This window comes from Brachionichthys hirsutus, chromosome 16 (genome assembly GCF_040956055.1).
Source record: "Brachionichthys hirsutus isolate HB-005 chromosome 16, CSIRO-AGI_Bhir_v1, whole genome shotgun sequence".
Taxonomy (NCBI): domain Eukaryota; kingdom Metazoa; phylum Chordata; class Actinopteri; order Lophiiformes; family Brachionichthyidae; genus Brachionichthys; species Brachionichthys hirsutus.
The window spans coordinates 9,774,615-9,844,165 of NC_090912.1; the positions used below are offsets into that span (position 1 = coordinate 9,774,615).

At 43.4% G+C, this 69,551-nt stretch overlaps 8 protein-coding genes across 8 annotated transcripts in view; 5 read left to right on the top strand and 3 right to left on the bottom strand.

Moving 5' to 3' along the window:
* Positions 1–2,171, top strand: part of rab3db (RAB3D, member RAS oncogene family, b) — a 5,562-nt gene extending 3,391 nt beyond the window's left edge. The window contains exon 4 of the mRNA XM_068750190.1: positions 862–2,171. Coding sequence (XP_068606291.1) covers positions 862–1,049 — 188 coding nt within the window. The 3' untranslated portion in view covers positions 1,050–2,171. The remainder of the gene's footprint in view (positions 1–861) is intronic.
* Positions 2,172–4,300: 2,129 nt separating this feature from the next.
* On the top strand, positions 4,301–10,298 carry epor (erythropoietin receptor). The gene is made up of 8 exons (XM_068750126.1): positions 4,301–4,403; positions 4,573–4,708; positions 4,904–5,070; positions 7,448–7,599; positions 7,708–7,864; positions 7,958–8,045; positions 9,228–9,315; positions 9,549–10,298. Exons 1-8 carry the CDS (start codon positions 4,301–4,303, stop codon positions 10,296–10,298), a joined length of 1,641 nt encoding a protein of 546 aa, XP_068606227.1.
* A 1,971-nt stretch (positions 10,299–12,269) lies between these two features.
* swsap1 (SWIM-type zinc finger 7 associated protein 1) lies at positions 12,270–13,438 on the bottom strand. The gene is made up of 2 exons (XM_068750335.1): positions 13,172–13,438; positions 12,270–12,970 (listed from the first exon to the last, which is right to left on the bottom strand). Exons 1-2 carry the CDS (start codon positions 13,436–13,438, stop codon positions 12,401–12,403), a joined length of 837 nt encoding a protein of 278 aa, XP_068606436.1. The 3' UTR covers positions 12,270–12,400.
* Positions 13,439–13,779: 341 nt separating this feature from the next.
* On the top strand, positions 13,780–19,867 carry znf653 (zinc finger protein 653). Its single transcript, XM_068749861.1, has 10 exons — positions 13,780–14,075; positions 14,167–14,211; positions 15,096–15,409; positions 15,511–15,941; positions 16,425–16,602; positions 18,481–18,559; positions 18,646–18,763; positions 18,869–18,983; positions 19,079–19,178; positions 19,272–19,867. Exons 1-10 carry the CDS (start codon positions 13,780–13,782, stop codon positions 19,447–19,449), a joined length of 1,854 nt encoding a protein of 617 aa, XP_068605962.1. The 3' UTR covers positions 19,450–19,867.
* A 1,350-nt stretch (positions 19,868–21,217) lies between these two features.
* On the top strand, positions 21,218–26,593 carry tspan34b (tetraspanin 34b). Its single transcript, XM_068750117.1, has 8 exons — positions 21,218–21,319; positions 22,666–22,743; positions 23,953–24,168; positions 25,216–25,290; positions 25,388–25,495; positions 25,590–25,727; positions 25,827–25,919; positions 26,102–26,593. Exons 2-8 carry the CDS (start codon positions 22,687–22,689, stop codon positions 26,159–26,161), a joined length of 747 nt encoding a protein of 248 aa, XP_068606218.1. The 5' UTR covers positions 21,218–21,319; positions 22,666–22,686; the 3' UTR covers positions 26,162–26,593.
* Positions 26,594–29,352: 2,759 nt separating this feature from the next.
* On the top strand, positions 29,353–39,410 carry zgc:158403 (tetratricopeptide repeat protein 39A). Its single transcript, XM_068749617.1, has 18 exons — positions 29,353–29,387; positions 29,886–29,990; positions 30,412–30,543; positions 30,768–30,826; positions 31,609–31,676; positions 32,333–32,397; positions 33,375–33,474; positions 33,551–33,616; positions 33,714–33,822; positions 33,939–34,006; positions 35,363–35,422; positions 36,388–36,549; positions 36,640–36,731; positions 37,054–37,174; positions 37,258–37,369; positions 37,467–37,581; positions 38,062–38,178; positions 38,956–39,410. The coding sequence occupies exons 1-18, from the start codon at positions 29,353–29,355 to the stop codon at positions 39,062–39,064; spliced, it is 1,695 nt and encodes a 564-aa protein (XP_068605718.1). The 3' UTR covers positions 39,065–39,410.
* An 894-nt stretch (positions 39,411–40,304) lies between these two features.
* Positions 40,305–41,768, bottom strand: gadd45gip1 (growth arrest and DNA-damage-inducible, gamma interacting protein 1). Its single transcript, XM_068750269.1, has 2 exons — positions 41,373–41,768; positions 40,305–40,757 (listed from the first exon to the last, which is right to left on the bottom strand). Exons 1-2 carry the CDS (start codon positions 41,759–41,761, stop codon positions 40,466–40,468), a joined length of 681 nt encoding a protein of 226 aa, XP_068606370.1. The 5' UTR covers positions 41,762–41,768; the 3' UTR covers positions 40,305–40,465.
* Positions 41,769–45,400: 3,632 nt separating this feature from the next.
* Positions 45,401–50,863, bottom strand: LOC137905621 (high-affinity choline transporter 1-like). The gene is made up of 8 exons (XM_068749862.1): positions 50,668–50,863; positions 50,356–50,472; positions 49,733–49,888; positions 48,837–48,985; positions 48,594–48,737; positions 47,704–47,844; positions 46,430–46,657; positions 45,401–45,943 (listed from the first exon to the last, which is right to left on the bottom strand). The coding sequence occupies exons 1-8, from the start codon at positions 50,849–50,851 to the stop codon at positions 45,401–45,403; spliced, it is 1,662 nt and encodes a 553-aa protein (XP_068605963.1). The 5' UTR covers positions 50,852–50,863.
* Positions 50,864–69,551: the final 18,688 nt, after the last annotated feature.

A 69,551-nucleotide genomic window follows, 5' to 3' on the forward strand; every position in this document is an offset into this window, starting at 1 on the left:
GCCAGATTCACCCACACAGTGTTCCTCCTGCAGGGGGTCCCCACTCAGCAACAGCTACGTTCCAAAGACCGTCGCTAAACGAAACCCCGTTAACCGAAAACTTGGCAGACATTTAGTTTGGTTAAATTGTTTTTATATTTTCATACATTTATGCTGTACATGTGATACATATTGATCCTGGTATATATATATATATATATACATACAGTATACTGCATGTATATACTAGGGGTGTACCGGTACGCTCAAATGTCGGTTCGGTTCGGTTAATTTTCGGCAGAAAACAATAACATAAAATGCTTTCAATGAAAAACAATAAAAATGAAAACAATAGAATTTATATAAATAAATAAAAGCGACCCATTTGGGTGATATTTCAAATAAATTAGACTGAGCTTTTAAAACTATTCTATTGTCATGAATTAAAAAATCCTAATAAATGAACAAGTTAAAACTGTAAACTTTGAACACTTAGCAGCAAAAGCCTGAATATGACAAATGTAACTATTCAAGCTTGAAGTTTTTGGTGAGAAAACATTAACTTCTACACATTTTCTGTCGACACACAACTTTGGATTTCTCCACTTTCATCCGTAACTTTAACAGGGAAGCCAAATAGAAGCTTGTAGTGAGGTGGGCGGTCCTAAATACTGATACTGCTACTCACTCACAACTCCGCAGACAGAACATTCTGCTCGTCGTAGCAGCGATTCCTAAACGCACACTTTTACATTTCAGAAAGCCCATCGTAACTCCGAGGCGTCATTAAGTGAGGACCAGCTGTAGACGTATTTAATGCACCCGTGTGTGATGCCTGCTCCCCTAACACTCCAGCGCCCCCCACCCCCCCGTCCCCCCCAGGTTTCCAGTTCTTTGAGGCCAGCGCTAAAGACAACATCAACGTGAAGCAGGTGTTTGAGCGACTCGTGGACGTCATCTGCGAGAAGATGAATGAAACCATGGACGGAGACATGAACCTCATATCCAACCACCGGGGCCAAGGCCTTAAAGACTCGCCTTCAGAGAAACAGGGGGGCTGTTCTTGTTAAACCGTCTGCCTCCAGAACCTCTCTCTCACACACACACACACTGTCGTGCATAAAGACCGACTCCTTCTCTGTGCCTCTTCTTCTGTCCAGCCAGCTGAGCTAAATCTCCATCAGCGCTGTCTCTCCTCTCTCTAAATGACTGTTTATTGCAGCATCACTTGTGTGGTGTGTGTGTGTGTGTGTGCGTGCGTGCGTGCGTGCGCACGTTGAAAGGGAAGAACACTGATCTAACAAGTCTTTGCTAACTGCTGTCGGCACAGTTAATAAATCAATGAGCTGGTGCAGAGCCTGAGAGGCTCACTGTCTCTCCCGTTACTGTAATACGTCCTCAGTTAGGGCTTTAAAATGAGGCTCTATCATTCATCACTGGTTAACCCTTTATTGCCAAACGAATCATATTTGATACACATGGCCTTTCAGGATTTTGAGAAACCTACTTCAGAGGTTTGATTCCCCCCCCCCCAGCCTTTTATTCCAGTCAACCTCTTCTGAATGGTAAAGCTGAAATTAGAAGCATGTTTAACAACATTTTTATTTATTTTTACTCCACTCCAGTGCCATCCGACATACAACCATCCGTTAATAGCAACCATGACCTCTGCACCTATGATGTCATGCCAAAGCCCGGCCTGCTGGCTGCTGATGGAATTACAGAGAGCTTTAACGCATCGGTTCAACATGAATTTACTTCTATCACTACGTTTCTATTCCAGTTTTGTAAAACACTCTGCAGGTTGGCACTGATTCCACCGTTTCAGAGCACGTTTGAGATGGTTTCACTAAAGTAGATTAAAGTGATGTCTGCTGCTTGAATACATGTTAAATGTGCGGCACTTCTTACTTGGCTGAGCCGAACCGTCTGGTATTCAATCTGGTGCTTTCTGTCTGCCACTCTTTTATACAGAGAAGTCTGTCGTATCCACAGCTGCTGCTTGACACGTACGCTTTCCTGTCTGTTAATGCTCGATTTGTCTGTACGTCTCGTAATCCTGATTAGTAGCTTTATAAAAGAGGGATGATTGGGCCATTTGAACCCTTTATTTTAGGCTCTGAATCTGTCGGAGGAATTTGAATAAATTGAATGTGTTGAAATGTGGATATGAAAATAAAGATTATATTCATGACAAAAGGCAGAGTTCCTTCACTTCCTGTTTGAAATCATTCACAAGGTGGTGCAGCGCCACTGGGTCGTGAATCTGGTGGCAGCAGCGTTTAAAGAGGAATTTATGACCTTACCAAAGCCGGGGCTTTTTTCTTCCACATTTTATCTGACGAAGCAGAGAAACCACATTGCCTTCGTCCTCTGCAACAACACAGATTTCTTCATCCTCCTCTTCCTGCCACTTCTCGCCTACATTGCCCAAGCAAGGCCTCTAAACTAGGGAGGGCCAAAACTGCCACAATTAAAAATAAATATAAATTGGGGGGGGAAATGGAATATATATATATATATATATATATACATAAATAAATAAATAAAAAATAGTTAATATAAATATAAAACAAGATAAAAAAATGAAGAACATATGTGGAAATAAATCCGAATATATATATATATATATATATATATAATTAAATATCAATAAATAAAAGCTATCTGTTCTTATATTAATTCTTTTCATGCTGCAGACTACAAATGCAGCAACAATGTTTGTTCAAATGAAGGGGCGGGTCTTAAGTGTGTCTTGGTTGGACTGTTCGCCTATTGGTTGATCAACAACAACAACAACAAGTTAATCTCCACGGTTTGCATGTTGCCCACCCTCACCAGAATTTGCGACTTGAATATTTAGTTCACAAAAGTCCCTGTAAATTCAGGCACTCAGTAAACTATCAGCAATATCCGATAATGAACGGAGATCCCTTGAGATTGTATTTAATATTTATAAATAAATATTGATTTTTAATTACATTTATATATTTATTTTCACATTTTTTTCCATATTTTTTAAATCTTGTGTTATATTTTTGTATTTATATACATAAAGCTTTTTATTTATTTATGTATGTATATATTAATAATTGTTTTCCCCATTTATATTTCTTTTTAATTGTGGAAGTTTTGGTCCTCCATACTAATTACTGTCTATGTAAGCTTAAGTTAAGCTCGGGTTCATTTTTACTAAACTAGCTGAAGTGGAGCTGGATGTCATCGTATGAGCGAAACACAGCTTTTCATTGCATCAGTCCCGGCTTCCCTCTCATCCCCTTATATGAAGTAAAGCTCTTGATTGCATTTCAACTGACGGGGATAGGCCGCTACGCCCCCCCCCAGGCTTATCATGGGTGAAGAAACAAGAGCTTCTGCAGCACTGATGAGTGGAGTAAGTAGATAAGAACCCATAAGGGTCTGCTTCTTAGGTGTGTGTGGACTCCGTTAGTTTGGCGCATGCAGGGATTAGAGTGGCCTGAGGGGAGCGAGCTGCACCTCATCTCCTACCCAGAGAGGAGATAGCTTCAGCTCTTGGCTGTCCCCACGTGACAGGTGTTCAGGATTTAAAGGTCCCATATTATACTCTTTTTCCACAAGTTAACGCAGTTCCAAAACACTTATATGAAATATCTGTGCCAGTCTTTGGTCAAAGTAGCAAAGAGATGCTGCAGGACAGCGTTACTCTTCTCTGTCTCAAACAGATCTGTCAGAAAAGCCTCTGAAAACGAAACTAAGTTCATTGCATACACGCAATCATTGCGCATGCATGTGCACGCACATCTTTTGCACGTTCTAACAATGTGACGTCACAGTACGAGAGATTTCTCCCAGGAGCATTTCTGTACTTGATTACAGAACTCAGGATTGACTGGATGGTTTATTTTGCTGTTTTTGGGTTGATAAGGACCCAAACTCACCAAAATAGTGTAGAAACGTGGGAAAAGTGAGTTTTTCATCATATTGGACCTTTAAAATATAAACTGTATTCTTCATCTATTCCATCCATCCGCTTTGACGCACACAATAAACCGCAGCAGTAAGTCGTAAAAGATCGACGAGCGCTTGATTCCCGTCCATCAGTGTGTTTTCTACGGGTGCCCTTTTCTCCCTCACAAACTTGGGAGAAAGTAAACAGCTCGGCTCTACAACCCCTTATCAGTCAGAAGCAGGCGCGTAACCGCGTTGCGCTATCCATGGCATCTAAATAAAAAAAACACACGCAAGTCTCCCCCGATCAGCGCAGCAGCAGGTTGTTCTCCAGTTATGCCCGCAGACAACAGAAGGCGAACGTCTTTCTGTTCACGGAGAGGACAAAAGGATGACCTGTTATAACCTGAGCCGGCTGTTGGCACTTTCCGTCATATTCGGCGCGATGGCGGCGGCTTTCATCGTCCAGGGCGCGCGAGACTTCAAAGAAAAGGGTAAGAGAGCGACACTTAACTTTAGTCAGCAAATCAGAATAAAGTTTGGAGGAAATATCGGTCAACAATTCTTTTTCCAAATGTTGTTTATTATTTATATTTAATTTAAGCACAATCCAAAAGCTCCTCAAAGTTTTTTCTTTTTGGTCCTTTAACCTCACCCTCTCAGTGTCTCTGATGCTGAAACAAGAGCCAGAAAACCCCAAGTGTTTTGCTGAAGACAAGAAAGACTTCATGTGCTTCTGGGAGGAAGATGAGGAGAAGGCCGGCCCCGTGGATCGCTACTCCTTCACATACACTTATCAGTGAGTCACGATCAGCTCGAGTCACGGAAAGTCAATATAAAGTTGCTTAAAGCTGGAATTTAATATTCCTATTTTTTTATCTTGCAAAAAATAGGATAGAAATTCAGTTTCAGCTTTGGTCCACAACAAGAATCTGTATTCCACAAAAAAACAATCCCCTCTCTGAATCATTACTGTTTCCGTCTTTCTGTCCAGATATGGAAACAGCAGCAGATGCCCTCTGAGCGTCCTCCCGGCAGCGAAAGGGAAGAGGCTGTTTTCTTGCCACCTGAACCGAACCCAGATGTTTGTTGAAATGGACATAAAAGTTCAACGGGATGGAACGCTGATCCACAATCGCAGTCTTCTCATAGAGCTCGTCTGTAAGTCCACCAAAGTCCACCAAAGAGTACGGCTCGAGGAACTCCTGAATATCCAATGTCTAATTCATACTTGCACTGACAGTTCGATCTTGTATGTGAAAGTGGCAGCGTGTAGAGAGAGAGAACTGTCCGAGCACACATCAGCATTGTTTTGTATTGTTTTGTTTATTTTTGGCAGGGGGGTGTAAAAGAAAAATGAAGCAGCTAAAAAAGATAGATATTTACCTCAGGAATTGTTGGAGAGTCAAAACTAAGCTTAAAGGAGCTAAAAGGAGCGCTATCTTGGGCTTCAGTGTTAGGATTTGTCAGGCTTGTCTTTCCAGCTTTGTTGAGATGTAAAATAAGACTAATACACAAACACACTTGAGCACGCCAACAGGCATGCGACTGGCACCGGGCTAGATCACATGTGAGACCACATGCCCCCCCCCCCCCCCCCCAGCTGTGGCTCTGCTGATTCAAGTTCAGGCTTTGCTGCATCATTGCCCTCCTCCCTTGCCTTGATTTTGCTCTTTCTGATTCACGATGCTGTTGATGCAAAAAAACACCCCCAAAATCTTTAAACATTTTTAAAGCAAGCATGTGGTGTCAGCAGGACCGGCCCTAGCCATTTTGGTGCCCTAGGTGAGATTATGATTTTGCGCCCCCCCCCCCCCCCCCCTCACAATGGCAAACATTATATATATATAAAACATTCATAACAACAGCCACATGACAGACCTTAAAAGTTTAATTATTCTTCAAAACAACTAGCACACGCTATACAATACAAATAATAATTAAATAATAATAATAAAAAAATAAAAAAAATAAACAGAAATAAAACAGGGTTACTGTTCAGATTAAGAGGAAATTAAAAGTCCTGACAGCTTCCACACAAACAATGCAAAACAGATACATAGCAAATAATTTTTCCATGATAGCTTACATTTAAACTTTTATACGTCTGGACTTCCTTGCGGCAAAGGCATTGATGGTATCATCAAATGATACCTGTCTTGAAAGCTCATGATTTATGCTTATTAAAGCAAGTCCATTGAGGCGCTCTTGTGACATCGTGGATCTCAGGTAAGTTTTTATAAGCTTTAGTTTGCAGAAGCTCCTCTCTGCAGCAGCAACTGTCACTGGAATAGTGAGAGCAATTCTCACGGCCAGCCACATGTTAGGATAAATCTCCTTCAGTTTCTTCTCCTGTATGAAACTGAGAAGTTCCAAGGTGGTCATTTTGGGTTTTGGCAAATCTGGGAATGATTGCAACTCCAGTGCCAGTTCCTGTTCATCCAGGTCGGACTGCCCATTCCAGCTCAGGGCACTGCTCAGTCTCTCACACGGCTTTTCCAGCTCTTCCTTGGGCAGCTGGGGGAAGTTGACAAGCACACTGAACTTTTTCTCGACTTCACCCATTGTCTGTGATCTTTCCCTTAGTGACACAATGCAGACATCTACCACCATATTGAAAAAGGAAATCTCCATTTTCCTCAGTGCATCAGTCAGTTCCTCCTCAGGAGCCTCATAGGAGAACTGTCTCTTAGTCTCTTCTGCTTAAGAACAGCTTCAACATTCATCTCCTCACACATTTCTTTGGCAGATGCTTGTGCAGAAGCAAATCCAGTGTCTCTGTAGCTGGTAAGAGAGGCTTCAGTTTTCTTCAGGAGATCAACTGCAACATCCATCTGCATTGTCTCAGACTGCAATAACTTGTTGACATGCTGAATTTCTGTCAGGATGTCATCCCATATCACAGTACAGACAGAGAAACGGTATGATGCAACCTCTTCAGCTAAAGACTGTGCCTCAATTTTTATCACCGGATCTGTGGTGTGGTCTCTCACTTCCAAAAGTGCATCTCTGAATTTTGCAGCCTGGTATCTCACAGCCTGTACACTGTTGATCCGACTTTCCCACCTAGTATCTGACCAGGATTTCAGTGTTGTGTGGACATGTGTTTTTAAGATGGACCATCTCTGAGTGGAGGCAGAAAATAGTGTGAAAAGCTTCTGCAGGTAGCCAAAGTAACCACTGGCATCTGCAGAGCTTTTTGCCCATCAGCTACCACCAGATTTACTGCGTGTGCACTGCGTGGCACAAATAAAGCTCGATTTATTATGCTGTGTTCTTATGGCATGTACGCACATCACTGAACAGACAGAAGTAGAGAATATCTGTAAAGACAGATAAGCCACGGTATAATGGCGTTCTACCATCGTCTGGAGAGGGAAACTATTCCAGCTTCGACGCTGCACACGGAGATGACGCATTCAAAGGCAATCGCCTAGCTCGCCTATGCCTAGATGTCAGGGCACATAAAGTCACTACAGCAATTTCCGAGTTGTTCACTTCAAAATCTTCCAGAACATGCTGCTTATCTGCTTCGCAGTTCTTCTGGACCCTCCAGCTAATGTTACGGTGAGCAGCACAGGCCAGCAAGGCCAGCTGAACGTCAGCTGGGTGCCTCCTTCTCTAAGGTACATGGATGACAGCATGATGTACGAGGTTAGCTACGCCACTGCGGACAGCGACCCGGCACAGGTATGATGGTTAACTGGAATGGTGGCGGTTGGCCAAGCCTCCGGCAGCAGGTTTGATGAATGGTCGGCGAGTTTACAGACCGGCAATGAGCTGAGGACTGTTTGGCAGGTGGAGGTAGTGCGAGCCAGCGCACAGACGATTCTGCGGGGTCTAAAGCCAGGAACAACGTATAAGGTGCGAGTTCGTGTGAAGCTAGATGGGCTTAGCTACAACGGCTACTGGAGCGCCTGGAGTGACCAAGTGTCCATGGAAACTCTCCCTGCAGGTGAGTATTCACTAACATATCGTTATAGTGTGTACAAAATGCTCTACATCATTAGGTATCAATCCGGTAAACTTCCTTTCATGCCTCTTGCAGAATTTGACATACTCATCATGTCCCTGACACTTATCATCATTTTAGTCCTCATCGGGCTCGCGTTCACATCGTTCCTGTCTCATCGCAGGTCAGTCTAATGCACATGTGTCAAACTCAAGGCCCGGGGGCCAAATGTGGCCCTCCAAGTCATTTTCAGTGGCCCTCGAGGACTGTGACAAAAGAGTTTTGAACAAAGTTAATGCCATAACTTGTGTTGGATGCTATTTTTATTTATGTATTATTTAATATTATTTACTTGAATAAGTTTGATTATTGATCGATGGAGTAGTGTGGTTTTCGTAACCTGATCAATTGAAAGGATTTATGTTATAATAACAGCAATAATCTATCCATATATTTTTACAACTATATAATTGAATATGCAATGTTTGTAACTTAAGTAGTGAACTGATCAAACGCAAAAATTCAGCAACATGACAATAACAATAGCAACACGCTGCAGTCAGGAAATTAATAATCTGCTGGAGGTGACTATTGAAAGTTATTTGAACTTTTTTGTTTTATCCAGCAAGTGCTGACATGTTGACCCCGGCGACATATGGCGCTCAGGATCAGCACTGGACAGCTCCATATGTAGCCGGCTACATATGGAGCTGTCCAGTGCTGATCCTGAAAGTGACGTCTTTTCCGCGGCATTGACTCGGGGAATGTTCTTTATCTTGCCCACTTCGGTTGTTTTTTTGGTTTGCGCATGTCCATGACAAGATAAGGTGGTGGCTTTTTGGTTTTGCTTTGATTTTGTATCGATTATCTTTGTTCCTGCGTGATGATTGCATTTGAATGGAACTTTTCCACATTATTAGATGTGTTAATTTATTCCCATCACAAACTTTGGTTCATTCTTATGATTTCTCTCATTTACAGTATGTCTTTATCTCTAACAATTATTAAGTTACAACCTTTTAAAAAAGTGATATTGAAACCGAATATTTTATTGTAATTACTGTGGCGGCTAAAGAGTTAAATAAAAAAGAAATAGTTATTTAACAGCATGTTAAGGAGTAGTTACATTTATTTTTCATTAAATGACATTACATTTAGTTACATTTTTTACTGTGTTACGGTTTACATTTGGCCTTTGGAGGGCAAACATAATGCTAATGTAGCCCTTGGAGAAAATGAGTTTGACACCCCTGGTCTAATGTGAAGACAAAGCTCAATAGGGCTCCACATTATTAATTAAGTCTAAGAGCACTGATCAATACAAAAGACAAACGTACAATTATATTCTGAGCATCTCTCTTTTCAGGTTTCTCGTTAAGAAGATTTGGCCGACAATTCCAACTCCTGACAGCAAGTTCAAAGACCTGTTTAGTGTTTACGGCGGGGATTTTCAGGTACGACAACGAACCAGCTTTTCTAGGAGCTTCGTAACTCTATGCATGAGCATAAGGCTGCTTTGCGCTCAATGCTAACATCATCACGGTGCTTGCTCACGGTGGTGTGCTAGCGTGCTGATGTATAACAGGTATAATAAATTAATACATTGGTTAAATGATGCCAGTTGTCCTTAAGGAGACTTGGGTGTCCTTTGTTGGAGCTCATAATCCTTTGTTGGGATTTTGTGCAGGGGTGGATGGCGCAGGCCAACGGAAGACACTGTTTGACGCCAGCTTTCTTCAACCCAGAAGAAGGCCTCTCTCCCCTAGAAGTCCTTTCAGAACTCCACCTTTGCCCTGTGCTGCCTTCACCACCTGTGCCACACAAGACCTCCAGACCTTTGACCACAGGCAGAAAGGAAGACAAAGATGAGATGAAAAGGCTGCAAGAGAGAGAGCCATTGGAGAGGGGTGACTCAGGACTTACAGAGAGGTGGAGAGCCACGCCAAATGATCACTGGCTAATGGACCGATTGCAAGCACTCCGCGAGAATCCAGTCCCAGGTTCCCACTCCTCTCTACTAGAGTCTCAAGATTCGTATGTCACCCTTGCTGCCAATAGCCGCAGACAAGAGGAACACCTGGATGATATTTGTGAGGAGACGTTCCCTCTTGAGGTGTTTTTTGCCTCCAGACAGCAGGTGTTGCGTGAATCTCACTCTGATCTCGGGTCTACTCAGCAGAGCTCTGGGTCAGGTCGCCTTTCCTCACAGTCCAGCTTTGAATACCCCAACCAGACCTGGATGCCAAAAGGCCCCAGTTACATCTACATGGCGGTGGCAGACTCCGGGGTCTCCATGGATTACAGCCCGATGAGCAGAGTAGATGACACCCCTGGAAATTGTGGAAAGGTCGTTATCTACGCCAATGAGTACGAGAACGAGATCCCTGCGCATAGAAGACCTCTCCAGTTAGAACGGCACCCTGTCCATGATGACTGAGAGGGAACTGGACAGGAACCACATGGGCTGAGCCTTCCAGCAGGCCACCTCTTTGGATAATAACCCAAAGATGGCTTCGCTCTAACTGTTACAAAATGTTATACCCAGGAAGGAGCGCTAACTGATACCAAAGGGAAGGTAAAGAACTCAGGAAGAGGCGTGTACTTGATTCTACTTTACCTAAACCATCCCTACTCTGTACAGGACAAAGTGTTGACACACAAAAATCAGCTGGAGTTTGCACCGAATACTAACCTATACCAATCAATAGATGTTCACTGCCAAGGCCTACATTGTGATCTGTGTTCTATCCTGATCAGAATTTTGTTAAAATTCACCAATATTGTGCTTCCATATTCATTTGTGTGTGAATACATTGAAATGGATGATTGCCCACAATTCCAGTTAGGAGGGCTGATGACATTCGACTTCTGTGCTGAATTGATCGCTCTCTCATACTGACATACTGTAGACCTCAGCGTTTGCATGGCAGCTGTGTAAAAAGGTGTATGTTCTATTTGTTTTGCATTATCTTATTCATATTGGTGTTTTTATAGTTTCATGATTATGACTTGTAAATAACATTTATGTACAACAGATGGAATTTTCAATCTGAATGTTAATGTCTGGATGCTGACAGTGGCTAACATGCTGATTCATAGCAGGTAACATATTGATCACGCTCACCATCTTAGTTTGCCCCGTCACCTGATGGAACACTTCAATCTTTCAACCAGCAATAAGTGCCTTCCTTTATCACGCCCACTGTGGGCCCAATGGTTGATTGATTTTGAAAGAAACTCAACATTTAATCATGTTTGACTAATGTTTTTTTTAGAAACGATAGTGCCAAATTTTATTTTTTTTAAACAACACATTTGGGATTTGTTCTAACAGTTACATCTTAAGTACTAGGGGTTCCTTTTTGGGGTTCCTTTTCTGACAATAATCACCAAAATAAAATTACAAAATGGCCTAGAACTTAAGTCGCACGACTTTCACACGAGCCCTGCACCATTAGATCAATTTCATTTCCAAGTCTACAGAAACTCACTGTATTTTTAAGCATGCATTTTGCATTGCATCAAATGTTTCAGAGAACAATCGAGCCAAATAGATTCATGACTACGGTCGGCTGTGTAGGAAGGTTTTCAGCCATTAATCATTCTGTCGTTTCTCTTCATCTCATCTCTCTAACAGTGACTCTTAATTATTCTCTGTTGCCATCTTAAAAGCAGAACTCGTCTCAGACCTGATATTCTCTTCAAAATACATTCATTGCAGATTTAAAAGAAAGGCAAGTTAAACTATTTAGCAACATTTCCATGCTTGTTTGCTTTTGAGCCTCGGGAATCACATCTTGTACCTAAACTGTTTACTCTAAGTGTAGTACGTACTATGCATTGTTGATTTGTATTTTTGAGGGGAACATTTATGTGATTGTGTGGCACAAAAAGGAAGCGCTCATATGAATTTTTTTATTTCCCATACAAGTATTCATTTTTTATTATATTTTCTGCTATATATTGTGGAGTACGTCAAACTGTGATATCATCAGGGCTTCCCAATCTGTGGGCTGGGAATGACAGAAGGGTTGTATTAATAACATGAGCTATCACAGGAAGATTCAGATGGGGAGCAAGAAGAAACAACTTTTACATGCTTTAGAAATATCTGTGTTTCATTTAAAGGGCTTATTCCTGATCCAGATCTCTTTTTTTACTTTAAGAGGATCAAAAGAAGACTTTACTTTGTCTTGAGACAAAAGTGTCATTAGTCACTGGACAATTTAAAGCAATGTTATTACTCAATGTCTATGCTTTTTTTTTTTTTTAAGAATATATAAGCTTTTATTCATGTATTTAACAATGTTTTTTTAGGATGTAAACTCAATAAAAGTCAGGTGTTGACAAATGTACTCATTGTTAAAAGCAAATCGCATTATTTTGTATCAGTGATGAGACAAAAAAGGTCTGGCGATGGTTTTTAATCATGTGGCTGCCCCAGAACAAACTGCTCTGTTAAATGAATGGAGAGGCACGACTAGAAACATCATCTTACCTCCTTACTGCTTATATTTAAGGGAAAGAAATAAGACATTTTCAAACCAACTTAAACTCCATTAAACCATCAGGAAAAATCAACAGACGCCACTCTTGGGCTACTCCTGGACCTTCCTCATGGGCTGTAGAACTCGAGGCCTCTATGTTGCCCGTCCCAGAAAGGTATATGTGCCACACCTCCTGTAGTCCGGCCGCTGCAGCTTCATAGCTCCTGTCCTGGTCCAGAGTGCAGCGTACCTGGAAATAACGATCGAAAACATCTAGGATCGGATCCGTGACAGACTCCTCGCCACTGGTCTGCGCAGTGTCTACATCCGACTGGAAAGAGGCGATGAGACGGCAGGGGACGGAGCCTGAGGCGTGCTCTTTCAGGAGGTTTGTGAGAAACGCAGCGGTGTCGCACAGCAGTGCAGACAGGTGTGCAGCACAGGACTGCTCTCCGGGATGAAATCCATCCTGGTTGCTGCCTCCAGGACCAGCCAAGAACCGCTCCATCCTGTCCACGATGATCAGTGAGGGAGGCGTAGGATATAAGTTGGCGGATTCATGAAGGCTTGCCACCTGCTGCAGCAGCTCCTCCACCGTCCTGGGATAGCAGAACTTAATTCTCTTTCAAAGAAATAAAAGTAAAAATTAATTGGCAGACAGAAGTGCTGACACTTTTGTGAGCAGATTTACTCAGGTTGGCTAATAAACAAAATGCAAATAAAAATTAATTGGTCCTTGATGTGAAAATGTGTGGATTTTATTAGAAAATTTTATTCAGAAAAATGTGTTGAAGCCTGAAAAACCGAGTGAAATGACTGTTACCTTTAAACTCTCTGGTCTTAGGCTGGGAATACATTTCTGCAGAGCCGCAGGAAGCCTTTGAATTTGTGTTTGGGTGAAGAACACCACCCTCACGCCCATCTCCGAGGCAGCAGTCACGGCCGCCAGCAGCAGCACGGAGCGGCTGATGCGCTGATCTCCGATCAACAGCGAGCTGCACGTCGGTGTTGGAGAAGTCACTTCGACGTCATTCTTTATATCCGTTCGTGACATAAATGTCTTAAACACAAGTGTTAAAATGTCTGCCATAATTAACACTACGAGGCTGCGCGCATTCCTTACATTAGTCACCAGATAATGACGTTATCGCCGAAGTTACCCGCTTTGTTTACACTTTCCAGGTTGGTGTTCGTGCTTATTTGGTCCGTCAGAAAAAAGCGCTGTGCTGTACAGTTCCGCTGCGGTACAAAATTACGATTTTATTCACCTTTTGCAGCTTGTATATTCACCGAATATAATGCGGGGCTGTTTTTGAATAAATGAACATAAACACTTTGTGTTAGCGAGACGCACAGAAATGTTGTCTGTATTGGTACTTCCTGTTTTGTGAGACTACTTCCGGGAGGCTCACGTCAGCTCCTGTGGCCAAGATGGCGCGGAACCGGACAGAGTTGGAAGTAGCCCTGGACGCCGACCAAACTGGAGACCGAGGAACAGGCGCTTCGAGGCGTTGCAGAGGACGGCCCAGACTCACGGACTCCGACCGGGCGCAGAGGCGCCTCGAGTCCCGGAAGAAGTACGACGTGAGGCGGGTTTACCTGGGAGAGTCGCACAAGCTGTGGACCGAGCTCCGCGGGCGGACCAGCCTGAGTGACGCTGGGCTGGCAGAGTATCTGATCCTGCTCAACTCCACCTATGGAGAAACATGCATGCAGGAGTTCTGCGGGTAAGCCCAGTAAAAGTACGTCATCTATTGAGTGATCTCTGGGTTCTGCTTAACCTGGCCGGTCCAAGTTGACTATGCTGTTGTATTTCAGGAAGAAGAATGCTCCAGAAAGCTCGGCTAAACAGGCAAAATGTGAGTGGTGCCACCTGACGGGTTAAATCCTAAATCAATCACAGTTAGATCCGTTTTAAGTGCCAGAATTGTATAAATATTTTATAAAGGTTTTGCAGGCTTAATCTGATCGTTAAAAAAAAAGAACCTGCGTGCTATAAATTATACAATTTCTAAAGTTTGTTTACTTTTGAAGTTCAGCCTCTAGTATTGCTTCACTGCCAAGTAGGACCAGGTAAAGTGAAATTTAGATGAAAAGGAAAAAGCTATTTTCACATAACATAAAAATGACATGCTTCAAAATGAAGAAAAAAAACACATCTAAGGTAGAATATCGAAATTGGAACTTTCAAAGTCATCAAAAATAGTAAATTGGTAAAGCACATTTTTATGGTGTGACTTTCTTTAATCTCCATTATCAATGTCAGTATGCTCAATATATATTTTAAATTGTGTTTTTATTAAATCTAAAAATGAGTTGGTACAAGAAGTTGTAATTTTGAAGTAAGTGTGTCTATATTTTTACCTTATTTGATTTAATAGCTACAATTATGATTCACTATCTCCTAATTTTGACCTGGAACTCAAAATGAGCTTGACATAACTCTTAGTTACTCGAGCTGAAGCAAACTGTTGATTAACTGGCTGTTTGACAGAAGAAAACCTCTTTGAGAACAAAATGGCAAACAAACAAAAAATAATAATAATAATAATTTCTTCTTCTATGTGCTCATATAAGGTTCTTACTGATGTAAACACCTTTCTTTATATATATTTAAAACCTTGGCCTTGAGAAAATTGTGACATTTTCCACTACAAAATGTGTTTATATTTTATTATTCTTTGCTTGTTTTTCTGTGCAAAGAAATCAACAAGGTATTCAAAACTGACTGGTTGTTTCGCAGGCAGGAAGGAACAGATCTCCAGCCTCCAGAGCCTGGTGGGTTGGTACCAGGATCACTCCCACTCCTGCCCACAGGAGCCGCAGCTCACAGCCCTGGAGCCTCAGCCCAACCTCTCCATTGTTGCCGTCTGGCGATGCGGCTCTCATCACTCATTTGTGCAGTACCTGTTTTCGCCACCGAGGGAGGCTAGCGACTCCGAGCATGAAGCAGAAGTGGACGGGGACGGAGACGGAGAGAACGCAGCAAAAACATACATGTCTATTGCTAAAGGTGTAGCGAGCAGGAAGAGGAGGAAGGAGGCTCACAAACTGTTCAACAGTACATCAATTATTTTACTCGTTCAGAACTCATCGTTTAGTATTTTTAACTGCTACACCTGGAAGTCCCTCAAATTACTAATATTGACCTGCTTTCCGTAGATGTTGAGGACAATCCAGAGGTGTCTGAGGTGCAAAGCGCCAGGAGCCCCACGGAACAGCCTGCAGGCCTGAAACACCGGCCCGGGGTCGTTCCTCTCACAGAGCAGGAGGTGGAGCAACAGAGAGACTCGCCCGCTGCAGCATTTCACTCCATCCCCTCAGAGGAGGAGGCCGAGGATCTGCGACGAGGCGGCGAGGACGAGGTTGGGCCCGTACCGCAGCGTTACGGGTGTGTTACTCTTATGGCGTCTTTACCTGACGACCCGGAGAAGACGGACCAGGACGCCGCGCCGTCGGTCCCGGTGGAAGCTGAGCCGGAGCTGCTGGTTCCGCTGCCGGAGCAGAGCGAGCTGTTTGACCCTCAGTCTCTGCAGACCGTGGTGACCAGCTGTGAGATTCCTGAGCAGAGAGTCCCTCTGGAAGGCTCGCAGGTGGGTGTCCTGAATACGTTCTAGAGATGTTGACACACACCAGAGAGAAGTTCCCGTGTTTATTACCTCCGCCGAGGAAGTTGGGGTTTGTGTCTGTCTGTCTGTTTGCAACATAACTCAAAAGGTTCTGGACGGTTCAGGTAATGTTGGGAATCTTATCAGAAACAGTTGATTACGTTTTGGTGATGATCCAGAAGAGATCCTGGATTCTGGATCACTTTGAAAGTTTCGTTAATATCGCAGTCAATGGAGCTTCAGAATTTGTTCCTCGATATCTCGGTTGATTATTGACTGTTTATGGAATTTTACACACCATACTTCATGTTTGGTGCGTAAAGTTACCAAGAACAATCTAGAACCTTTTGATGCTGATCCAGATCACCATGTAGACGGTGTAAATCCGATTAAGAGGAGAATGAGCTGCTTGGTGGAGGTCTGTGCCCTCCGAGTGCTTTTTCTATTTCCACCTGTGCTCATCTCCAGCTAATCATCATCACTGGCCCCAGCTACGAGGCCCTGGCATCGGAAGGCATCCATCTCAGCATGGGTGGTGGGAATGTGGAGGAAGTCACCTGCACTGTCATCGGAGGAGTCTCCTACAACCAGGTGTGCATATCTGACTCCAAACTCAGACCAGCGGAGGATGAGGACTCGATAACAGGTGTGTTTCATGCAGAACTGACCCTGTTTGATTTGGGCGTTACTCAGAAGGCAGACGGGGCGGTTCACTCCAAACCTCCAGACAGGTAGGGTGTCCTGACCAGCCTGGGCGTGGCTGTCAGGTGGTCTACAGGTGGAACCACTTCAGGTGTCGTTAAGTGTGGACCACCTGTTGTCTCTTCTGGAAATAAGTGTTAACTTTTGGCAACGTCCACCGTCTGTCCTTCTAGGTTCCTGAATACCAAACTTGTCCATCACGTCTTCATCTCCTCTATTTCTTCACCAACATGCCCATTGAGGTCTGCTCCAATCACGACTCTCTCACTGCTAGAGATGCTCTGATCCACTTCATCTAAGTCAGTCCAGAACTTCTCCTTCTCCTCTAACTCTCCTCCTACCTGTGGAGCGTAAGAACTTCTCCTTCTCCTCTAACTCACCTCCTACCTGTGGAGCGTAAGAACTTCTCCTTCTCCTCTAACTCACCTCCTACCTGTGGAGCGTAAGAACTTCTCCTTCTCCTCTAACTCGCCTCCTACCTGTGGAGAGTAAGAACTTCTCCTTCTCCTCTAACTCACCTCCTACCTGTGGAGAGTAAGAACTTCACCTTCTCCTCTAACTCACCTCCTACCTGTGGAGCGTAAGAACTTCTCCTTCTCCTCTAACTCACCTCCTACCTGTGGAGAGTAAGAACTTCTCCTTCTCCTCTAACTCACCTCCTACCTGTGGAGAGTAAGAACTTCACCTTCTCCTCTAACTCACCTCCTACCTGTGGAGCGTAAGAACTTCTCCTTCTCCTCTAACTCACCTCCTACCTGTGGAGCATAAGAACTTCTCCTTCTCCTCTAACTCGCCTCCTACCTGTGGAGCGTAAGAACTTCTCCTTCTCCTCTAACTCACCTCCTACCTGTGGAGCGTAAGAACTTCTCCTCCTCCTCTAACTCACCTCCTACCTGTGGAGAGTAAGAACTTCTCCTTCTCCTCTAACTCACCTCCTACCTGTGGAGCATAAGAACTTCTCCTTCTCCTCTAACTCACCTCCTACCTGTGGAGCGTAAGAACTTCTCCTTCTCCTCTAACTCACCTCCTACCTGTGGAGCGTAAGAACTTCTCCTTCTCCTCTAACTCACCTCCTACCTGTGGAGCGTAAGAACTTCTCCTTCTCCTCTAACTCACCTCCTACCTGTGGAGAATACCCACTAACAATATTCAACCCTAACCCTCAATCTCCAGCTTCAAACTCATCAGTCTATCCGACACTCGGTTCTCCTCTAGAACACTCTGCACCAACTCTTCCTTCTAGATAACTCCTCCTCCATTCCTCTTTCCTCTCCTCCGTTATAAAACAACTTGAATCCTGCTCCTCAGCTTCTAGCCTTGCTTCCTTTACTCCTGGTCTCCTGCACAGAACACATCAACCTTTCTCCTCATCATCATTTCCACCAGCTCTCTAGCTTTTCTCGTCATCGTCCCAACATTCAAAGTCTCTACTCTCAATCCTAAACTTCTCCGTTCCTTCTTCTCTCGCTGGCGATGCACCCGTCTTCCTCCTCCTCTTCACCTCTGTCTTCAACCCACAGTAATCCAGTTTCCAGCAGCGTCCCGGGTTAACAACGCTGCTGGCTGTCGTTGTTAACCCGGGCCTCGGCCGATCCGGTATGACTTTCTTATTTACATTGATTTGCAAGTTAAATCTTTGGCACATTTTCACACCGGATGCCATTCCTGACACAACCCTCTGCATTTATCCGGGCTTGGGACCAGCTCAAGGGAGAAACTGGCAATGCATTCATCAATGTTGTGCTTTGATTTTGTCTAATTTGATTCAGGCAATATCCTCCGGAATGACTCTGTAATTGCACTTGACGGTTTTTCTTTGCAGTGTTGAGTGACAAGCAGCTGCTGCAGCCGATTGATGACGCCCTGGACCTGAGTAGTGACAGACACGTGCAGCGACGCAGGTTGGCATAGAGCATCCTCTCTAACGGTGAATTCATCCAGATACCTGCTCCACTCTGATCTAAGTCTGCGGGGGTCGTCCGTGCAGCATCAGGTCAAAGAGGAACAGGCGAGGCCCCGTCGTCGAGGCCGACGGGATGCTCAAGATGTTCCACTGTCCGTACGAGGGCTGCAGCCAAGTCTACGTAGCCATCAGCAGCTTCCAGGTACAGCAAGCAGCGCCTTCCATTCAGGCTTAACATTTCAGCTTCCGTTGGCTATTTTAATTCTAAGCTAAACCATCTGTTTGCTTCACTTCTCTCTCTCTGTAGAATCATGTCAACCTCGTTCACAGGAAAGGGAAGACCAAAGTTTGCCCCCATCCAGACTGTGGGAAGAAATTCTACCTGTCAAACCACCTGCATCGCCACATGATCATCCATTCAGGTGGAAACTCAAAGCCCCCCCCCCCCCCCCCCCCCCCAGCATATATCGTAGTCTCACGGATGCTGTCATCCAGCGGTAACAGAATCTCTCCGCAGGGGTCAGAGATTTCATCTGTGAGACGTGCGGAAAATCATTTAAGCGTAAGAATCATCTGGAGGTCCACCGGCGGACCCACACCGGAGAAACACCCCTCCAGTAAGTTAGCAAGGCAAGAAAATGAGTGTCAGCAGTATGTATAGCTTAGCATGTTAGCCTGTGACTACAAAATGGTACTATCTCATCTGTCAGGTGTGAAATCTGTGGCTACCAGTGTCGCCAGCGTGCCTCTCTGAACTGGCACATGAAGAAGCACACTCCAGAGGCCCACTACAACTACACCTGTGAGTTCTGCGAGAAGAGGTTTGAGAAGCTGGACAGCGTGAAATTCCATAAACTAAAGAGCCACCCGGACAAACAGCCAAGCTGAGGCGCCCCCGGCGCTGGTGATGGGGAGCTAAACCAGTCCGGGCTGGACCCGGATGACCGAACGAAGACTCTGAGAAGACGGGGACGGCGCTGCGCTTGTCTCGCCTCTCATGTCCAGGACGATGTGAACACACAAACGGTGTGGGCCGCGCTCACAGCCGTGCAGGACACAAAGAAAAGGGTTTAAACCGCTGTTTACCAATGACTGTCACTTTACCTGTCTGATAAACGCCTCCCCCGAAACGGCACGCATCTCGCTAGCTGCAACAAGACACGCGTCTATTTGGATATTTTATGTTGTGAATATGGCTGGATTTCCATAAAGCGTCGTTTCGTGTCTCATCCGGCTGTGGGACGGGACGGTGGTACGATGTCGGATGATATGCTGTATGTGTGATACACAAGAGGAATAAACGGCAGAGAAGAAAACGCACTGAACGTGCCTGTGAATCGGGGCTGCCGCGTGACAGCTGGGGGGTATTTACCCTCCAAGCAGGGGACAAGGTGAACCGCCGCCGAGCGGGGTGTTACCGGTTGGTGTTTGCAGACTGCTGCTCGACACGGATGCAGAATGCTGCACGAGATGCCAGCGCTGCCAGTGTTTTGGCCACACCTGTTTTTGTTTGTGAGATATTCCAAGTCGGCACTGAGCAGGTGCTCATGTCTTTGTTCAGTGCAAACAAGCAGAGGCGCTGCTTTTAACCCACCTCAATAAAAGGGCTAAAGGAGCCAGCCATTGGCACGCCCACTCAGAGGTCGACGCCGCCAGAATATCCTGAATATTACATTTATACATTCGAGAATTAGGATAATGGGAAAAGAATTCTGAAGATCAAGATGCCACCCACATGTCCAATTGGTTACGAGATCATAGCGTGGTGGGAGGAACCCGGAGGACCGCTGGGAGGACACGCAAACTGACCTGTGACCTTCCTGCTGTGAGCCAACAGCGCTTCCAACTGCGCCACCATTGCTGCCCTACAGCCAGCGTTTACCCGTTCACACAGGCTGCCGTGCCTCTGCCTACACACCAGGGGGGGTTAAACATTTACACCCTAGTGGAGCAGGCAGACTGAACCTCTGACCGGTCCTGCCGAACCACAGCTGCTCCTACAGAACTTAAAGTTTAACAGTAACGTCTCGTTAACGCCACCAAGGAGGTCGTATTTTTTTACATACATCTGTGTCAGCAGATTTACACGAAATCTCCTCGGTAGATTTCCACGGTGGGAAGATGCGTCCTGGGCCGGAATGAGATCCCATTGAGTTTCATTGATGAAGGATTTTATTTTTAAATTCCTTTAACAGTGTCAGGTGAATCTTTTTTTCTTTTTTTTTTACTTTAATAATGTAAAGTAACTTTAATTGTAAATCTAAAGTTCTCGCGCACACTGTCTTGTAATATTTACAAACTCAATTCAAATGAATACCTTAGAACCACGAAGCCCTTAGGGACACGTGTGTGTGTGTGTGTGTGTGTGCGTGTGCGTGTGTTTCAAACCTGCTGTGACTTCACACAGGTGTTCTCTCTCTCCCCTCCCCTCCCCTCCCTGATGGGTGACTGCGTGGTGATGCGAGTTGAAGCCGCGTTGGACACGCCCACCTCGTCCTCTTCCTCCTCCTTTCTCATGACCTGCCGGCAGTCTTAAAATAAGGGCAGACAACTTAAAACGTCAACCGGAGGCTCCTCTTATCCAGCGGCGCAGGACAACCTCGAGGAGTGGGAGACAGAGAGGCTATCGTGGGTCGTCTTCAGAGGACGGGAGGATAATAGACTCGCGTTGTCCCACGGCGGCAGCCTCCATCACCAGGGCGACGGACTCGGCAGCGATCCAGCCTCGGAGCACGGCCTTGGATATTTCCTGTGAAAGGTAAGGGTGACTGAATTTAGCCCGACTGGTGTAATTAAACCTGTAAAGCAGTGTCTCTATGTTGAGTTCTTAGTGACTGTTTCCACTGTCGTTCCAACAAAGGACGGGACCCGTCCAACAATTATCCTTTGTCCTCTGAGACCTGCTTGTAATTATTCTGCTCAATGCCAGCCTTTGTCTTCTCTCTCTGGAGCATTTCTCGGACGGTCAGAAATGATTCCGGGTTTCGGTTGAAGACCAGCAAACACAGACACACGTTCATATTTAACGGGAGAGAACTTTGTCACCAACAGAAGCTCCCACTGCGTCAGCTTATTTGCCCTCGCTGAGGCGTTTAGGGACTGTCGTGCGACTCTCGGTTGTTAGTACATCACCAGGACAACTCCCAGGTGTCTCAGTGAAATCAGGGGCCTTGTGGAAAAGGGAAAAGCTTGAAGGAGTGAAATGTGGGGGGAGTTTAAGACTAGGGCTTATGTTGTCTGTTTACCTTGATGACGTTCAGCTTTAATCAAACACCAAAAGTCACTTCCTGTTTTCAGTTTGCTTAATGCGAGAGCAGATAATGCTTTCTTAGCTGTTTCTGTGAAACGTAGCGTTAAATCCCTGTTCTCAGGAAGCAACCGTGTTGCTACGCCCAGCCGGACTCTGCCCAGTCACTGTCACTGGGATAACCATCCATCTTGTCATGAGAAACAAACAGCGACGTTCTCCATCAGAGAGTTAGCACAACGTTCATGGGAATAAAGCCTGAAGTGGTTCCAGAACAGAAGAGCTTGCAAAGACCAGTTCGGAGATGATTTGGTAATCAAATGTGTCTCGCCCGTCCCAGAGGAGCGGGTGACACAGGTCAGCTGACGGGGATTTGCATGGCAATGATCTGGTGAAAACCGGAAACAGAAAGACATACGTACTCAGTCCTGCCTTCACGCTGGCATTGTCCCTAAAATAGACCGGCTTTGTCTGAGGTGATGGAAGGTGATACGTGTGGATTAATGGCTCTCTCGCAGTGAAAGGCTGCAACCACTTTAGAGTGTTTGAAGAAGATAAGTCACTGAAGTCACAAAGGGCAAAAGGTGAGGTGCTGGGAAAGAGGCAGGCGCTTTCCCCTCCTCCTCTGCAGTCACAAAAGGAGTTTGCCACCCAACCAGCGGCGCATAATGACAGTGAAATTTATCATCAGCATAGCTAATGGTGGACAAACACACGGCTCTGATGCGTGGACGGCTTCTCAGTATAATATTACTCAGAAGTTAAATAAAGAGGAAAATGTCATGTTTTATCAAAAGGAGTGCAAACACAAGAAGAAAGTCGGCGTCCAAACTGGACATTTATTTTCTCTCCCTCAGGCAGAGGATCCTGCAGCGACAATGGGATGTTTCGGATTCCTCAAGACCATGATGTTTCTTTTCAATGGCATCATATTTGTAAGTTTTGATGTTGAAATACTGTTATTTTATATTTAGAAGAAAGCACCTGTATCAAAAAGCAACGCACCCTCTACTTGATGCAACACCGCATGTCCAGACGATTCTGTCAGACTATTTATATCATAATTTAGTTAGTTATTATTTCAGATTTTAAAAAGCTAGACTTTCATACGTTGTAAGACATGTGAATGAAATAATTCTCATTATGTCCTGACCTTTATTGCCTTATGTGCATCATGCTGGAGCCTGAACGTCTCATGACGCAGCGCACCTTTGTTAGGTGCCACGCCTTTCTGCTAAACAGCCATTACCCATTCATCAGAATTAAAGTAATCCCCAATCAAATTATTAAAAAGGGTTTTTGTTTATTAGGGTTTAAAAAACGATTACAAAATAAATACAATTACAAATCACAAGGAAGCAGAGAGCTCATACAGGGTTTTTAATGGAACAAAGATGGAATATTTTAAATATGATTGAACTATGGTAATGTAAAAACATGAAGAAGACAAAGCTTAAGCAAAAGCTACCAGGAGGAATGCAAGATGCTGAGGAGAACCCTAATGAGACGAGGAAAGCAGGACGACGCCAGAGGCAAAACAGAACAACTGACAAACTAGGGCACAATGCACAAAGACCAAAATACACAGAAGACAGGTGACATAGACCACAATAGAAACAACCCGACACCCACGGTGGAGGGAGGGCAGGCAAACACGCAAAGAACATGAAACACACACGTTCAAAACATACACAAGACAGACCAGAGGAAATGCAAGGTAAACCAGGAAGTGTGAGCATTTAGAGAGAACAAACCTCCACCATGTTTGTTTTATCCTAATGTATTGATAAATGTGTGCTTTGCATAGTTTTGATTTTAGAAGATTAAAACTGCCTTATTTCACAATGTTAAAGAATCCTTTAAAGAACTCCCAGATCCAGATCACTACCAAAACTTGATCACCATCCATCCTGGATTTCCTAATCTCGTTGTATAGCCACTATGCAATGACAATAAAGGTTTTCTATTCTGGGTGAGCATTTTATGCAGATATGTCCATTAGCTTTTGCCGAGTCCCACAAACAAACAGGCAAACACTTTGATCCAATCAGGCAGCCTCCTTGGTGGAGGCAATAACAGGGTCACTACAGAGCCATGACTGATTGTTTCTAATGCCTGTCTGCTACCTCTCTTCGTTCCCTCAGCTGGCGGGCGTTGCCATCCTTGGCGTTGGGATCTGGGTGAAGGTGGACAGCGGCTCCATCCTGACCTATCTAGGGAAAATTGAAAATGCCCCACCAGAGCTCAGTCAGGTGCTGAATGTGGGATACCTGCTGATCGCACTTGGAGTTCTGTTGCTCGTCATCGGCTTCCTGGGCTGCTGTGGAGCCGTCAAAGAAAGCAGGTGCATGCTGCTGCTGGTAGGTAGCGGTTTGACGTCACCCTTGTTGTGTACCTGAAAGTATCTGTGTCACAGTTAAGTGATGGGTTCAATAGACATGGAGCTACTGCCCGCAGCTGTTGGCTTTGCATGAACATCACGGACTAACTAGAACATTTAATTTCTCTGAAGACGTCACTCACTGTCGGCCAAGAAAGAGGTAATGCTGAGTAATCAACTGTGTCTCCAGCCTTCCTCTCAAGTCTTTCTATTTTTTGTTTAACCAAACAAGACTTTTGAATCTCGCCGCTCATGAAACTTTACCTCAGAACCATATATTCTGGTATATTAAATGAGAAAGGTGCTGTTTTTTTTTTTTTTTTTACATGTTTTTATTGTTGTTTTGGCAGAGATTACATAGTCATAATTAAAAGGATTTAGAGGTAACAAACCCAAAGTCTGTCTCACCTCTTCCCTGAAAGCCACACAACACTCTTCATTCTTCAGCCTCCACCACTTTGTCCTCTGCTCTGCCTTTGTCCTCTTCATCTTCTTCACCACAAGAGTCATCTTACACACCACCAGCCTATGCTGGCTGGCTACACTCTCCTACCACGACCTTACAGTCACCAACCTCCTTTAAACTGCTCCATCTACACAAGATGTAGTCTACCTGCGTGCTCCTCCCTCCACTCTTGGATTAACAACTCTGCTGCCGGTCATTGTTAACCCGGGCCTCGACCGATCCCGTATGACTTTCTTATTCACACTGATTTTCATTTTGTAGTTTGGCAAATTTTTACACCGGATGCCATTCCTGATGCAACTCTCTGCATTTATGCAGGCTTGAGACCGTCACAAGGGAGAAACTGGCAATGCCACGTTAGCTCCTGCTAACCGCACGACCCATGAGGCTTCATTTATTCTATTCTATTCTATCAGTATTATTTAAATTATTGCCTCCCTCATGGGTGGAAGAAAGCAAACAGCATAGCTTTATACTGATAAAGAATCAATAAGATAAAGTAAATGTAAGGAAATGACACTCGAAAACTCTGGTATGATATTGTATCATTTCCCCCCCTAGTTTTTTATCATTGTCCTGCTGGTCTTCATCGCCGAGGTTGCTGGAGCTGTGGTGATCTTGGTGTTCAGACCCTTGGTGAGTAAACTAAGGAACACATGGAGAACGCTGGCATTAAATCTAGAGCTGGCTTTAGGTTCTTGAATGTGACAGCTATCGTATGTTTGTCTCTTAGGCAGAGGAGTTAATTAATAAGATCGGTGTGGCAGCAGTTGCCAACCTCAAGACGGAATACGGAAGAAGTCCGGATGTCACAGGACTGTGGAATACGACCATGGACACAGTAATCTTGCTGATGAATTACAGATAATTTCACACCATCTTCCTGAGGCTTTCTGCCACATGCACGAACTGTGCTCTCTTTGTGTCCACATCAGTTGAAATGCTGTGGATTCTACAACTCCTCAGACTTTGTGGGCTCTCCTTATTATGTGGACCACAGCCAGCAGTACCCGCCTCAGTGCTGCCCAGGCATGAATGATCCGTGCAACACAATGGTGGCTGACAATGACACGGTACGGCTGTGGAAGCGCTAGAAACAACCAAAATAGCTGCGTGCGTGATGCAAAACCATTTACTCTTCTTCTTTTGCCTCCTGTCTTTTCTTTCTTCAGACCATAACTGGTTGCTTCCCAAAGATCAAGGCGCTGATTGATGACAACACAGTGGTTATTGTGGGTGTGGCGCTGGGAATAGCAGCTCTGGAGGTATGACTTTATCACTCAGCTTTAAAACATTTGTAAGGCTCAATTAAATGTAAATGGAAGGTTTGTTGAATATCTACTGAATTTAATGTGTAATCTGAAATAAATATCAGATATAATGAAAATAAATAATTATTTCTTTCAATCATGCTTTTTTTTATTTCACATAAATATATCATCCTCAGATTTGTGCCATGGCTGTCTCCATGATCCTCTACTGCAGAATAAAATCCCGAAGCGTTTAACGGCAAAGGGAAAAGACTTTGGAAGGATCATTGTAACCATGGGAACATGTCTTTATTATTTGTTCCACCGAGAAGGCTTTTCCTTTATTTTTGCAATGCTTCATCATGTAGAACAGGTCACATCTTAGCAAATCTAGCTCCACAACATTGAACGCTAATATATGCAAATGATTAATACATGTGATCTTTAATTCTATATCTAGATCTGTTAATTTACATTTGATAAGACAGGCCACACTGTGAACAAACCAGGGTTTATAACAGGCCTGATACCGCTATGGACAGATAATTAGGATTCACATGAGAACTGTGTTTCTAATGATAATGACACAAAGACCACTTTGTGGATCCACTGCTGTAAAGTCTTTGCCATGAACGAGCTTGTGCAAGAGCACCAGAGGTGAATTACACTATTTGTATGTACATGTTGTAATGTGATCATTTTTAAATAAACAAAAATGCATTTACGGGTGCCGGTGATAATATTCCTTTATTATCTGGTTTGTCACGCTTTAACAAACACACACAGGTAAAAAAAAAACAACCTTATTTCACCTGCTGACTTTCACCTGCTGTAAAAATGTCATTTCTGATTTACTGTGAGGAAATTCAAAATGTTGTTTGCACAAGATATACAGGAGCAGAGAGCAGGGGTGTCAAACCACATTAGCATTATGTTTGCCCTCCAACGGCCTAATGTAAACCGTAACACAGTAAAAAATGTAACTAAATGTAATGTAATTTAATGTAAAATAAATGTAACTATTCACATACATGCTGTTAAATAACTTTTTTATTTTATTTAACTCTTTAGCCACCACAGTAATTACAATTACATATTCAGTTTTGATCTCTAAAATATTCAGTTTTTAGAGACAAAGCCATACTGTAAATGAGAAAAATCATAAGTATGGACCAAAGTTTGTGATGGGAATAAATTAACACATCGAATAATGTGGAAACGTTCCATTCAAATGCAATCATCATGCAGGAACAAAGATAATCAATACAAAATCAAAGCAAAACCAAAAAGCCACCACCTTGTCTTGTTATGGACATGCAGAAACCAAAAAAACCAACCAAAGTGGGCAAGATAAAGAACATTCCCCGAGTCAATGCCGCGGAAAAGACGTCAGTTTCAGGATCAGCACTGGACAGCTCCATATGTAGCCGGCTACCTATGGAGCTGTCCAGTGCTGATCCTGAGCACCATATGTAGCCGGGTTCAACATATCAGCACATGCTGGAAAAAACAAAAAGGTTCAAATAACTTTCAATAGTCACCGCCAGCAGATTATTAATTTCCTGACTGCAGCGTGTTGCTATTGTTATTGACATGTTGCTGAATTTTTCCGTTTGATCAGTTCACTACTTAAGTTACAAACATTGCATATTCAATTGTATAGTTGTAAAAATATATGGATAGATTATTGCTGTTATTATAACATAAATCCTTTCAATTGATGAGGTTAAGAAAACCACACTACTCCATCGATCAATAATCAAACTTATTCAAGTAAATAATATTAAATAATAAATAAAGCAAAATATCATCCAACACAAGTTGTGGCATTAACTTTGTTCAAAACTCTTTTGTCACAGTTGAGAGGAGCAGAACTGCAGTAGAACCAACAAATGTGGACTGTTAAGAACATGTGTCACAGATACAGCATTTAAAAACAACAAATGTCTGCACACAGCTCTCGAGGGCCACAAAAAATGACGTGGAGGGCCACATTTTGCCCCCGGGCCTTGAGTTTGACACATGTGGCATAGAGCATGAACGTAGACATCTGCTCCAGGGTCAGTAACTTAAATGCTGACGTGACAGTTTGGTGCTGACGGTATTCGAAGCTTTTCTTGTGAAAGAGAACGAAGAACTCTGAGCATGAGCGAATATTGTCATTACAACAGACTAATGTAATGAAATTGCAAAAGGATGTATCTCCAACCAGGCACTAGAAAAGCCCGTATACAAACCATCCTTCAGGCCCCTTGAGTGTTCAGGGTCTCTTCAGGCATGTTTTTGGGATGCTTGTGAAGACATAGATGAACTTTCTGACACCGCCTCCTCCTATATCTCTTTCTGCATTCATTCATTCATTTTCCAACCACTTTGTCCGGTACCGGCTCACGGGCCCTATCTCAGCAGTCAACCGGGCGAGAGGCGGGATAAAGCCGCCAGTTAATCAAGCCAGATATATAACAACGGATATTTTACTGTCACCTCCAAGAGGAGAGCTTGATGTAGAGATAAAAGCAACACTTTTAGCTGATTAAGGAAAGATTCAGAGCTGAGTTTCTATCTAGTTAAATATGGACATGAGTCAGCAGAACAAGCAGTACACAGCAAATGCTTTTACTATTCGTGCTATGATTCGGTTTTATTTACTGTACACGACAGTAAGAAGACGTCCCTCACCCACTTTTCAAATAAATATAACAGCGCCCCCACATGACTTGACAGTGACAATACAGTGCTTTACGGCACTAATTACTCATTATTATTATTATTATATTTGTGCCTCAACACGCACATTGTTTTGTCGCTGCAACTTATAAAGCAGGAGATGATGATTCCTTTGTGGAATTTCCTTTATTCCAGAACCAAACAGGACAGAACAATCAAACACGGTTCCTGTTTCTGCCCGAAACCCACGCAAGCTCTGCGCTGCAAAGTCGCGCACCTTTACTCTTCCACCGCAACACATTCCGCGCACGCACAAAACGTCTACACGAACGCTCTAACAATAATCCCCTAAGGATCATTGCACTACATTTAAATAAAGTGAAGAAGAAGAAGAAAAAATATAATAACTAAATAATGAAACAAAAATCCACGTTCTCTTCGAGGATAACTTTAAAAATCCATCCCTCATTGTATATCAGGCTTATTCAGTGTGTTTTGACTGCGTGGCAGTGATGTCACGCGGAGGGGGAGGAGTCATGTGCGCCTCCGCTGCTTGCACTCGCTGCACCTGTTGTCCCCACGGATTACTGCATACCTGTACCGCTGTCCGGTTTGCGTGCGTTTCAGCGTCAGGAAGGTCTCTGTCGCTGGTCTCGTTGGAGAGCTGGGTTTCACCGAGGAGTCCCTGAATGCATCTTCATTTTGTATTTTTTTTTATTTATTACCGGACCTGCTGAGCTCCTAACAGGTGCTGTTGGGACCCGCCGCCCGGAGAGAGGACATGTCCAATTGGAAAGACTCAAATGGTGCACAAAAGTGAGTAAAGGCAGCCGGATGGTCCGTGAGTTGGACTTTCATCGATGCGTCTTCATCCTTCTTGATCACTGAGACTGTGTTTAGCTCATAAAGCCAGTCACAAGGAAATAAAATAAATAAATGATGACCATAATTCACCCTGACACGCACCAGGAAATCCATTTTAACCACTTCTTTGATGCCTGCTCTAACAACAGCTGATAGATTACTGATGACGTTTCACTTGTGATAAATGTAGGCAGGATATGAATGTGCTCCAACTGCCTCAGAACTCTGGTCAGAAAGTGAAACAATGTTTGCTGTGACTGTCCTTTCTGGATCAAAGGGATCCTCTTCTGCTGATTTTAGACTTTATTACTGTATCATGCGTAAACAATACCAACTCCGTATTGGTGCCTTGCAAAGTGCACCAATACTGCTTTTTCTGGATCATTTTGCAGATAGGAGGTTTTGCGTCTCGGCCGTCGTTATGTATATCCTCCATGTGCATCTGCTTAGCTCCTCACAGACGACCCTTAAAGAGTGTTTGGATGAATGCATGGAGGCCCTGGATCTCTTCCTCAACAACCACTTCAGTGAGAGTCTGGAGAGGCTGCGGCCACGGTGAGGGATCCATGCTCTTGTCTCCGTTAAATTGTGGTGCACCTTTCCTTTTTTTTTTTTAGCATTGTGTATTAGCTCTGACATCAGGTGGCACTTCAAGGTAACAACTGTGAAGTACTAAGTGTCCTCAGCCAAGTTACAAGTGTGGCCCTGAGCTTCGTTTCTCCAGGATATGAGCTGTTTGCTGAAGCTGACGCCCAAAGGTCTGACTGATTCAACAGCCGCAGAAAGGCAGGCCTGCAGAATAAACACGAATCACAAGATTGACTGGGACGGAAGAGGAGATAGGAAGAGTAAAGCCAATCCAATATTGACTCTTGTCTTTTCTCAACAGGAAAATGGTCGAGTTAACAGCAGCGTTCATGCTAATGCTACCTCAGTTTTGCTGACAGTATAGTGCAACTTCGTGCTTTCCGTGCAGAGTGAATGAGAGCATGTACCACGCTCTTATCTACGCCACCGTGCTGGAAATGCAGGCCATGATGACTTTCCAACACGATGACATCACAAATGCAGGAGTCACCATGAAGAGTGCGCAGGAGGTCTGCCAGAGGTCAGGCTACCCTGCCGATGTGGCTTCCTTTCATTCTTCCAGATTTCTCGCTGCCTAGGCTGGAAGTTAAAAGACTTATTTTCTGCTAGTGCTTCTTCTCCAAGTCTGTGAGCCATAAATTTACGTGGGGAGTGAACACATAACCTGTTTCTGACTGTAATCTTCATTTGAATGTGTTTGCGTAAGATAACGGATGACAGCAGCTGCTTTGCTCTGTGTTTCAGGTTTCGGCGGAAATCCTCAGCTTTGGCCAACAAGTCAATTGGAGACTCGCTGACTGAAGGTAAAGCAGTTTGACGTCTTACTTCCTGTCATGTGCGTGGATCAGTCCATCGGAAAGAGTAGTTTTCATTCTCCCTGGGAACGTTGTTTCCCCAGTCGGGAATGGGACGCTCACGCAGTTCCTCTGGCGCCGCGTCGTTACCAAACAGGAAATATCAAGAAACGACGAAGTATATATGTCCAAACGTCCATCATGCGCGGTGAGGACACTCCTCGTCATCTCTCACTCAGCGCTACAAATCGACACTCCGAGCCGTTCCAGGCTGTCGGTGACGCTTCGTGTTCAGGTTGTGTTCTGCGATGGTGCGGTGGTCATGCAGCCGGTGTGTGCGTTCCGCCCCCCCCAAAAAAACTTCTCTCCCTCTCAGAAATCAGCAATAAGTAGCGGGAGCTCGAAAAAAGTACTTTCAATAATAGATCAACAAAAATACAGTGTGTAAAGGATCAATATATATCACATGTACAGTATAAATGGCGCCTGCCATGTTGTCGGTTAACGGGTTTCGTTTAGCGAACGTTACTTTGGAAGTGAGGACAACCTGCATAAGTGATACATGCATTCATCCCTGAGGGACACCGACACTCCTTCGTACTGTAGCATTTGGTCTGAGCGACTGATGTGTGTGTGATAACTAGTCTGGAAGCTCCACTTTGGTGGTCCGAGCTCTGGGCTGGGTGTAATCTTTTACTGATTGTTGACAATGATCGCTGCCTGTTTTTGAGTATGTAATGTGTGTGTGTGTATGTGTGTGTGTGTGTGTGTGCGTGTGTGTGTTTTTGCAGTGCAGCTTCATGCTGAAGTGTGTTATGCAGAATGCCAACTCCAAAGAGCAGCTCTCACCTTCCTGCAGGTGCAGTAAATCTTCAATGTTTCTGTCTTTAAGCACAGAAAGGGCCGTTTAAACTGATGTTTGGATCTGGCGTTTCCATCTTCAGATTATTTTTTATCAAGATCCATCCAGCAGTTTTTCTGTAATCCTGTTTACATAAACATAACCTGCTTGGAGGAGCTGCTTGTGGTCCAGAAAATAAACAAAACTTAGTGGAGGGCTCGACATATTAATCGGCAGCATAATGAAGACTGGTTCAGCTTTTTGGACATTGACTCAGTAGCTTTTACACAGTTGAGAAGAAACGCCCACAGTGTCAAAGAAAGGGAGGAAAAACTTCCTGGATTTGCCTCTTCATAAGGATCCGCTCCAAATGAAAAGGCCTGCTTTCCCAGCACACGATCCACCAATCTAGTGAGTGTCATGGAATCCTGTCAAATCTTATTGATGGACCAACCAGTTGACGCCGGTGAAATAGCATCCATGGATTTATTCATGCACCACAATCCAAAAATATATATTTAAACACACACACATATAGAGATGAGGGGCAGAAGGCAGAGCAGGAGCAATCGGAGGAATATATATATACACCTGTGTGTTTGTGTGTGTGTGTCTATATATATATATATTATCAAATATTATATATGTCTTTGTTCACTCTTATATAATTGCAGGATGAAAACATGGTGAGTTTTATTAAAGGAGGGATCAAAGTACGAAACAGTTACCTCATTTACAAGTAAGTAGTAAAGAAACTGGTTGTACTAGTGAAAGTCAGCGCTCCGTAATGCTAAACGTACTAGCTAGCATGTGTAAATAGTAATCACGTGGTGTGTGTGTGTGTGTGTGTGTGTGTGTGTGTTACGTGGGAATATTCTGTATCCTATCTGAGTTTTGAATGGGAGCATCTATAATCCACCACACTGAATAGAGGGCTTCGTCATTTTTATTGAAAATAGTAACAGTATCCCACAATGCCACGCTGTCGGCCATTTAGGAAGGCGTTGTTTACAAAGACTAATCTTTCAACCCAGCCCATTTTACACTTTGAAGGACTTTAAGAATTATATGAGTCTGGACAGCTGTGTTGGTTTGTTTGTGGATGTGTACGTTTATCTGCATAAACACAGTGGATATCGTGTTGTCAAGGCGACAGCGACGCATTCTCAGAAATTATTTCATTATTTATTTCATGTATCACGATAATCGAATAATATCTAGCCAAATGTTCTGAACGTAACTTTCCTGAAGTGAAATGAAATGATCAGAGCAAACACAAAGTTGTTCGTAGGACGCCACATCGGCTCGGCTGATCGCAGCGATCCTTGCTCTCCTTCGCCGTTCTCTCTTCTGTTCTGCCGCTCCCCAGCGTCCCTGCGATGGAAGCTGCTTTTAACTCTCCCACCCGGATTGCGACAGTTAACACACGTAGCCGGTTTACCACTGGATGAATCACCAACAATAATGAGCACGTAAACAAAGCCTTCCAAAATGGCCAGCGGCAAGGCATTGTGGGAAATGTAGAAAAGCCTGTCATAAGGAGGAATCTCCGCTTTGATTAGGATTTAATTTAACAACAGAAAGCCTCCTTCACAAACCTTCATCCCTTTAACTTGGATATCTTGTTGTTGTTGTTTTACATAATGACATCATTATAGAGCAGGTTATTATTCTCCTCTCTTGCATTTACAACTGACCGTCTCCTTCTGTCACCAGAGAACTGCACGCCCTCATAAAATCTCACGCCTGTCTTAAAGGGCCCAGCCACGTCCACTTAGAGGGGGGCATATCATTTGGAATGGGGGCGTTTAACCTGGTACGTCATGAAACACGCCATGTACGCAATCATGTGTTTTTGTACATGCAGTTTATCAGGTGTTCTTTATTTACAGACACTCTCTCTATTTCCTCCACGGATACTCAAAGTCTTAGAGTTTGCAGGATTCTCTGGAGACAAGGTGTAGTACAAAGTGCCCCCCCCCCCCCCTCTCCCCCCATGCATTCATGCACGAACCGCCACACTAATGGCTGACTACAGGTGTGGTCCTGTTTCAGGAGTACGGCCTGTCCTTGCTACACGATGGTGTGACTGGGACCAACCTGCGCTCCATGCTGTGTGCCATGCTGCTGCTGTGCTACTACACCTTTCTCACGTTCATTCTAGGTAGCGCTGTACCTCGTCCATGTGTTGTGCACCCTGATTGCATCACTGAATTCCACACACGATCTGCTCGGATCAATATCTCTGTATAATCAATCATATCTCTTGTGATCTTCCAGGGACTGGCGAGGGAGAGGTGGAAGAAGCCGAGAGGCTGCTGCAGCCTTTCCGTCTCCGCTACCCACGGGTGAGTGGAGATTAGGATCCGCTGCTTCTGGTTCAAACCGTGTATTAGTTGATGACTGAAACTTTGAGGGTGTTCAGGATTATGTATTTTATTTGTACACGCAGTCATTAAGTAGACTAGACTTCTAATAAATACATTAAATATATATTTTTTGTCTCCTTGGCAATAATTCGACGTTAGACCGAAAAGAGGAAAAGGATAGTTCCAGATTGTATCAGAGTATCTCTATACTTCCGTGACTAATTCATTTCATGTATCTCTGAACCTGTGACTCCAGACAGGCATGGTTTAAACCTGCAACTTTACTTAACGAATATGTTTGTTTGAACTTTTAACTCTTACTAAACTGTTGTCAAAAAGACGCATTCAGGCTCTCTGGGAAATCTAGGGGGGGGGGGGGGGGGGGGGGCAGATTGCATCATGATGCGCCTAGCAACTGATGCAGAAACAGTGGGGGTCGGCAACCTGAGGCACACGCGTGGGCATATATGTTGGCTCACAGAGGATTTTAAGAGGCAAAGAATATATTGTATTTTATTGTATTTAGCACATCACAAGAACTGGAGAATACTTAATGTTAAATAATGATTTGTTTAATGAGTATTTAAGTATTTGTTTAATTCATAATGCAAATCATTATTTTGTGCCCGCCCATGACCCGTTGTGATATAGCAATTAAAACATGTTTATTTCCATTGTTACTATTGATTTGCGTGGTTTTACATTTTTTTCAGTTATTTTATATGGGAAACATTTAGAATTGCGATACGAGCAAATTGAGTTACGACCTCGGTCCAGGAACGAATTTCACTTGTATCTCAAAGTATTACTGTATTGGTGTGAACTGCAAATACCTCTCAATTCATGAGGAAGCAGGCCTTCTCTTTATTGGTCTTTTATTAAGACTCCAGATTGTGTTGCAAGCTTCTGGTTCCTCTTTCAAACCTGTTCTTTCTTTCTCGCTGCCGCTGAAACGCCTCCATTGCATTGTTCTTGGAATCTTTCTTTTTCCACACCTTGCATTTCACGTCACTGCTTTCTTGGAGATCCCTGCTTCCACTCCTTTCTTTCACCCGCTTACCAACCAGTAAGGTAAGTATTCTTACACTCCTTTTGTCCTTTCATTCCCACATTCTTGTAATTTCACAATCCCTTTTTCCGCTCCACCTTTTGCCGACACGTCTGCCCAACCCGGAGAGTAAACTCTGACATAATGTTTACCAACCCAAAAATGGTGAAACACAGCCAAGAGTCATTGCTGCACAGGAGGCGTGCCTGCAAACGGATGACAGTTTATTACTCAGTAGATTGATATATAACACTAGAGGTTAATTGCTTGTTTCTTCTCCTTTACAGGGAGCAATATTCCTCTTCTTTGCAGGAAGGACGGAAGAGATCAAGGGGAACATTGATGAGGTGTGTTTCATTAAAACGTTTCAGCAATGTGGCTTTAAAGAACGATGACTTTTGTTTTAGTTCCTGCATGTTTACTGGCCTTTCGTGCAGCATTTGTCTCTCATGAACCTGATGGCAAAGAGCTGTAAATGATTACAAGCTGTCCAGAAGGAGGTTGTAGGACGAAAGGAGGAGGCCACTTTAGATATAGGAAAATGACTTTATTTAAAACCCCAGTCTAAAAATATTTGAAACTAGGAAAGCAATCCGAGAACGCAGACCTCCCCCAAGCAGCTCATTCCCCTCCTAACTGGATTTACACCGTCCGCATGCTGATCTGGATCATCATCAAAAGGTTATAAATTGTTCTTGGTATCTTTATACACCAACCATGAAAAGTTAAAGTGAATCGGAGTTTGTGTATTTTTAGGTGGGTTTTTTCTTTTACACATTTTTGAATTCCTAAATGAGGTTTTCAATGTTAAAATGTTATATTTTTTCCCAAAGTCATTCTGGATCCAATTCAGATGAAATTCGGTGTTGAGATAGAGGCCCCCCCCACCCTACATGACTGCGTCAAATTCCATAAACATCAGTCAATAATCAACCGAGATATTGAGGAAAAAAACGATGAAGCTCCATTGACTGCAATGTTAACGAAGATTTCAAACTGATCCATAATCCAGGATCTCTACTTGATCATCACCAAATTGTTATCATCTATTCCTGGTGACATTCCCAGCATTTCCTGAAAATGTCATCAACATCCGTCCAGACCTTTTTGATTTGCATAACCTCCTCGGCGGAGGTTAGCAGGAAGAAGATATTCACAGACCTCCACTGGTGGGAATCTTCTTCAGTGGTTCAAATGTGGAATGGAGTTGGTGCCTAAACCAACAGCTGAACACACTTAATACTGCATGTTCACGTCAGATGATCCGTCGCCAAAACTAACCGATCTGTCATTTCCCGCGCCACGCTACCAGGCGGTGGCGCTCTTTGAAGATGGCTGCAAGGCTCAGCAGGAGTGGAAACAGTTCCACCACATGTGCTACTGGGAGCTGATGTGGTGCTTCACGTACAAGCGGGTATGGAAGATGGCGTACTTCTACGCCGACCTGCTCAGCCAGGAGAGCCGCTGGTCCAAGGTAGGGGTGGGGATCGGAACAGGTGTAGTCGGCCGGGCCGCCTGAGAGAGGAAAGGAAAGAATCCTGTCTTTGTGCCTCTCTCCATGTAGGCCATGTATGTTTACATGAAAGCTGCTTACCTCAGCATGCTGCCTGACGATGAGGCCAGGCCTTTTGGGGAGAACGAGGTACAGCTCTTTAGGTAAACACTTCTGTGGCGATGGTTCTGTGTTGACCTCATGAAACGCCGCTTCTGTGTGCTGCAGCTGTCGTCCTTTAGCGCCACTAACGCAGATTCACATAGGGCCCCTCTTCAACGCCCCCTAGGGTTTTTCCAGCTGATTTCAGTGTAATGCGGAAGAGAAAGAAAGAAAGTTAGTTTTGTTGCGGGTGTCGGAGGCCACTTACGGCCAAGTGGCCAAAAATATATTGCGCGTGGGTTTCAAAAGTCTCAGGCACAATCAATAAAACTTGGGCCTTGTGCGTCCTTCACTAATTCCCACTGCTGTTTTCCTGCTTTATAGACAAGTATCCACATTCAAGCAAAAGATAGCAGGGAAGTCTCCCCCGACGGAGAAATTCGCTATCCGGAAAGCCAGACGCTACAAGGCTGCCTGCCCGAGCAAGCTTCCGGTGCCGGTGCTGGTAAAATGTTACACACAAAAAGTTCCGCAATAGGATGCTGCGTTACGAAGCCCACCGAAAAGTATTTTACGTTTTTGTTGCAGGAGATGATGTACATGTGGAACGGCTTCAGCATGATCAGCAAGCGGCCTGAGCTGACTGAAGGCATGCTGCACACTCTCGAGGAGGCAGAGAGCGCCCTGGTGGAGTCTCTGGGTAATGCAGCTAACCCAAACCCACCTGACCAGCGAATCATAAAAGACCCACCACTCACGACACTTGTGTGTGTGTGTGTGTGTGTGTGTGCGTGCAGAAAACGAGTTTTCGGTGGACGACCGCTGTGTGATCCATCTGCTGAAGGGTCTGTGTCTGAAGAACCAGGGTCTCCTCCAGGCTGCTGAGGAATCCTTCCGGAAAGTGTTTTCCAGGTGAGCTGCAGGAGAAGTACCTCGGATGCGGGCGAGCGACTCTAGATTGCCACCTAGCATCAGAGAGCGCTCTGAATGGCAGCCCAGAGTGGCTGGTTCATGTTGAATTTGTGCCTGTTTACATTTTTAAGAAATACAGTTAAACCATTTGCATAATAACAGTTGAAATAATAATTGTACTGAAAAGGCTGTTGTGTTTGCTTTGTTTTTTTCTCCAATCATAACTGCAGCATCCCCTTCCTGTCTGTTATTTAAATGTCCTTCTGAGGACATGTCAAAATGTACTGCTTACTCAAGTGCCATGAAATCCTCAGCTATTGAGTCGCATGGGACGTTTCTAAACCAATCGAAAGTAGCGATTCTGATCTCTTAAATTCAATCTAGAAGTCAGTTTGTCCCCGCAGAGAAACTGCTGGTTTCCTGGCAGCATGAGCGAATCGTACGTGAATGTGATGGGCTGGCTTCTCTCTGTGTGCTCAGTGAAAAGAAGATCAGGTTTGACCACTACCTGGTGCCCAACGCTCTGGTGGAGCTCAGCCTGCTCTGCATCGACCAGGGCAGGAGGGACGAGGCGATCGGACTCCTGCACAAGGCCAAGTACGTCACACGCAGCATTTACTGCTGAAAGCAGTCGCTGTTACCACGGCAACAAGGACGCTGACGAGATGTCATTCTCGTCTGTGAATTTTCATTGGACTTTCTTCCGAACAGAAGCTAAAGGCTTTCTTATTTCTTAATTAAATGGAATTAATTAAATGTGTGTGTGGGGTGGGGGTGATGATGATGATAATGAATATATTTATTTATTTATTACGGTCTTGTTTCCGTTGAAAGTCCTTCGGGCCGGGAGTAAATTGTTAATGGAGTTTCAGGGCAAACAAGGACATTTGCTGATAGTGGAGCCCTAAAAAGAACAGACTACGCTCCATAGAGGTCTTTAACCGGCTCAGAGGCGGCCAGGCGTCGAACCTGCAGCGCTTGGCTTGGCTCAGCAGGAAAACCGGACCCAGGCAGAAGCTGCTGGAACATCCAGTGAAGTCCAAGATTCATCTTCCTCACAGATGGAGACGTTTTCTTCTGGGATTTGTTGAATCATTTTCCCCGCTCCATCTTTATTATGGGACATTTTGGAGGTGATATTTCACGGGTTCCTCTTTCTCCACGGCAGTTGAGCTTCTTGAACAGTAGAGGTCGCTCTCTGCCCATTTTCTACACGTCTTGAAAGACTTGGCAAAGTTCAACTCCCACTGGGTAGCAGTTGAGAATTCATAAACAAAAATAAGGGTCAAACTAGTAGCGCTCGTCCATTTCGTCCAGCACTTATTCATAAACAGTTTCTTTGTTTCTGTCCAAACTTCTATTTTCTGTTTCTAGACACAACTACAAAGAATACTCCATGGAGTCCCGGACGCAGTTCAGGATACACGCTGCTCTGGCCAAACTCAAGGCCAACACCAGCGAAGAAGAAGACACTCACCTGTAGGAGTCATGACGACACCAGGGCCCTCCTGCCCTCCCCGCGTGGCAGTTTTAGCTTGACGGGTTCTAACTTCTATCCAAATTCGCCAAGTGCATTCTGGGTATTTTACTACTTTTCTGCACTTCTCAGGCTTCGGCCAGCACCGACGGATCCCTGCACATAGCCGCCAGAGGCGGTGGTTCCTCCACTGGCTTTCAAGGAGTGGAATTTAGCATTTAAAGCCTCGGGATATTTTCATATTTCATATGTTCTTATTGTTTACACTGGAAATCAATTTTAATCAGCAAGTGACTAAAAGCCACTATAAATGTCAAATGTAACAAATTCTGACTATACTGTTTTACCACAAGGAGAGTGTTCTATGTTATTACATATTGTAGTCCATCCACTCTCCAGTAACCTTTTAATGTGTGAAAGGTATTTTTGCATAAATAAATTCTGTGTTGTTTTAAATTACCCTAATTTGCATGCTTGTTTGTCACCACCTGGCTTGAACCGGGATCTATCCTTGGACTCTCGCGTGGTTGGACGATTGCGATCGTCTCATCCACAGCTGTTTATCCACCTTTTTGAATCGCGAGCGCTGGGTACACCCAGGGATGAGACGCCAGCTCATTATGGGGCCACGTGAAACACACACAATAGGTCACACTTTGTGGCCTATTCACCTAAATGGGATGTTTTTGGAGGTGGAGAGAAACCGGAGAACCAGGAGAAGCCCCCCGCGGACACAGGGAGAACACACAAGCTCGGCACAGATAGGAATCGAACCCGGGACCTTCTTGCTGTGAGGCAACCGTGCCGTCGTGCTGCCCCGTTTCCATTACGTTACAAACAATACACAAAATTCCACGGGTTGGACGGAGTTATTTTTTGTAATGAACTCATTTGTGCTACTGGTGGTTGCTATGGCGATGCGGGCCACCGTCCTGCTGGGTGCTATTGTAGCGTACATTGTGGGATAAGCCCACAAACGCACACTTCACCGGATGCTCGTACATTTGAGATTAAGCGCAATGCTTTTTAGTTCATGACCAGGTAAGGTGTCAGATCTGACATTCTGGTTTATGTTGTAGATAACAGGACAGCGTTTCTTGGTCCGACTGGCTTATAGTTCTGTCTGTTCTGTTTTTTTGCGTGAAAACTGTTCAGAAGAAGGAAGTATCTACTAAACCAGGCTGAAATGACGGCTGTTTTTCCAGAAGCACTCTTTAGATACATTTTTCCACAGAACACAGTCTGTACAGAGATGAATTTATTTCAGTTGTAGCTGAACACAGCTCATAAAGCATGTTGAACAAAGAGGGCTCACAGCTATAGATGTTTCTATCCAACTCAGATGGAGGTGCCTTCGTGTCCTTACACAGCCGTTTGGTCTCTTTGTTGAACTGAGTGAGTCCAACATCACGCGGGTTCAGCAGGAGGTGTGTAAGGGGCTGCTGCTTGCTCCATTTTCATTTTGCGTTTCATGATTTTCTGTTGCTTTCTCTCTTCCTTTTGCATCTCCTCAACCAATTCCTTGAACTTGGTGCTGCGATGGTCCAGCGAACTCCCAAATCGCTCTCTGGCCTGAATTAGCAGCTTGTTGCGGCGGGCTTTCTCCTCCCTCAGCTTGTTTTTTTTTTCAAACTTTTCTCTGCGCCAGTCAGCAACCATCTTGGGCATTTTGGCCATGTTTCCTGCGATGAGTTTCTCTCTGTGTTGGAAATGGAACAGATCAGAACAGCATATGTTTGTCACAGATTCTCACAACTACTGGAAAATACGGAGTAATATGAACTTCACAGACGTCATTGTCCTACTGTGTGTTCTCCTGTGGCTAAATTAAACTGTCCATTTGTTTTTTTGTTGAACTGTTTAATTGCACTATTATTTTATTTTGTATTGTTTTTTAACTTGTTGTATTCTAATTGTTATTTCTTTTAGGGTGACATGTAAAAATCTGTCCAGGGACTGCAGATGAAAAATAGCCTTTTGGTTAATTCTGGTATATTTACAGAAGTGTTATCAATGTACACTGTCCCTGCTAAATAAACCAATAAATAAAAAAATAAACATCGCGGTCAATCAGGACATGTTTACGCGAGATTTCGTCCTCTGCCTTCATCAGTTCACTGGTATTAATGAGTTCAATGTTTTTCACGTATTAGCAACTTTTACTCATGGTTCGTGCTTATTCTTGTCACCATAACTTAATAGAAGCTCATGAGCACTGCAATAGATGAGCTAACATAACTGACTTGACAGACAGCAAAAACATCGGCTTGTGTATCTGTCCGATAATTGGCGCATTGACGATAGCATTACTTACCTTGCCAAACGTTTGGCATTTTCTTCCTTCTCCTTGGCTTCGATATTCTTCAGCATTACTTCTAATGGGGGGTGCCACTCTTTTTCCTCCGCGATGATCTTGTCCAGTTGCTCATGGCTGGGCCACAAAGACGTCGGGTCGATGCCCGACGCCGAACCGTACCGACCGAACAGCTTCCTGTCGTATTTAGCCGTCTTCTGCCACTCCGGGGTCGCTTCGCTGTCCTTGTCTGGGATGTAAGGCTCATGGAGGTTCAGCTTTAAAGGTTTCGGGTTGTAGGAGGCAGTCTGTAACACAATCCTGCTCTGACAGTTTGCAGAAAATATAGTTTTTAAAGATGAAATCCCACATAGATCCGCCATCCTCCTACACAACATGGAGGCCGCCATCTTTGCTCTTCTGTACAAAGGACCCCTGGGATGACAGAGGTGGCCGCGACACTGCCTATTCAAAACATCAGACGTCACGGGGAGTAATGCGTTCACCCGCGTTGGTTTGTTTGTTTTTCTGTTAGCAAGATAACTCAAAACGTTACAGACGGAACATTTTCAGGAAATGTTGGGAACAGATTGTTAAATTCTAGTGATGATCCAGAAATTATCCTGGATTATGGATCACTTTGAATTTGTCATTAACATTGCAGTCAATGGAGCTTCGAAGTTTGTTCTACAATATCTTTATGATTATTGACCAATGTTTATGGAATTTTACACAATCATGTAGGGTGGGGCCCTCTATCTTACCACCAAATTTAATTTGGATCTGATCCAGAATGAAATCTGGAAAAAATATTACATTTTGATATTGAAAACCCCATTTACGGATTACATTTTGTATTTAATTACACATTGTCTCTTGTGAGAGGAGTAAAAGTGGAAAGTTGAATTTTGGTTGATAACCAACCCTGAAAATCCTCCCAAAAATTCTCAGAATATAAGCAATGGATGAACAGATGATCAATAGTTTCAATTTCAGTTTCGCAAAAGACACAATTATTCTGATCCAAATTTCATCTTAACAGCTCTTTGGATGGATAGATATTATTCATGATCGAAACGAACTTCTTTGATACCTTCATGAACCTTTTTGTGGATTTATATTTTCACATTGTTTAAAGGTAAAATGTGTTCATGTTTGAATGTTTATCTTAGATTGGAAAATCAGCATAAAACTGCAAAAATAAAATCTAATAAAAAACAAAACTTAACTGGAAGAGGACTCGGAGAGAACAGACCTCTGCCGAGTAGCTCATTACCCTCATAATTAGATTTACACAATCCAGATGGTGATCTGGGTCGTCATCATCAAAAGGTTATAAATTGTTCTTGGTATATATAGATACAGAGAGAGATAGAGGCCCCCACCCTACATGACTGTGTTCCATAAACATCGGTCAATAATCAACCAAGATATTGAGGAACAAATGTTGAAGCTCCATTGACTGCAATGTTACCGAAAGTCTCAAACTGATCCATAATCCAGGATCTCTTCTGGTTCATCACCAAAATGTAATTATCTCTTCCTGGTAACATTCCCAACATTTCCTGAAATGTTCATCAATTTCCTTCCAGAACCTTTTGAGTTATCTTGCTAACAGACGGACAGATGATCGAGCACATATCAAGATCTGCTCTAGATCTAAGTAATATTCCAGATCTGGTCATCCAGAATATTTAAATTGAGAAATTACACTACTGTGAGACAACAAATAAAAATCCAGACATGAACTCAGATCAAAATGTGAATGACTGAACTCATTTTAATGAAGGTCTGCTTCAGGACAAATTATCGTACTTCACAAGTTCACTGAACTTTGAACCTATGGAACTGTAATTGACAAATGTTCACAGATGGTAAATGTATCAATTGCTTATCAACGGTCACTCTCAGAACTTTAGATCAGTGTTGCTGCTATTCATTTAACAGCCCTGTCGACTCAGGGGCAGTTATGAGCAGGTGGGCTGTAGCCCGGGCACCAGAGCAGCAAGGGCAGGCTCACACGACACCTTCCTCAAACGTCTAAGCACCACTGGGGAGGGAAATCAACCTCCTTTGAATGAGATATTTTATGCTAACCTCCTTAGCTCCACCTCCTCCTGTCTCCACCTTCGCTCAACTTTTACATTTTGATTCCTTTTCAGGAAGCACAGACAGAGCAAGCGGAGTTGCTCTGGAGTGCAGCACTCACAGACACAGATGACGTTGCTTTTGTGTCGTGGGAAGTCGGAGCTCTCCATCGTTCATTAAAGATTTAGGGTTCCCATGGCAGGAGTAGAATTAGGCTGGAGGTGGGGGTGGGCATGACAGAGGCTTAATTTGGCTTAGGAGCGATCTGGTGCCAAGATTTGTGCTTTAGGGATCACATCAACGTCAGTCACAGGCAAATAGGCTTTTTAGCACTTAGAGTCTTAGACTATAAGGGGAAGTAGCAAAGTCTATTTCTGAGTGTGTGAGTAGGAGTGATGGGTGAAGCATTAATACATGTTAGGGGGAGTGAAACATGCACCTGAATCAGGATGCGGTAACCTCCTGTACTTTCGGCTTGTCCCGTGAGGGGTCGCCACAGCAAATCAACGTTCTCCACTTCACCCTGTCCTTTGCATCGTTTTGCGCCGTTTTACTGCTCGCAATCATTCCTCTCTTTTCTAGAGCAGACCCCCACTTCTCTAGATTCTCCTCTACCTCACTCCAGATCACAATGTCATCTGCAAACATCATTTTCCATGGAGCTTCCTGTCTCACCTCATCTGTTAGTCTATCCATCACCATGGCAAACAAAAAGGGGCTCAGAGCTGGTGGAATCCCACCTCTACACTAAACTCCCCTGTTACTCCTACTGCACACTTCACTGCTGTCGTACAACTGTCACTCATGTCCTGATCTACTCTGACATACGAATGTAGACGAGACGATTTAGGTCGCCTCGTCTACGAGAAAATGGATGGATCCATTCAATGGGGAAATTAAATACGGTAATACCTCGACATACGAGCCCTTTGACATACGAGCCAGCCTGCAACAAAATCAACATTTTGCTTTGAGATGCGACCATAAATTTGAGCTGTGTTCTCTCTGGGTTCTCCGGCTTCCTCCCACCACCAAAAACATGCAAATTAGGTTAATTGCCCATAGGTGTGAGTGTGTGTGTGTGAATGATTGGCTGTGTGTGTGTGGCCCTGCGATGAACTGGAGGTTTGTCCAGGGTGTACCCCGCCTCTCGCCTGCTGACTACTGGGGTAATAATAATAAATAATAATAAGCTTTATTTATATAGCACTTTTTTAGAAATAAAATTCCCAAAGTGCTTTAACAGATATTAACAAATCAACATGAATCATATAAACAAAAAATACATATTAAACAAACATTAATCAATGTAAAATGGGTGTATAAAAGCAACAGTGGCGTCAGGGCACAAGCCATGAGACTAGGTAGACTCCAGCACGAACCGTAAGCGACTAAACGATCAAGAAGATGAATGATAGATAGATAGATAGATAGATAGATAGATAGAGAGATAGATAGATAGATAGATAGATAGATAGATAGATAGATAGATAGATAGATAGATAGATAGATAGATAGATAGATAGATAGATAGATTGATTGATTGATTGATTGATTGATTGATTTTATTGGTCCCCGTAGGGGTTTTTCTTCACTGATTGAACATCAACAACATCATCACACATCACTGACAACAACCAATAATAAACCACATGTGACAATAATGAGAAAACAAAGACAAAGCAGTAACAGACATCAACAGACAGGCCGATCAGCGAGGACTACTGTTCAGGGCAGCTATAATCGCAGGCATCAGGCTTTTCCTAAGTCGAGCCCTTCTGCAATTGAGAGTCCTGTATCTGCGTCCTGATGGTAGTGGGATGATGTATTGGTTTTGTGGGTGGGTGGGATGAACGAACCCTCAAGGATTACTGTGACCTGGATGAACGAGAATCTACACCAACATAATAATATATGGACAGGAAGGTATTTACCATGAAAACACCGGCTCAAAAAGCTAACTAATCATCAGCCTCGACAGCTTGGTCTGAATTCTGATTCAACAGCACATTCTCATTGTCTTTTGTGGGGCCACCTACTGGCTCCAGTGGTACTGGTGAGTGCTGGGCTTTCACTTTGAACACATCCCACTTCTCAGGAAGAAGACCTTTGTTGAAGAGGACAGAAGCCAAGTAGGAGAAGAACAAGATGGCAGCAATGGCAGACAGCATGGAGATGGTCTTAACTGGAGCATACTGGACATAAATGCCATCCTCCAGAGTGCATCCTGGGAAGTGTATGAATGGTTCTAATCCTAGTGATGGTTCACCACTTAGCAGTCTTAACAGCAATCCCACCATCAACCCCATAACCACCCCATAACCATTGGAGATGTTGAAGAACAGGACACACAAGAGTTGAGGAAAGATTAGCACGTAATTGAGTTCAGCACCAAGGAACCAGAACAATATCACACTGTGCTTCAGGTAGGATAGCGATGTTCCAATCACGCCCCCTATTGCCACGGAAGCACGGATCACCCATTGAGTCTCTCTGTCTGAGGCCTGAAGAAGAAATTGAAGAAGGTAAATAATAATGTTGTCTCGCTCACAATCATTACTGATAAAATAAGGTCAGTCTTGGAATGAAATTATGAACATTTTAGACGTTAGTGTTTGATAATATTGCATTTCACAAAAGTGTAATTTCATTTCAAGACCAGCATATGGCAATGTGGATTCAGAAATAACAATTTGACTTAATGGCAAATCCCTATTTTGGTCATTTGTACAAGTAAAGATGTCATGTTAACTCTCAAATTGTTCCTTTGCTTCTGTTGCACTTGTTTGTGATATTTTGGGAATGCATAATATAATCAGAACCTGGAAATACGTGAAGCCTATGTTATACCGATGTGAATGCCTTATCTGCATCGGTGAACAAACATCTTGGATTCAAAGAGATTGTGGATGTTGCTTTTAAGTTCTTGTATGTGCAGAAGTAGCACTTTTTGTGTTTCCCCTACACCTGAAACAAGTTTAATATTTTACCTGAGGCCTCAAGTTCTTGTAAATGTTGGAGGTGAAGATAGAAGATGCTGAAAGCAAAACCGAGTCCGCTGATGACATCCCGGCTGCTGCAACACATCCAACTCCAATGATGGAGATGTAGGTTGGTGTAAGGTGCAGCAGGGCAATTGGCATAGCCATAGCTGATTCCCCACGTTCATACGGAGATGGAGAACCGTAGCTGGTCTGGTTCCAGTCTGTTGAGGAAACCTGAAAGTTAACAGTTCTGAAAAAAAATCACTTCATTGAAACTGTTATTACAATATGAGACTGGCGTGTTCCAGTGTGATTAGAAAGATTTCCCAATACAGTGAATTAAAAATGCGCTCGGTGGTGATCTGTGAGGTCATAATGTAATATCTCTGTTGTGGCAGCTCAGGAATTACCGGCTCTGCAGCATAAAGTGGAGCGTTGTTGTTCATCATGATGATGCTAGTGTTGTCAATTATGAAGGAGGAAGAGCCGGTGAAAAAATACTGGAGAAACCTGCAGACTGTGACACTGACACAAAGGCATTAGCAGCAAATCCTTCTGGTCCTGTAAGTTGAGAGGTGGGGATTCAAAAATCAGACTTGTTTGTTCAGCACATCCCATAGATGCTTGATTGGATTGAGATTTGATTTAATTTTCAGGCCAATTCAACACGTCAAACTCAGTGTTGTATTCCTCAAACCATTCTGCAACCATTTTTGATGTTGCTCACGTGCCCATTTTTGACGCTTTCGGCAGTGGGCAGGGGTCAGCACAGATACCCTGACCGGTCTGTGGCTATGCAGCCCCATAAACAGCAAACTGCAATGCACTGTTTATGTTTACACCTTTCTATCAGAACCTGCATTGACCTATTCAGCAATTTGAGCTCCAATAGTTCATCTGCTCAATGGAAATACAAGGGCCAAGCTTTGCAACCGACCTGCATCAATGAGTACTGCTCACTGCTTTTCCCTCCTCAGACAACTTTTGATAGTTACAGACCACTCAAACCTGGAACACTCCATAAGAGCTGTAGTTTTGGAGACACACTGAACCAGTCATCCAGCCATCACAATTCGGCCCTTTTCAAACCCAATCAAATCCCAATGCTCATCTTGTGACACAATGTTCATTTGCTGGCTAATATTTCCCACAACTAACAGGTGACATGATGAAGGCCTAATCAGTATCAGTGGTCATAATCTTATGGTTGATTGGTGTATGTGATTTACATTGCTAATATTTGCAACCCCAGAAACATCATGATTACCTGTGGATGAAACAGCTGCCCCGATCAGAATAACAGGTATCCCGAATAAAGGATAAAGGATAGAAGCAGCGATGCATATTTTCTTGGCTATGGCTGTAGAAGAGGCTGACAAGGTTCTCTGATGAATGATTTGATATCCAGTACTTCCCACAGCCTTAAAAGAAATTCATTCGGTTGGTTATTCAGTAGTAATACATCCACATTGGTAAATACCTAAACATTTCCGCCTGTAATTATTTCTAAAACAGTATTTTAAAAAAAATTCAAGCAAACTTTTTAGTTCCTCCTGTCTAATGGGTTTAGCAACATCCACCCTGTATCTGTTTGATGGCAAACACATGCTTGACATTTTAAGTGATGGGAAAATTAGAATTGTAAGATGCATGCAAGAAGGCAGGTATGATATTCTGGAGAAATATATTTTTCGGCATGTAAGCGGAAATATATTTTTCGGCATGTAAGCGGAGGGTTCATCAGAACCTCCTGGCAAACCATTAATTTTCTTACATTGAGTTCTTACATCGATGTAATCAATACACACTTTTCTATAACCTACAAACTAGTGGACCTCATAATGGATGAGTACAACAAGTTTAATCGCAGGCTCACTCCTGGTTCATTCACATTCGAGTGGCAATGACTGGAGACCAAGAGCATCACTGGTTGTACCAACTCCAAGTATATGTATTTGAAAAAACCTTTGACTGCTCTCTTACTGATGCTGAGGAAAAATACCTTTAACCTTTAATTCCACCCAACTATTACTACAACTAGAAAAAATTGTCTCAGACAATAACCTCCGCTTACAAACTATTCATGCTAAAATATTTCCGTTAAAATCATTCATTCATGAAGACATGAAGACAAAGACTGTATTCAATGTAGGAAAGGCTGTTGCCTTACAAGGAATAGAAAATCATCAATCATGAGCCAGGTCCTTTTCAGCTCTGGTTGACCAATCCAGGGAGCGTGTAAAGTGTTGTTCATCAGCGTCTCACTGATATCCAAGGTGTGAGGGTTCATCAGAACAAAGGGAACACAGACCCACTGCAGAAACAAAAATGTACAATGTATGATATACACACTTTCAAAGCATTATTTGTGAAGTTTGATATGCATTGTGGTCCTTAAAAGAAATGAGCTTACCAATGCTATGAATATGAGGATTAACTGTATAATGTCTGTGTAAGCCACAGAGTAGAGACCACCCATAACTGTGTAGCTAATGGCAACGGCAGCAGAGATCCAGATGCATATAGAGAAAGACAAATCCAGGACCACACTCAAGGTTCCTCCTGTCAAACACATTTAAAAATGTCAATGAAATTACATTGTGCAATCATTTGGTTTTCATGTGACTCTAGCCTTATTATCTATATGTTCATTATCTTTATTATTCTGCCCGTTTGTGCAAAATGTTGTTTCACTTTTATTTACCACAAAAAAAGCCATCCCAGTTCCGACTGTCTGTTTGCAAGTATCCATTTTGTCCCTGCCCCGAAAGTCTAATATTCCATCCACGACTATGAACTGTGCCTGTCCTTTCTTGGATAGTACCTATCTGCCTTCTATCCTGTGCTCTTCTTATCCATTTGGGTGGATAAATACATTTTCTACAAATTTACCCATCAAAGGGTGCTGCTCATGGGTCCAATTGCCACATCTGGACCAGAATACTATATCTCACATTCACACATAGTTTTCAAGACTACCAGCATTTCTCAAATGAAGCCTGATTGCTCCAGCTGATCTGGCTTTGTTCATATATATAATCACCTTTTTTTTTTTATCAGTAATGTCTGGGAACATCTGATTGGTGATCAGCAAAAACATTTATTTTGATTGTAGCCTCACCTTGTGTCGTATTAAATAAATAAATAAAAAAAATAGCTAACAAATATTGTTAGGATTTCAATCCTGTAAAATTTCAGTTTACTCACAATGTTCCTTTTGATTCAGAAAAAAGCTGACAATAAAAGATCTGCAAATGCAAGCACACACACACACACACACTAGTTTCACACCAAATGTAGTAAATATACCTAAACCAATTATTATTGAGGGGAAGGCGGTTAAATCCACTAATATCGCAGCCAGGCTCATTGCAGCTGTTATCACTTTTCCATACTTGACACGGATAGGGTCCAGCATCGTCACACAGTTTCTTTCTCTCAACGGCTTGGCAAGCACCAGACCACCTTCGTTTAAACAAAAGGCCAAATCACAATTAGAATAAAACGTCAAATGAGGGGGAAAGCAAAAGCAACAAAAAGATTGCATGTAATCATACAAATACAGCAATTACATTTTTAAAAAGGGATAAAATGGCAAAACTTTCATTGCTGTGTGGTTTTTGTAATTCATATTCGACAAAATAAATTTACCAACAATTCTACAATTTGTGGAGACAAATGTGTTTCTCAAGGATATTTTTATTCAGAAAACCTTAATTAATCTGAGAGCACACAACCTCCATCAAACAGTATACAAGGATGACTAACTGTGGTTTAATAGCATTAGCAATAGCATTAGTTTCCTGCATGCCATGCAGCCAACATTAATTTATAGAACCACATTTTCTGATTTCCAGCCTCACTTTATTTTTGAAGGTTTGTTTTTTACAAACTCAGACAGTATCGATGTGAATATCATTTCAAACTCTTACTTATTAAGAAAGCTGAACTGTATGCCAGAAACATCAGCACTGTCCAGATCAGTCCCATGGAAGGAGTGTACATTATCTCGACTGTCCCAACAACGATGCCTCCACCAGTAAAGGTAGCTACAGGATTGAAACGAACACAATACTTCGGGAATAAACAATTGCTTTTGAAAAACTGTAAATAAAAAAATCATGAACACAAATACATACATTTCATTGATAGGGAAGTGAAAATTCTAAAAGTTTTGTTTAAATGCTACTGATAGGCTGATAATTGGACAATTATCATAATTCTATCAGCTTTTCTCTCCTCACCTGTCATAGTGACGATCCCCAGCACCAAGTTAATGCTCCGGTTTCCCAGCAAAGTCATCTCCATTCCAGTGGCTGAACATTTCTTCTGTTTCCTTCTGGACTTGAAAGAAGCCCAGATACCGGTCCCAAGGACCATCAGGTAGAAAATTCCTATCGCTATCGCTCCTGGGACGTTGGCTGCCATTATGAATTTGATAATCCACCTAAAGTGTGGCTTCAGAGTCTAATACTTCAAGTTAAATAAGTGATGTCACTCTAGCACGCTCGGGTGGTTTGTCTGAGGATGCGAACATGAAATACAAGCACGTGTAGCGCAGAGATGACGTGTACCGTCATCATTGGTCTACTTAGTCATGTGGGTGTATTAGACGGAAAGGTCAATTTAAAAGTTCCATTATCAACAGTCAACATTATCATTAAAAGATTCAGAGAATATGTAGGAATCGCTGTACAAAGTCAGAAACCATTATTGGATGAATGACCCTCAGATGACACCGATTTAAAAACAGACAGGATTCTGAAGTGACATCACGGTATATAAAAAAAAGACTGGTTATTGAATGAGCTCAGGAACACTTCTTAAAGCTATTGTTTGTGAACTCATTCAAATCTTCTCCACAAATTACAGTTGTAAACAGTCAAACCAGATCCAAAGACTCGTTTGGTGACACTCAAACCATCCTCATAATTTTCTTAATGTATAGTTTCCTCACAAGATGAACACATAAGAGAACTAATGATTACGTTTCCCGCTAAACTAAATTACAGTGTGTTCATAGTTGCTACAACAATGTTCCAAAAAGATGTCATGGTCTGTAAACTTTGGTTCAAGAGGCTCATTGTAATCTGATGCCACAATGCAAACAATATTGTTCTTTCAGCTCTTGTCTTATTGTTCTCTAATCTTTTCATCACATCAAATAAACTCAGACATAAAATTTAAGAAAAACTAGAAAGACAATCAGAGATTGCAGACCCTCGTCTCCAAAAGACTATTGGATCTTGTGAGACAGTAAACAGGGCTTCAGGATCAGAGAGGTCAAACCTGCTCTAGCTTGCTGCTTCGGAACGTACTACAAGACTCCTTCTGGACTCTTTTTCCCATCATGCCATTCGTGTCCCTCCCTCTTAAAGTGGCAGTTTGCAGCACAGGCACAATTCCAGATGTAAAAATATTTCTAGAATCTGGATCCAGATCCGGATCAACGCCATTCTCGGGGAGGACCGAGCCACGGACAGAACCTTGCTTGTGTAAAAAATTCAAGTTGATTGGGTTACTAGTTTTTGAGTTATGCGCTCGGACAGACAAACAAACAAACAAACAGACAGACAAACGAACCCAATTGCAATACCCTCGCCTACCCGAGGGTATTGCAAGGGTAACTAACAAAATGTGAGTCACTGAAGGTCACACAGCTATCATAGAACCTGTAGTTGTAATTATCCCTTCAAATACTTAACACTTTATTGCCAAACGTAACATATTTGATACACATTGATTTATTTTTCCCCGAAAAAGCTGATAGATACGAGCCAACACATGCATCTGCATTTTCCATGAAAATAAATCCGGATTTTGCAAAAGCTACATAAATCAGAGCGCTTGTATATATAAAAAATATATATGTATATGCTCACTTTAAAATGTGGTTAATATATACATATATATATTCTTTTTATTTTCCATTAATACCTTATTTCCAAAAATGTGACTGTTCTTACGATTACTTCATGGTGCGGGCTATAACTAATGTACTCTACTTCCTCATGCAAAGTACTGGCCAATCGCACAGCATGCACTGCTCACTTTAAATATGTCTTTTTTTTATTCCGTGAATTTTCTGTTACATTTACCTGCACTTTCTGTTATTAGTGAACTGTATGTTGTACTACGCACCGGACGGAGCAGCGCTCCTAATCTCTTTGCATAGCCACTATGCCAAGACAATAAAGGCTTTCTATTCTATTCTATTCTATTAAGGGGTTAAGGCTCCTCCAGCACAGTTTTAGTTTTGTCCTCATCTGAGATACATCCCAATTAGAATAGCCTAAACTCAAACTGTACCTATGAAATGAGCAGTCAAAATAAATCAGTCAGAAATCTGTAAGACCGACTCAAAAATCATGAAGGTTTTCCCAAAATCTGGGCAGAAAAGTTTGAATCAGACCCTGAAATGAGTAAAAATTAATTAAACTATTAACTAAAGAATTTAAATTGTAACTTTATTTTTATTTTAAATGAAGACATGACACATAGGAGTCACATTTTGGTCATCTGCGTGGATGTTGATCATCTTGATCACTCTTGTGATGTCCAGGCAGTTGTCATGGTTTCCAATAAGACGTATATTGGATGTTTGGATGGATTTAATGCAATACAGAAGCAGGCAATAAGAATTTAATGAATCCCTAGCAAATAACTTACAATGTTTTTTTACATTAAGAGAGAGCATTCATGGCTTTGGAACTTTTACAGTACCCAAGATTGAACCACCAGGAAGAGATTTCGTCTGACTGTATGTGGGGTGAAATTGTGAAGTAGTTTGAATGTTGATCACAAGCAATTCCAAAATATATAAAAGTTTAAATTAATTTACAAACGCATGGACTTGTCTCAGTACAGAGAGGGCGGGGCTTAATGTTAATAGTGGCCTATTATATAAACGGCTCCTTCTTGCCATTGTTGGTATATAATTATTGAAATATATTGTATATAAAATATTTCTTATTAATTATTTTGTAATGTGTGATATATATATATAAATGTTCCTAAATTGTTTCACTTTTTTTTATTACATTAGAAGTCCAATAGATTTGAAATCTTAATTTATTAAATCCCACCCCCATAATACAACTATCTTCTTCCCACTCCTTTTCAAGTATTTGCTATTTCTTGTGTACTTGGCATTAGGTGTTTTGGACATCTTTATTGTATTTGTTTGCCAAAATATGGTTTCTTGTACACGAAAAGGTATTATTTATTTGATTTTATTTTAATTCTGCAAACAACAAACAATAAACTAAACTAAACAAAGACCTATTTTGCACACTAATCAGCCAAATGCAGCCCTTCAGTGTGCATTCATGAAAAGCTAAAATAAAATGGTAACTTTCTATGAGAAAGACGAGCTGCTCCAATCTGCGTCTGATTCAGCTGATCATGACACTGCATATGTCTCTAGATCCTGACTGCAGCGTGCTGTGTCACTGCATATGCACATTTACATTCACACAGATCTTCACACACAAGCACTGATTAATACGCTGGGCTATACATCCGTCTTCTGGGAGATTTGGGAATCGGGAATCTGCATTAGAGAGGGAGAATGAAGGAGAGAAGGTGGCTGAATGTGGCACCAGCCTGGCGCAGACATAATTCCCGTTGCTCCCTTAGCTACGCCGGCCCCATCTGTCATCTGCGTGAACATCTGCAAACCCAAGGTGCCCTTGTCACCCAATGTTAGAGCAGTATGTTTGGCTTTTCCATGAAGGAAACCTGGAGTGATTCACCAGAATAAAAGCCATTAGACTGGCTGGTGCAGTGGTGAGTCAGCTGGGTTGTGCACATCAAATAGTTCAGGCGGCGCTGCCTGCCCGCAGGCCGCGCCAGGCTAGCACGACATCTCATCTACAAGCTGACAATTTGGCCGGAGCCTGCTCTTTCTTTGTGAGACTCGGATCCATATATGCAGAAAGAAGGGATGCAGGGCCTCGAATCAAGCATCAGCAATTCATAATATATCTATATAAAAAAAGCGTTATGTCTTTACTGGTGTAAATATGAGTACGCCCATATTTGTGGGAGGAAGATGTTTAATGTATTTTAATCATTAGCTATCATTGTGTACGAGTAGGATTTATAGGTATGATTAGGTTATTAATCAAGCTGGACAAATTTCATTAAATGTCCCATGTTATGAAAAACTCACTTTTCCCATGTTTCTACACTATTTTGGTGATTTTGGGTCCTTATCAACCCAAAAATAGCTAAATAAACCATCCAGTGAATCACCTCCTGAAACACATCTGGAAGAAATCCCTCATGGCTTGACGTCAAGCCGGGGGGAACGTGCGCATACATGCGTGTGTCCCTGTGTCTGCTCTCTCTTCACCGTCCCGTCATCCGGGCCGACATCAGCCGCTCCTGAGAGCAGCCAGGTATCTCTCAACTGACCTGGGAACACGGAAGAAGTGGCCCGGGAGGGGGAAGTCTGGTCTTCCCGGCTTCGGCTGCTGCCTCCACGACCCACCCTGGATAAGGTTTGAAGATGGATGGATGGATGATTCGAAGCATTTTTATTCCATCCTGAGTTTATCATTGCACCGTTTATTGCCAGCTCGGCAGATCGAGCTGAAACCGCATGCTGTATTAGTTCAGATCTGTAATATGTTTGTCTTGGTGTGACAAGTAGATGGAGAAGAGTAAAATAAAGCCTGCATGATTCTAAATATTTTTTATTGCATCCTGAGATTATTGGCATCATCGCCAATAACTCATTTTCTCCAAGGGCCACATTAGCATTATGTTTGGCCTCCAAAGGCCAAATGTAAACTATAACACAGTAAAAGATGTAACTAAATGTAATGTAATTTAATGTAAAATAAATGTAACTACTCCTTAACATGCTGTTAAGTAACTATTTATTTTGTTATTTAACTCTTTAGCTGCCACAGTAATTACAATAAAATATTCCGTTTTGATATCACTTTTTTAGAAGGTTGTAACTTAAAACTTGTTAGAGATAAAGCCATACTATAAATGAGAAATCGCAAGTATGAACCAAAGTTTGTGATAGGAATAAATTAACACATCTAATAATGTGGAAAAGTTCCATTCAAATGCAATCATCATGCAGGAACAAAGATAATCGATACAAAATCAAAGCAAAACCAAAAAGCCACCACCTTGTCTTGTCATGGACATGCGCAAACCAAAAAAAACAACCGAAGTGGGCAAGATAAAGAACATTCCCCGACGTCAATGCCGCGGAAAAGACGTCACTTTCAGGATCAGCACTGGACAGCTCCATATGTAGCCGACTACCTATGGAGCTGTCCAGTGTAGCTGGCCAAAAATTGGCCAAAATATTTTTTGTGTGCTAAAAACGTTACCTCACGGGTTACCACAGTAGCGCTTGTGCGCATGCTTGCTACGGATGTACTTTTGCGTCCGGGTTTAGAGCGTTTCTGGCAGAGCGGTTTGAGACAGAAATGACGGACGCCGTCCTGCAGCATCTGTTTGCTGTTTTGACGAAAGACTGGCACCGATATTTCATATAAGTGTTTTGGAGCTGCATTAACTTGTTGAGATAATATGGGACATTTAAGAAAAGGTAGAGTGTTTAGAGGTTAACAGGACAGATAAATGTGAGTTCACTATTTGACAAACAGGCCAATTAGTAATCATTGCTCATGAGATGACTAGTACTTACTAGATTAGATCTAGTAAGTAAACTAATCATAAACTATTCCTAACCACAGTTTAATTTACTCATGATGCGTGCGACTTTAAAATGTACTCAAGCCCAAAACGCCTGTGGCGTTCCACTCTGGAACTCAAAAGGTAAAAGCATTTGTAAATGATCTGTTACAGTTTTTTGCAGTATTTAAACATGTTCACTTCACTACCAAGTACCATAGTTGGCCCTTATATGTAAATAGTCTATAAACCAGTGTTGTGTAGGTCACATACAAAAATTACAGGCATGAAGAGGAAGCAGCAGTTTAGTGGGATCTCGGTCCCCGTCTGTCACGGCGCAGCCGTGCGATGCCTGGCCTGTAGGTGGATAGCTTCGGTTTCCAACACGCCTCTGTTCTGTTGTCAGGCGGCTCCGAGATGGACTTGGCGCAGTCCTCATGTGGGAGAAGATCCATCTCACTGTATCACGACATCGTTGATGGCGTCCACGATGAATGAAGGAAGGATCCTTGTTGCGCCTAAAGCTGCATGGTGACCTGCATGGCATTAAGAACTGTTAAATGAGCAGTTCAAGGAATTCTGAAAGTCAATGTATTTTAAAATAAATTACAACTACTGAACATTGATTCTATATTCAACCAATTTGAAAGCTTCGTAAAGCAGCGATGGGTCCGAGGTAATTTACAGAAGCTGCAATTTATGTTCTTTGACAGTCGCCTGAGGCTGCAGAAAAAACTGGGAAGGAAGCCAAAGACTTAAATATTTAAATTGATCCACTTCCCCGACTGGTGTCCTATCTAAAAAATAGATCAGAATCAACCTCCTTACAGTTTTCCTGTTTGTTATTTAAGTCTTTTTGCGGTGTAAATGACAAAGGTTGTTATAAAATACTGTTCGTGTCTGTGCAACTAATTAATCTGACCTTTCAAATTGATGCCAAATCCATGAATGTCATACGGCGATTAGCATGTCATCATTATAGAGCCTGACTTCCAGCATCGGCTCGGCTCCTCCACGCTTCCTGTTCTCCGACAGATGGCTTCACCCATCATTTAGGCTCTCCTCTCTGTGCACTCCGGGCTACAACCAAGGATCCGAGTCATATTCCTACTCGCCTCCAGGAGGCTTGACTGCCTTCCACCATGTTGTGATCGTCTTTGACTGACGTTTGTATAGCTGCATTTTGACTTCATCCTGTGTAAAAATAAATGAACCAAAACATTGAGCGTAGGTTCTAATGCGGCTCCTCGGAGCTGATTTCAGTGGCTGTATTTCAGATGCAGAGAGCGAGCCGCAGACGGGCCGCTGTGTTACGGCTGGACAGTCTGTTATTCACCACTGCAGCACTCCAGAGAGCGTGGCTGGCTATTGCATATGGCGCTCAGCTGGATTACAACAACAAGATCACAACAATATGCTCATTGTCCAACATGCAGGGATATAATCTCAAGGATTACTCTCTGATGAAACAGACCCCGGCCTCGCTGCGTTGATCCAGAGTGATATGGGCGATTTTACACAAGCTTTGTCTGCAAGCATCTTTGTTTGAGATTTTCTGATCCTTCAGACTCCAGAGCTTCATTCCAACTGTCCTCCTCTTTGTTGCCTGCGCACGAAGCTGGACGCAACAGCGGGCAAAGCTGCGCCTTCCCACAGCTGCCTCTCCAAAAGAAATGGGCAAACCCGTGAACAGCGAGCTGGCCACCATCTGCTGCGGTGAATGAGTGAGGATGCTTTTTGTCAAGTTAGTTGTGAATTCAAAACAGCAGCTGAGAGAACACACGGAGTCGGAGCGGCATCGCTGCTGCGCGACTCCCTGGCACAATGGTCTCCTTCTGAATCGCTGATGGTTTCACACGCTTTATGGGAGCCTCTGGGCCAAACACACACACGACATTTAGATGCAGAGTGAGAATGAAATCTTAATTTAATTGCAAAACAGAAGAGGATGAGAGAGAAATTTCTCATGCAGAGGACATGCTCTGATTTAAGATTGTATGTCTACTTAGCAGCAGCAGCGCCTCCTTTCTGGGCTGCTTCATGTAACTTCGTCTCCCGTTGCTTCTTCCTTTTTCTTCCAGACAGGCCTCCATTCCTTTTGAGCAGGTTTTTATGTCTTGCAAAAAAGCAACCTCTGAGAAAATGCTCGCTTAAATAACATTATAAAAAGAGTAATAGGTATCAAGCAGGCAGAGACATTAAGCAGACAAAGCAGAAAGCAAACAAACACAGTGGGCCCCCCCCCCTCAACATTCAGCAGCGGCCAAGAAGCAGTCGGTGGAGAGGCTCCTTTTGTAAGGCGCACCTGCGCGCTGTGTGAGAGTCCGCGGAACAAAAAAGTCCGTCCTCAACCACTCTGGACAGACGGGCTCGGCTTTTCATTTAAAGCTCGCTTGCTTACCATTTGTCACCTGGCTTGTTGACTCTTTTTTTCCCGCTCTTTTCGAGCTCACCTTTGTCTGGGCAGGCTCATTCGCAGAGGAAGCAACCAGCGGGTTAAAGCTCCGCGCTTCTGAACCGGCCGACGCGCTCCAGGCTTGGGCCCGTTCCTCCCGGGGAAGCTGCGCAGACAGGAGCCAACAATGTGTTTTTACTTTTATGTATTTTCATACGTTGGCCGCTAAAGTTAATATTTGGTCACGTCTTTTCCAGAAAGGAATATCTGTGAGCTAAAATGAAACCTTTCCTCCTGTGGGACAGGCTGAAGGGTTGAAAGCAACCTGCGACGCGTTTCTTGCAGGAGCAGCTTTTTTAAACCCTCAGAGGTTGCTTTCCACGGCTGGAGTCTGCCGGGTTCCTCACAGCAGATCTCAGTCGCAGTAAAGGCCCCGCGCGTGCGTGGAGCGGGACGGATGCGTGGAAGCCCACAGTCAGATTAAAGTCCAAGTCTCTAAACCACCAACACCAAAAATTACATTGATTATTAAATGTGTGTTAAAAAAGTTCTTTTCTTTTCTTTTTTTTCCACATTTCATTTAATTATGGATATTTCTTAGTTTCCCCATTTTACAAATCAAGAGAAAAGACATAGATTAAATACTGAAAAAGCATTTTTAAAGGCTAAAATTGTTTTGTAAAAGGAGATTCGATTTTAAACAACCGTTTCTGTGTTTAAAAATTGAAGGATATTAATATCCAAAGCTGGAAAGTAAACATGAACAGTGAGAGGAATTTCTGTTCTGGCTCTGTTGATGTCTTTATTATAAATAGTTTATTCATCTCACAATACCCAATGTTCTGGACAAAGATAATAAATACATTAAATGCAGCAGCTATCACACAAAGCCTAAAGTAAAGTAGTACGTTGATGCTCATCACAAAGTATGGTACTGAAATATTGATTAAAGTATAGTTACTCTGAATAACTTCAAACTGTTCATGGTATCTGCTGTTTAATACAGTAAACTCGTAATATCTTTTTCCTATACCTTCAAAAATAAAAAAGGTTTTATTCTCATGAATTTGTATTTTTCTAGGTATCCTATACGAATCACCTCCAACAGAGGGTCTGGGGGTGAGACGTGGGTGAGACGCAGATTTCATTTCATTAAAAATAATGCTTTCAATCCTTTTCCTGAATATTTTTCTGTGTTCACTTCTTGACTTGTGGAAAAAACATCTTCATAATACAGTATCTTAAGACACTATAGTTCCGTGAAATATCAGAAAATCAAATTAGAAAAAAAACAAAATGCTAAATAAACTTCAATAAAAATAATAATCAAACTATAAAGTATAATTTGTGTTTGCTATTATTTCACACTAAACCTCACTCTGAAATATAAACAAGGAACTCACAAAAAACTTGAAATACGCATATGTGTTTATTTACGGTGTGACAAGTCAAAAACGTGCTCCCGTGATTTGATTTGAATTCCTCCCATTCCTCATTTGTCAGAAATTCCAGGTTGTGTACCGTTCAATGGGAGGGCGTCGGACAGATCTGATTGGGGGCACAGGAAGAAGGAATGAGGGAGCGATGGAGAGAGGAGGGGACCAGCAGAGAGCAGACAGACAGGGAGGTAAAACTGCAAGCAGATGGCAGCGCTGGCACCTGTCTCACACTCAAATCTGTTTGGAGGAGTCGTTTTCCACATGTCTTTAAAGAAAGGAGCCAAAGCTGCAAACTATGCCAAAAAAACACACTCTCGGGTTTGAACCCTTTGTGACCATGCCCTCCCTGAGCTCCTCACTCATAATAGGATGCCCCCCCCCCCGCCCCCCCTCCAAACAGGAGGAGATACAAAACCTCTCTCAATCCCTCCACTCCGTCTCACCCGGGTCTTGTAAGCAAACAGAGGGTGCATTGAGAGCAGGAGAGAGTCTCATTTAAAGCGTTAATCTGTGGGCCACATGCTGCACAACAGCAGAGGCCCCTGACGTCACACACTCACACTCAGGGCGCCCGGGCCTGCCCCAGCGAAGGATGGCATCTATTTGGCGAAGGAGAAAGTCTGTTCCAGGTGGCTGCATGTATAAGTTGTGACCCGTCTGAATCCTCTTAGGTCGCTCTTCACATGCACATACTGGTACTTGTCCAGGTTTGAGGCCTCTTACTGCTTAATCACAAGTACTTCACAACGGTGCCAAGGCTTGTGCAGCAAATTCCATACCTTTAGAGATTGTTTTAATGTATTTTTCTTCCCTGCCAGATAAAAAAATAAATAAACAAATCTTTTACAAATGCTTTAAACCAGCACCAACCTGAAATGCAGACGGTTTTGCTTTGTGTTGCAATAAAGTCGGGTTCGACTTTAAATATTCTCCCTGGATTCTGCCGCATTCAGCAGATTCAAAGTCTGCCAGAAGTTCATGTGAATAAATGGAGAACAGTTGTGGTGGAACAGAAATTAAAATGCATTCAAAAATGAAAATAAATATTTTGGGAGTAGAGCAGATAAAACCAGGATGTGGTGTTTGCTTTTCATGTTAACTCTGTTTGATTTACTCTAACAACAAACTGGAATTCATCGGTGTGTTTATTCAAGAAAATGAATGCTTGAAAGTAACATTTTTAGGGAAAAGTTCAGTAACTTTGTAAAAAAAGATAAAAGAAAAAAAAGGATTCAGAAGAAGACAAAAAATAACACACACAATGCTTTGATTTGAGCCCTTCTGATCATATGTCTAATATCTGAAAATACATTTTAGTTCACCGACTTCCTCACATGAATATAGGAGTGTTGCTGTTTATTAAAGTTCTGAAAATGCTTCAGAACTCTTTATTCTGTAAAAAAAAAAAAAAAATCTTATTGACAAACAAACAAACTAGACATGAGTGAATCATAACCTCCTTGCTAATGACTTAATGATTTATGTAAGGAAAGCTAACAAGAGTCTGCTGATGCAATAGTGCTGACTCTCATTAAACAGATCCCAATCCTTTCATTGGCTGTTGACTCATCGGCTTTATATAATGCTTTTTTTTTTCCGTTTGTTATTTTTCAGATCTTTTGTCGGCTTATGATTAGGGAACAAGTTTTGACTGCATCAAGTCATCCATGAGTCATCACGTCGAGCATTGACTCTTCATTCGGTCCAACATGACCTTTCCCCAGGATCGTGCCTGTTCCTCAAACGCAACAGCAGAGAGAGCCAGAGGACTCACGTATTGTGCGAAGTTCACAACCCGCGGCAGGAAGGCCTCGCCTCCAGCGAGCAGAACTTAACCGCCTGTCAAAGGTCGTTCGCTCAAGCCTCACCGCTCCCAACAAAACTTTCCTGAACTTTCCCTCCATCCTCTAACTTTCCCTCTCTTTCTTCACAGGAACCACAAATTGCGTCCAGATTTTCACACATAGTAACTTAGTGTTTGGGGCTATTTAGAGCTGAAACCTGTATTACACTCTTCCTCCCCTAATGGCCCTGATTAGAGAAGACAAGAAAGCGAAGCGTTTCTCGTTCCCCCCCCCTCGGGTTGTTTTAGATTACAGGCTCATTTTCTAATCACGATGGCCGCGTTTCGGGCACACACTGCATGCTCCCGAGTCATTCTGTATAGCTTCAGTGAAAACCTGCACACACCACGGCACAAAAACACACGTGGGATCGTTCCTGATTTGCTAACCTTTGGCCACGCATTACTTGTGCGTTTGGGGACGATAAATCACCAAGAAGCAATCGTTCACTTCCTTTGAAACGGGCTGACAGGCTAAAAGGTGCAGCTTGAGCGTTGGACCAACGATGAGGCAGATGTAGATGTGTGTCGAGAGGAGATCAGGCTAAAGCATCTGAAAAGAGAGGGGAACGTTTACATCCCATCGCAGGCTGGCACTGCCCCGGGCAGCATTTAAGATTCTTGCTATAGAGCTGGTGCTGCCCAGAGGTTGTTGCCATGCAATCCAATGTGGCACACACACACACACACACACACACCCCCAGCACGAACAATGGTCTGCTTTATTAGGTGCCCGCTGATGCCATGGTAACCTTCTCGTTCTGGGCAAGGCGGGCAGAGCAGCGTGCCAAAAAAAATGCTATGGCTCTCTTTTTTTTTTCCTTTTTCCTCACAACCACGTTGCCCGGAAACCTTTTTAAACTTAATAAGTGAAACCAGAGGGCGGACAAATTACGACGGGAGTATACGAGGGAGAGCGCGGGAGAGAGATGCAGAGTATCCTGCCTCTCCCAGATAAATTTATCCTTGCGTGGGGAAATGATTCTGCACGTCAGGATATGTCTGGAGGAGAACTTTGCAAACACCGGACACCCGGTGGTAGACGAGTTGAGCAGGACATTAAAGCATGCATAAGTTAGCATGCTGGATTGGAAACTTTTCACTAAAAACAATCGGTGTGAGGTGAGCATGCAGGGAGGAATCTGGTCCAGTTATGTAACACGGGCCTGTAGCTGCAGCGGGGGGGAGTGTTCCTCTGTAGGCAGAAATATTCCAGGTGGAACAACTCTCACGCTCATAGGCTGCACGATTGTGCTAGAATGATCACCTTGGTGTCTGTGTGTGTGTGTGTGTGTGTGTGTCTGTGTCTGTGTGTGTGAGAGTGGGTCAATGAATTTCCATATTACCTCGGGTCATCTCGGCTGCGTGCCCAGTCTGTGCTTTTAGCGCTGCCGAGGCTCAGCAAGATTAAAGACAGGATTGAATCATGACGACTGAGTGTAGCGATGGATGGATGGAGGTTCATAAAACGCAGCCCCGTCGAGTGCTTTTTAATACCCCTAAAACAGGGATCCATGCCAAGCGTGGCCCGTCAAGCAGGTTATCACACTGTAACTGGCCCTGTAATTGCCCCCCCCCCCTAACCCCCCGCACCACATACCCTCCTTCTCTACCCTCACCTACTACACGTGTAAAAACAGAGACAGAGCACAGCACTCGTAGCGGGATCACCACTTGGGAATACATGTGACGTTAATGGTGTTCTCCTTCACAAGCTGTCAGCGTGAGCTAATGAACCCGCATTCATAAACATACAGGTCTGGGGTGTCTGGTCTGAAGGCTGGAGCCAGACAGGCAGACAGACAGGCAGACAGACAGACAGATGCAGCATCACGTGTCGGCCGGGAGACGGGCGGCCTGATCACACAGATACGGTGCATCAGATAAAATGTGCCGTTCCATTGGATTGAGCACGGAACTCAAACAATAAGGCAAACTTAATCCTGCTCTCAGACGTTTCTTTTATTTTCTATAATAAGCATGACTAAATGAAAAGCCCCGATAATGCTGTCCTCATGTGAAATGACTAACTGTTTACACCACAGAAGAAAATGACTCCGGTTTGTTTCTGTGTTCATCAGCAACAGATTTCCCTCTGGTTTGGACGCAGAAGAGGAGCGTGCTCACTGGCGTGAACCCGACTGGACACGGTTTGGCAGCAGGAGCACTTTTTCCTTCTTTTATCAAACTGAATGTAAACAGTTCATTTTGTAGCGCAGGTAGGTAGTCGTCTAAAAGATGTCTCCCGTCCTGCTGTCAAAAAACCTGGTGCAACACATGAACACATGGTCAGGACCAGCATGGCACCAAAAGAGAAGGTATTTGAGTTCAGATGCAATTCAAAACAAGACTCCCTAAATCTCCCCCCTTTCATTATGTTACCTTTACCCCCCCCCCTTACATACTGCCACACATGTATGACATCACTCTGCTCTAGTTATAGAACAACGTCTAACTATGACATCACTCTGCTCTAGTTATAGAACAACGTCTAACTATGACATCACTCTGCTCTAGTTATAGAACAACGTCTAACTATGACATCACTCTGCTCTAGTTATAGAATGACATCTAACTATGACATCACTCTGCTCTAGTTATAGAATGAAATCTAACTATGACATCACTCTGCTCTAGTTATAGAATGACATCTAACTATGACATCACTCTGCTCTAGTTATAGAATGACAGCTAACTATGACATCACTCTGTTCTAGTTATCGAACATCTAACTATGACATCACTCTGCTGTAGCTGGGGATGGACCAACATGACAGGAACTTTGTGTCTATCTGCGAAATTAAAGTAAATTCCCTTTTACCTCACATGAAATATATATACAATATATTGAAGAGTAACATGAAGTACCGGTAGATGGTAAATGAGGTCAAATAAAATACTGAGGCACCTCATTTTCCTCATTATGTGAATCACTGAATGTTTTTCCCCCTGAAATCACTTTGTCTTCCTTATTGGTTTGATAGTCTAGAAAACTCATATGTAATAATCTTTGTTTGTTTTCTTCAGGATCTAGATCAGACTCTAATTAGACTCTAATTAGACTATACTCTGATCTCAGGTCAGTCTGTATTGTTATAATTCATTTATAAACATGAATTTAAACAGCACGTTTGGAATGTTATTGTGATCCAGATCAGAGCTTGATGTTTGGTAGCTCTCATGGGGACATTTGTGTCTATATATTATCAACGCTATCCATGAACTATGTTATAGTCTATTGATAATTATTACTAGTCGATTCTGCTCAGATCATTTATGTCCCATGCATAATATAAATTAAATACAATCAGTAGTTGTGCTTGAAACGTTATTATTTCTTCAGTGATCCCTGAAAAGAGGATTTTAACGAGCGGCCATCCGTTCTGGATAGAAACACCAGCTCAGCATTCACCCGGCAGGACAGGAAGACCCCTCGTATACTGCTGTTCTGTAAACAGTGATGTCAGCGGGGACGCCATGTTCAGATGAGACTCAGTTTGCCATTGTTCAGAGGAGCTTCTGCACAAGCTTGGCCCCGAACCGGAGCCTGGCCCGCGGCCTGTTCTGTATCAGCCCAGAGAAACAGCCCATAGAAAGGAGCGTGTTTGACACTCTGAAGTTATTAGTGACACACACACACACACCAAGAAGACGTGACGCCGGCGCCAGGCGCTCGCCGGGGCGTGTGTGCAGAGTTGGAGGCGCAGGGTCTGAACATGGCAGCAGGAGCAGTTGGACTGGAGGAGCGAGAGGCACAGCTGCTTGGAGAGGACGCTATGGCATTTCTGTGCCCGTGTCCCCTCTGCCTCCAAACACACACACACACACACCCTCTCCATCACTCACACCACCGCAGCATCAGTAACCGAGAGCGCCTGATTGGTGACTCCGTTCGAGTTTCCCTCCACTGATTGGGTTTTATATATTTGTGTAATTATCAGCCGTCCCAGGAAGAGGATTCTGGCAGCGTGGCGGTGCGTGGAATGGCGTGGGAGAGGCAGAGTGACCCCGGGCTCAGGTGGCAGCTGTGTTATGACTTCTCTGCCAGGTCATGGTGGACGGTAGGATGGATGCTCCCCGTCTCTCTGTCCCGATCGATCCGTCTGTCTCTTTGTGTCCTTCCACTCTTGCTCTGGGTGAAGCGTCCTCTGCTTCAGCGAGGGACGCAGCGCTGACACGGTGTGTGTGTGCTTGCATGTGTTCCCTCACTTGCTGACTGGGTACACAATGTGTTCATAGAAGGGCTGATCTGTTTTTGTCGTGATCCTTTTTGTGAAGGCAATGAAAATCATGCTGCTCACTTATTTAACTGGATGAAGCGATAAATGAAACACGTTCTGGTGTCTTTATGTGCGGCCCTGCGACGACCTGGCGGCTTGTCCAGGGCGTGCCTCTCGCCCGTTGGCTGCTGGGACGGGCTCCAGCACGACCCGGTAACGGACAAGGCGGTTCGGAAGATGAATGGGTGTCTTTGTGTGTATACTGGTGACAGACGCTTCCTTAAGATTCGTTTTTGCTCCTAAATTGAAGTTCAATTGACTGATTGCTCCATTGAAGATATCTGGGGCTCATCCCAAAAGGGTCGAGGCTTTTAATTAAAACCTGTTTGTGCCACCAGAGGAAATGATTGAAAATATCCTCAAGGCCACGGCGCTGCTGCTTTAACACAGATAGGCAGCACGGCTGCAGATGTCATCTGCCGCTGCTCCTCTGTCGTCATGTGAACACCGAATCAGCCATTTTCACAATGAAAGACTTTTTGCTGTGACCTTCCAACTCAACAGTACATCTGAATTCCCTTCTTGGTAAAGACGTGGCTGCTGTGTTCCTCCTCGTTGACCTTCCGCTGTTTGACTCACATCAAAAAGCGTATTTACTCCCGCTTCCACATATTGACAGCATCAATCACTGCCGTCTCTCGGCGGCGGGCGAGTTCTTATTTCCCCTTGTGTGGCGGTCGGTGTTGATCACAGAGGCGTCTCGAGGACTGACACAGTTTGTAAACCCGGGGGTTCCTCTCTGCGCCAGCCTGCTGCGCTCGCTGCTATGTAGGGCAGAGCCAGACCCCGTGCCCGGGTAGGAACGAGGAGGGGGGGGGGTTTGCTGTGGGGAGGAAGAGAACGTGAGGGAGATGGGGGAGGGAGAGGGGAGAAAGGCAAGGATGGCAGCCAATATTGGGGCCCCATGCAGGGATGGAGACGATAGAGAGCAGGGTGGAGGGGCATCAGGGTATACTGCTATAGGGGGCTCAGGCTGGGCATGGCTGGCAAAGAGCATTCCCTCCGTCTGTGGCGATGACGCATCTTAACTGGTTTCACTGGGAGTCTGATTAATGAATATATTTAAAAGGGTGCTACACAATTAAATGTTGCATGGAGATTATTAAACAATTAGGCAGGAGGATAAAAACCGAGCAAGCAATTCCGACAAGAAGTGCTACGTCCTACATTTCCCACATTGCACATGGATAGAGAGCCATCAGAGTCACTCCACCAAGGAGGTTTTTTGTTTGTTTGTGTTTTTTGTTAGCAGGATTATGGAAAAACTGCAGAATGGTTCTTGGTCTTGGTGGTTTAATTTAGATGCCATCACATTTTTAGGAGGTATCCAGATACCCGTCCGGACACCAAAGAGAACACATATCCAGTGTTTTCCATTTGCTTATAATGGAGGCTTTTTCAAAAAAATCATATCTTGTAAAATATGCGTTTAATTCACGCACCTAAAACCAGTCATGAAGGGGTCTGATCTGGGAATGAGGTCAGAAAAGATATTAATGACATGACAGTGTGTGTTATTTCATGTTTTTTGCTTGGTGTTTTATTTGAGCTTTTTTTATTGTCTTCCATTGTGAATCTACTTGGTTGTATTTGTGCTGCTTTTGATATTTCTTTATTTAATTGAGCTGATTCAAGATGAACCAGAGGCTGAAACTCAATGGTTAAATGAACAGACATAATTTGATCACTTGTGTTATAAAGCAGGAAGTGGATCCTGTTTGTGTCGTGTCATGCTGTGGACTTGTGGTCTTTGACCTTAGAGGTCCACAATCTCCTTCCTGCGATGGACCGGTTTCATGCTGGGCAATTTTTCGGCAGACCGGAGGTAAGAAAAAAAAAGAGGAAATGTAACCACTAAACCTAATAACTATTAAATGTTTATTACACCACTATGCGGAGCGGACTGGGTACACGAGTCACCTGTAGATAAACCTGTATTCCAAGTATGACTCCTGGTATTGTTTGTTAAAAGAAGCTTTCTTTTCTTGGAGGTCGTCTCCTACTCTTCTGGCTCCTCAGTTGGCCTTTTCCACTTTGAAAAGAGACTTTTGTTTTTTGACTCATTTTCGCTTGTTTACGGGTTTATTTTTAAGCGTCCTGATGTGTAAATATTCACAGACAAATGTTACGTAGGTTTTTCAAAATAAAACGCCTGTCAGACTATAATAATCAATACAACAGAAATTATATAAATGATGTATTCTTTCTGTGCGGCCCGCTAACAAATGCCTCATGGGTCGGTAACGAGCCTGGTAACAGCCTGGTGGTTGTGGATCCCTGCTATAGAGGGCTTCGGGCTTTTCTACATTTCTTACAATGCATTGCCAGTGGCCATTTTGAAAGGCTTGAGTTACGCGCTCATTGTTGTTGCTCATTCACCAGTGATGATGTCGACTACGTATTGTGTATGTTAATGGCTGTTCAGCGAGTCCAGGTATAAAACGTCTGGGAAGATGACATGATCTTTACTTCACCCCCAGTTACAGCTGTTTCCTCCTTGTAACGAGTAAAAGCCTTCTTGTCTAGAGACTCCGAATATTTCTACATCTCACAAAAAACTATGAAAAGTTAATTTCCAGTGAATACTTCAGAAAAATAACGCTTGTTATGATTATCTCTGTTGTGAATGTGTACGTCTCTGTAAATAAAGCCTTCCAATATGGCCGACGGTGTTGCATTGTGGGATACTGTTGCGAAGCCCTCTACTCTCAGTATCCAAGTCTGGTGACCTCCCTCCATTCTGTCACCTCCCACCCGCTTACCTTTTTGTTGTCTCTTAGGTACAGGTGCCCACTTCTCCTTCCTTCCCTGTCTCCCTCTTTCCTGTCTTTCTTCAATTCGTTCTGTCTCCCTCTCTTTCCCCAGACAGAGCCTCCCATCGGAGCCCATTTCCCTCCGTCTGGCTCATCCCCGTCCTTTTCACCCAGATGACCTCACCGCCACCCGGTTCCTTATGTCTGTCTGGCTCTCCTCTACCCAGATGTCCCCCCAACCACAGCATCTTTACTCTGTCTTCACATCCTTACTCTGTCTCTTCATCTCTGTCCTTTTTATCTGTGTCTAACACAGTCTCTCACTCCCCTTCTCCCCCGGTTTCTCTTTTTTTTTTTGCTCATACTCACCCATTGCACAGATGCCTGGCTTGGTTTGCAACAGCTGTCTCACCATGTGCCACTACCAAGTGTTGCCTACGATTGCAGGGCCGAATCGGGGGGCTGTGGTGGAGGCGGCGGGTGCAGAATGGGCTAGTGATGAATATTCATGTTCTCTTGTATGTACCACCAACTAGAAAATGGCACCACAGAGGGAGAGATTCCATCCATGAGGAAAAAAGGGTGGCGGGAGGTTGCTAGACGGAGGAAAGGAAGCAGGAAACAAGAATAGGGAGACTTGGAGAAAAGTGAGGGACGAGCATGGGAAGTGGAGGCAGACGGGGGTGGGAGACTAGATTGGATGGCATGGATCCATAAAATTATAGCCCCCTTCTGACGTGTGAAAGACTGAGCGC

Excerpts from the sequence above, each read along its gene's own strand:
- LOC137905621 (XM_068749862.1), bottom strand. The coding sequence starts at position 50,851 with ATGGCAGCCAACGTCCCAGGAGCGATAGCGATAGGAATTTTCTACCTG. Across the intron at positions 50,473-50,667 it reads GGGGATCGTCACTATGACAG|CTACCTTTACTGGTGGAGGC; the intron begins GTGAGGAGAGAA and ends TCAATCCTGTAG. Across the intron at positions 46,658-47,703 it reads TTATTCTGATCGGGGCAGCT|GTTTCCTCAACAGACTGGAA; the intron begins GTTTCATCCACA and ends GTTAACTTTCAG.
- tspan34b (XM_068750117.1), top strand. The coding sequence starts at position 22,687 with ATGGGATGTTTCGGATTCCTCAAGACCATGATGTTTCTTTTCAATGGC. Across the intron at positions 22,744-23,952 it reads TTTTCAATGGCATCATATTT|CTGGCGGGCGTTGCCATCCT; the intron begins GTAAGTTTTGAT and ends TCGTTCCCTCAG. Across the intron at positions 25,496-25,589 it reads GGAATACGACCATGGACACA|TTGAAATGCTGTGGATTCTA; the intron begins GTAATCTTGCTG and ends TGTCCACATCAG.
- swsap1 (XM_068750335.1), bottom strand. The coding sequence starts at position 13,438 with ATGGCAGACATTTTAACACTTGTGTTTAAGACATTTATGTCACGAACG. Across the intron at positions 12,971-13,171 it reads TAAGACCAGAGAGTTTAAAG|AGAATTAAGTTCTGCTATCC; the intron begins GTAACAGTCATT and ends TTTCTTTGAAAG.
- epor (XM_068750126.1), top strand. The coding sequence starts at position 4,301 with ATGACCTGTTATAACCTGAGCCGGCTGTTGGCACTTTCCGTCATATTC. Across the intron at positions 5,071-7,447 it reads TCTTCTCATAGAGCTCGTCT|TTCTTCTGGACCCTCCAGCT; the intron begins GTAAGTCCACCA and ends TCTGCTTCGCAG. Across the intron at positions 9,316-9,548 it reads TTTACGGCGGGGATTTTCAG|GGGTGGATGGCGCAGGCCAA; the intron begins GTACGACAACGA and ends GATTTTGTGCAG.
- gadd45gip1 (XM_068750269.1), bottom strand. The coding sequence starts at position 41,761 with ATGGCGGCCTCCATGTTGTGTAGGAGGATGGCGGATCTATGTGGGATT. Across the intron at positions 40,758-41,372 it reads AATGCCAAACGTTTGGCAAG|AGAGAAACTCATCGCAGGAA; the intron begins GTAAGTAATGCT and ends TTTCCAACACAG.
- znf653 (XM_068749861.1), top strand. The coding sequence starts at position 13,780 with ATGGCGCGGAACCGGACAGAGTTGGAAGTAGCCCTGGACGCCGACCAA. Across the intron at positions 16,603-18,480 it reads GGATGAGGACTCGATAACAG|TGTTGAGTGACAAGCAGCTG; the intron begins GTGTGTTTCATG and ends TTTTCTTTGCAG. Across the intron at positions 18,764-18,868 it reads TAGCCATCAGCAGCTTCCAG|AATCATGTCAACCTCGTTCA; the intron begins GTACAGCAAGCA and ends CTCTCTCTGTAG.
- zgc:158403 (XM_068749617.1), top strand. The coding sequence starts at position 29,353 with ATGTCCAATTGGAAAGACTCAAATGGTGCACAAAA. Across the intron at positions 32,398-33,374 it reads AACAGTTACCTCATTTACAA|AGAACTGCACGCCCTCATAA; the intron begins GTAAGTAGTAAA and ends TTCTGTCACCAG. Across the intron at positions 37,175-37,257 it reads AGCTTCCGGTGCCGGTGCTG|GAGATGATGTACATGTGGAA; the intron begins GTAAAATGTTAC and ends TTTTTGTTGCAG.